At 40.5% G+C, this 70,951-nt stretch overlaps 4 protein-coding genes and 1 pseudogene across 6 annotated transcripts; all 5 read right to left on the reverse strand.

Moving 5' to 3' along the window:
* Nucleotides 1-15,738: 15,738 nt before the first annotated feature.
* Nucleotides 15,739-18,376, reverse strand: LOC115049402 (ependymin-2-like; annotated as a pseudogene).
* On the reverse strand, nucleotides 18,347-28,032 carry LOC115049392 (ependymin-2-like). 2 transcript variants are annotated; one of them, XM_029511566.1, is made up of 7 exons: nucleotides 26,443-28,032; nucleotides 25,546-25,958; nucleotides 24,335-24,420; nucleotides 23,871-23,905; nucleotides 23,625-23,759; nucleotides 22,646-22,917; nucleotides 18,347-18,415 (listed from the first exon to the last, which is right to left on the reverse strand). In XM_029511566.1, exons 2-7 carry the CDS (start codon nucleotides 25,632-25,634, stop codon nucleotides 18,409-18,411), a joined length of 624 nt encoding a protein of 207 aa, XP_029367426.1. In that variant the 5' UTR covers nucleotides 25,635-25,958; nucleotides 26,443-28,032; the 3' UTR covers nucleotides 18,347-18,408. The 2 variants fall into 2 exon arrangements, with proteins under 2 accessions (XP_029367426.1, XP_029367417.1); XM_029511557.1 differs by lacking the exon at nucleotides 18,347-18,415 and adding an exon at nucleotides 21,550-22,018.
* A 182-nt stretch (nucleotides 28,033-28,214) lies between these two features.
* Nucleotides 28,215-56,710, reverse strand: pnpla6 (patatin-like phospholipase domain containing 6). Of its 2 annotated transcripts, XM_029511534.1 has the most exons (36): nucleotides 56,641-56,710; nucleotides 51,324-51,391; nucleotides 49,122-49,175; nucleotides 48,795-48,882; nucleotides 48,630-48,712; nucleotides 48,363-48,454; nucleotides 48,118-48,258; nucleotides 47,668-47,827; nucleotides 46,767-46,847; nucleotides 46,383-46,511; nucleotides 46,149-46,229; nucleotides 45,773-45,908; nucleotides 45,567-45,638; nucleotides 44,867-44,967; nucleotides 44,315-44,494; nucleotides 43,454-43,531; nucleotides 42,510-42,715; nucleotides 42,106-42,237; nucleotides 41,900-42,023; nucleotides 41,460-41,573; nucleotides 41,299-41,374; nucleotides 41,032-41,181; nucleotides 40,858-40,921; nucleotides 40,478-40,646; nucleotides 40,222-40,404; nucleotides 39,973-40,091; nucleotides 38,880-39,036; nucleotides 38,614-38,730; nucleotides 38,423-38,492; nucleotides 33,836-33,952; nucleotides 31,851-31,999; nucleotides 31,497-31,649; nucleotides 31,040-31,156; nucleotides 30,863-30,950; nucleotides 30,187-30,332; nucleotides 28,215-29,831 (listed from the first exon to the last, which is right to left on the reverse strand). In XM_029511534.1, the coding sequence occupies exons 2-36, from the start codon at nucleotides 51,348-51,350 to the stop codon at nucleotides 29,757-29,759; spliced, it is 4,029 nt and encodes a 1,342-aa protein (XP_029367394.1). In that variant the 5' UTR covers nucleotides 51,351-51,391; nucleotides 56,641-56,710; the 3' UTR covers nucleotides 28,215-29,756. The 2 variants fall into 2 exon arrangements, with proteins under 2 accessions (XP_029367394.1, XP_029367404.1); XM_029511544.1 differs by lacking the exons at nucleotides 28,215-29,831; nucleotides 30,187-30,332; nucleotides 30,863-30,950; nucleotides 31,040-31,156; nucleotides 31,497-31,649 and having other exon boundaries at nucleotides 31,857-35,826.
* A 1,589-nt stretch (nucleotides 56,711-58,299) lies between these two features.
* On the reverse strand, nucleotides 58,300-61,473 carry atp5pd (ATP synthase peripheral stalk subunit d). The gene is made up of 6 exons (XM_029506404.1): nucleotides 61,434-61,473; nucleotides 59,966-60,096; nucleotides 59,352-59,448; nucleotides 58,928-58,999; nucleotides 58,582-58,644; nucleotides 58,300-58,495 (listed from the first exon to the last, which is right to left on the reverse strand). The coding sequence occupies exons 2-6, from the start codon at nucleotides 60,085-60,087 to the stop codon at nucleotides 58,364-58,366; spliced, it is 486 nt and encodes a 161-aa protein (XP_029362264.1). The 5' UTR covers nucleotides 60,088-60,096; nucleotides 61,434-61,473; the 3' UTR covers nucleotides 58,300-58,363.
* Nucleotides 61,474-63,602: 2,129 nt separating this feature from the next.
* Nucleotides 63,603-64,974, reverse strand: LOC115039196 (homeobox protein MSH-C-like). The gene is made up of 2 exons (XM_029497287.1): nucleotides 64,554-64,974; nucleotides 63,603-64,015 (listed from the first exon to the last, which is right to left on the reverse strand). The coding sequence occupies exons 1-2, from the start codon at nucleotides 64,972-64,974 to the stop codon at nucleotides 63,603-63,605; spliced, it is 834 nt and encodes a 277-aa protein (XP_029353147.1).
* Nucleotides 64,975-70,951: the final 5,977 nt, after the last annotated feature.

Genomic DNA, 70,951 nt, shown 5'->3' on the forward strand with positions numbered 1-70,951 from the left:
TCTCTCAGACACATTCAAAAAAGAAAAAAAAAAAACAACAAATTGCATTGGATATATAAAATTGCAGAAAGTTGTATTTACTATTGTTCTCCTACAATACCAGCCCCTGTATTTCAACCTCAGAATTTATTGAAAACTGACCATGGCGGGGCAGCAAGCAAAATAGTTTTTCTGTAAACGTAAGCGGTCCACCACATGAATGGTAATCACGTTGTTGCCGGTTGCCTAGCTACCATGACTTGAAAACAGAGTTTGCGGAGGGCCAGGGGAGGGATTTTTGATCCTGTGTCGGTTTGTGGGCTCCACTGCCTTATTAAGTGCTGTGGCTCATGATTGCCATGCTGAGGGTGAGAGTTTTATTTTATTTATTTTTTCATTCAGGGCAATAACCCTCCCTCTTATTTACATGCCTGTGCATTGCTAAAAAAAAAAAAAAAATCAATAAAAAAAACTAGGGTCTGATTTCCAGGTAGGGATAGCTGCAAGGAACCCACACATCACTGACAGATTTTGCGCTCCTTTGAAGAATCCAACATGACCTGGTGAAGTTTGGACTAAGCGGAGGGGGGCGGGATTAAAATGGTTTTTATATGCTTCAGCAAGCTCCTGCTGAATGTCATGTCGTCATTTAGCCTTTCAGTATATGCCTACATCCCTCACCCCAAAAAACAATAGGTTAGCATTTCAAGATGACTACAGGTACACCTCAGTAACAAACAAGTTTGGAGAAAAGCCGAAACCCCTTCACACCCCGGATACATGCGCCTCTATATCTACTATCAGTTTATCAGTTTAAGGGATTTGACACCAAAAGGAAAAGGTAACAATTGTGCCTTTTTTTTTAAGGTTTAAATTGGGGTAGCACAATACCTGAGTGAGTGGTGTGATTAAATTAATGATGCTCAAGCACCATTGAACTGAATGAAATGTTCCAAAAAGCTTACTGCATCAACACCAACCACACTTTGGTAAGACTGCAGACAGTGTTGTCTGCATTCTGACATTGAAAACACTGCCAACAATGAAACGGAACAAGCCTCCTGATGAAAATGTGATGTTTTCGGTGATTTGACTCACACACTTTGGCAATGCAGATTTAGGTGGGAAACGTTGTCCACACATTTCAGTTTGAGATTTCAACAAGATGTAAGTTCATCAGATGCTGCTACATCTCAGAAAGATTTGTGATCTAAAGTTACAGCTACGTTGCAGCATAGGCTATCTTTCAAAGACGACTATATAATTGACTTTTTTCTTCTATTCTGCACCTTTTGTGCATCTACTAACATCAGGTGGGGGGATGAAATGCCATAGTTAGCTCCAACATAAAAAAACTGAGGTAAAAGCAGTTTCATAGAATGAAAATCTGACTGGTTGGTTTTACAATTTACCCATTTATTGGTGTGTCTTATCCTGTTTTAATCCATAGGTTTCAATTTCTCTATCTGCTTGCAAATCATATCATCAAAGCAATGAGTTTCAGTCCCCTTCTCTGCACAGTGGTAAGACAGGTGTGTGTTAACTAAATCCAGTTTTATATACTATAGTGGCAGCATATCTCACTGAAAAGCTCATCATATTTGATTTCTCTTGCTCTCTCTGCCTCTGCCTCTTTCTCTTTCTCTCATCCTGTCTGTTTCCCTGTCACTAAACTGATTTTCGTCTGTTAAACAACATCATTGTTACAGGCGCAGCAGCAAATTCCACACGGCTCCATGTATTACTAGACGATATGGCTTTAGTTTTCAATAACAGAATGCCTATTGTATAAAACCTCAAGGTTGTGAAGTCTGTGAGTTACTGACCAGTCAGCAAAGCCCCAAATCTAACAAAATACCAGGTAAGAAAGAAAAGAAAATGAAGTGCTTATGGGAATGTGAACATAATTCAGTAGTTTAGATAGTAATTAAGTAGGAATTTCCTTTTTATCCATTTTTCAACAAATACGTGGGGGGTTGAAATGGGCTGCAATGGTGTAGAACGGTGTTCCAACATGTTCGATGAATGCATAAATATATCCAAGCTCCTAAACTGATTGTGAGACGGAGGAGCAGAGACGCCCCTCCCACAGATCATCACACAAGGTGACAGCCCTTGGAACTTTGTTGTTGCCTTTGTCATCATCCACTACACATATCATCTTGGATACTTTGGTTTTGTCACACTAATGTGGATGTTTGAAAGCATCATGTTTCCCTTTAGGTCTCCAGCCTTACAAAGCTTGTTTTGACTTCTTAACTTGAGAAGAGGAATATCACCGCCTCCATCAAACCTGAAGGCCGGAGGCACTTTGTCCGTCATCAGCACTCTGTTGCCTGCCACTTGTGCCAGATTGATCACTTTTGCAGGCCAATTTATATACAGAGCAAGAAAAACAAATATGTGAGCGAGAATCATCCGTCCTGCCAGTCGCACAGATAAAATGAGCACGCACACGGGGGAGAGTGCCAACATAGCCTAAATTGACAATATCCTTTATTTGTCTCATTTGCATTTCAGGGCACTCTGGGGGACTCTGACCAGTGGAGGGCCGCTTGCCTAATAGGAAAGTTCACCTTTGGTTAGAAAGGCAGGGAATCCTGTTGCCTCCACGAAAGAAGGTAAAACAAACAGGTTTGCTGTTTTCTCATCTCTGCGGATCACTGTGTTTTGGACCTGGAGAAATAAGAAACCCGGTAAATATATACAAGTCAACCCTTTCAAATAAGCTCAGCTTGGGCTGTTGAATGCTTAGCTAGGGTGAGAGTGAGATCGCAGTTATGGCAAAATAAAAATAAAAAAATCAAGTCTCTCTAAGTCTGTGATTCTGATCTAATGCACCAAAACAGATGCTCAACGTATCCGACCATCACCTCACTACGTAAGTGTACGTTACATTGTCATTTGGATTATATCACACGGTACAAGTTTATTTTTATTTATTTTTTTATGAAATGAGGGAAAAAAATGCCTCTGACTTTGACTCTGTCTGTCTTTTGGCTATCTGATCACAGTCTTCTTCATCTCTAATTTAGGGATTTTATCAAATGTAACCTGCAGGGTAACTACCTAACTTTGTTGCCTGGTTTTATTGTGTTGTTGTCACCATCATATGCTCGAAACACCTGCGTTTTCAAAAGGCTTTGGCAGCCCTCAGAAGAAAGCTGTCCCTCCACTACAATCATTGTTATCATCCATCAACTTGGACAGCGTCTTCTTTATGTCTGTCAATAAATGCATTGCTGCTGACAGACTCGCTGATCGCATTCATTTTGCTTTCTCTAAGCAGAAACTCAGCAGCCATCTGTGGCTGGATTGTGAATGCAGGTGCGTGATTTCCTTGTAAATGTTAGTTAGTTGGCTGAAGAGTGTCAGAGCTCTGCCAGGTTTCAGTGTAGAGGATTTGGCTGCGTTATAACCTGCATATGTATGTTGCTCTGCTGTAAGACTAAGTGCCATCTGTGTCAGCTGTCCTTTGAGTCAGGTAGTGTGTCTGTGTGTGTGTGTGTGTGTGCACAGTGATGAGATTTTCAGAATTATTATTTATGGAGGAACCATAATTTGCTTGGGCTTGAGAATGGCATTATAATACCTAATGGACTCAAGAACAACATTTGTATTCTTGGAATGGAGTCTGTACGGAGGCCCTGAGAGCAAAACGCACTGCAACTCAATAAAACCCACACAAGTAAGTGAAACAAAACGCATGAATGCATTGCTAATACACAAAATACACAAAAATTATGTGCCTGTGTGGGTTTCCTCTGGGTACTCTGGTTTCCTCCCACCATCCATCATGTTTGGGTTAACTGGTGACTCTAAAGTGTCCGTAGGTCTGAGTGTGAGTGTGAGTGGTTGTTGGTCTCTGTGTGTCTCTGTGTGTTGGCCCTGATGGACTGGTGACCTGGACCCCACCCTCGGCCAGTGTGAGCTGGGATTGCCCCCCCACCCTCCCCCGGGAGAAGATGAATGAATTAATGAATGTTTGTTTTAAGTGGAAAAGTGTTCTGATTGAAAAAAACCTGTGCACAAGTAGAAAATAATAAAGCAGACACTTTGAATTGTGAAAAGTAGCAAAATTGGCTGTGTCCAGCGGGTGTCTGCCTCTGCATGTGACCATATGGCTAAACCCCCACGCGACCTGGAAACGGAAAAGCGGTGGGAGATGAATGAATGTTGTGGAGATCCTGGCCACGGGTTTTCCCTCTCTCCAACTGCGGTGCAGGTCAGACGCATGGCTGGACAAGTGTGGTCAGCAGCAGGCAGCGCAGCTGAGTTCCATTCAGCATTCACCCTCACTCTGCTTCAACTCCTGGCTGTCAGATTGTTTTATCATCCTATGTGGTATCTGGCTGATTCACCTGAACCCTGAACCTTGGGACTCTGTTTACTGGATGTGAGTGAGGTGTTGCTGCTGTGCTCCTGCAGCTAGAGATCAGTAAACCTAGAAACCCTGCCTCCCCCGCTTCCTTTGGTTATGAACTCATAAATTGTGGGACACCTTCTGTTTGCTATAGTTTTTTTGCGTTATTGGGTTTTCCTCCGGCGTGAGTGATTTTCTCTTGGTTATACATACCTTGTAAATATAGTATTTTTACGGCCTCCTTGAGTTTGGCCTCTTTGTCTGTATGTTACATGCTATACTGATTTGTACACAAAATACAATACCATGAAAGGGCATATTTAATGCTTTTACCTTTGATAGTTAACTAGTTATCTTGTTGACAGAATTTTTGTTCACTTAATTTTAAGTTAAAATGTGGGTATGATTGTATATTTGTATAGTGTTTTTACATTTTATTTGCATAAAAGATCATAAACTTTGGTTCTATCATATGTTTTGCAAAACGGATCGCTCTTTTAATGATTTTTATGGGAATGTGATATAAAATGCTGTGATTCCATCCAGACAACATGGTGCCCTCCATCAAGTGATTGCCCTGATCATTCAAAGCATGAATCATTCAAAGCAATGCACATATACAATGAACAAGCTCATCAGCATTTACGGGGCATGTGAGGGTGACCCTGGCAACATCATTACAAGAAGGTTAAGGAAAGCAATGAACAAGGGTTATCTGCAAACCAGCTAGCCTCTGGTTCCAACCTCACTGCCTCTCCACATGGTGTAATGGCTGTACATTAAAAAAAAAAAAAAACACATGTCAGATTAGTATTGAACATCAGAGCAACTTCTGCTTCTGCGCAGAAACAATCCAGTAATGGAGGTCATCCGTTCTTAACCTTGGCTTCCCATTACTCATCCACTCAGTGGGCTATTTTGGCAGCTGCAGGCACGAGGACAAACACATATACACAAAACCAGAACTTAAAATGGATGTAGGGACAGTAAACAGGGGATAATGGTGTGTTGTAGATGCACTGCGTCCATTATATCTTCCATCATGGGCTATTGGGTGTTCATGTAACTGTCAGAAATACAGAGTGCTTGTATTTGGGAAATTGAAGTGATTATTTTGATTGTGTTTTGGAATATCTGCGTTTACATGCAGTAGCCCCATTGTTGCATATATGGGGTTAGCAGTGACGCCTTGAGGTTCTGGATTCAAACCCAGGAACTGGGGCCTTTCTGTGTGGAGTTTGCGTGTTCTTTCTGTTTGCGTTTAGCAGTGCCAGTTACCCGCAGGCATGTGATTTAATGGCTGTACAGTATGCCATTGTATGACAGCTCTGTGCTGGGATTGGCTCGAGCCAGCCGCGACCCTGAGCAGGGTAGATGATGGAAGGATGGATGGACATTTATGTGTGAAGGGCCATACCTGTGCATGTACTTGAATGTCCACGTTCAAAGCATCCCGTGGTTTTATATCTATTAAGGAGTTTTTACGCCTCCCGGCCATAATTGGCTCCGAAGCTGCCCCAGGCAGGCCCCATGGAGCCTCACTCCTCCTGTGAGTTCCTACCATTCACTGCCTCATCTGGACCTAACCCTTACTGGAACAAGCTGGAGAGATTATATATCAGATTTTATCTTGCCTGGTAACGGCCAAGGATCCTCTCTCAAAGCGCTATAAAATGTACGACCTTGCTTTACTTGCTGCCACAGTCTTTGCATAAGGCGAAGGAAATGGATGGATGGATGGATGAATGGATGGATTATTAATTTTATCTGTCAGTTGCTTTTCTAACCTATTAATCTTTTGTCTGGAATTGTCCCTCAGCCTTAAAAAAGGCTTAAAATATAAGTCAATGTTTAAAAAAAAGTTGCCAAATATATATACATATATATAATATAAAATATATATTTAAAGAAGCTTTTCAGCTACAGCCAGGCCATCCATGATGACAATCAATGAATTTGAGAGAGGTGATATAGACACAATTACTGTATCGCACGTGTGTCACCGTGGGCGCATTATGCAGAATCATCTGACATGAACAAACAAGAAAAATGATGCTTGAATGCCCGCTGTCTTGCAAAGTAAATACAAAGAGAAACATGCAAAGACGCAAAGACACATGCAAACTGGAGCCCTATGCGTAATGAGTGATGGGATCTAGATGGCGGATGTTGAACAGGATCTTTCGCCACCAATGTGTACTACCACCGTCCACTGAGCAAAGGATCATAAATCAACAGAAACTGCACACCGTGTGAGCAAAATGACCAAACTGCTTAATGGCGAGTTGCGGAGCTCAACATCGGGGATCACAAACATCTGAACAGTGTGTTCATTTATCTAACAGGCAGTCAGTCTCTGTTTAATGTGGCACACATTAAACAGAGCGGAGTCTCTCCTTGTCCTTGTTATTGAAAGACACTTGAATGGAAGTAATGAAACAGGAACAGAAAAAATAGAAGTGGATTGTTAAAAAAAAAAAGAGAGAGAAAAGAAAACCTTCACATTTTATTAGCATTTTAAATATCATTTGCTTAAAATATTGCTAGAATCATTGTTTCAGTGGCTTGTCAAGAGTGACTTTATTTAAACGCCTAAGTAGTTATGTTTTGGTGACCTTTTAAAATTGGAACTGGAAGAAGAAAAAAGCGACTTCAATGATGTATAGAAGTCCCAGCTTTCAGCAAGTGAGAAATCTGTTAAATGCCTAATGTTCAGGTTGTTGGAGATGAAAGCCTCTCAAGCATTCCACGGCGTGTGGGGCTATGTATTAGTGTCAGCAGTGGATGTTTTTCATTTCCATGACTAATAAGCCTTTACACTTGGGCGTGCACATACACTAGGCCTAGACTGCTGGGGGAAGGACTGAGCACCTCTCTCTCTCTCTCTCTCTCTCCCTCATACCAACAACCATGCTTCTCCCAAATCCCTGTTTCTCCCAGTTCTAAGCATGTGTACTATGTTTACTAACCATGTCTCTCCCAGCTCCTCTCCTCTCTCTCCCTGCCTTCATCCTGCAGGTGGCGAATCATCACCACCCCGTGTTCCTGCAACGCCTGCTGCTCCCGCATCTTCATGGATTCCATGCAGCATCATGTTCCTGCCTGCACCTGCTTTGAATATCCCCTCCTCCTGCTCTCATTCTCTCCCTAATCTACTCAACTTTGCCTCCCCTCGTGCCTCTCTTTCTCTCTCTCTCTCTCTCTCTCTCTCTCTCTACCCAACCGTGGCTGCCGCCCCTCAGCCTGGTTCTGCCCGAGGTTTCTGCCTCTTAAAGGAAGTTTTTCCTTGCCACTGTCGCCCAGTGCTTGCTCATCGGGGGGATCTGTTGGGTCTCTTTAAATAATTCTATAAAGAGTTTGGTCTAGAGCTGCTCTATATGTAAACTGCCTTGATGGAACTTTGTTATGATTTGGTGCTATACAAATAAATCTGTTTTGATTTAATTTGATTTGAAATAACTATAGAAGTAGACGGGGCCGCTTCTGACCTGTGGTGTGCTTCAGTAACTACACATTGCTTCTCTTAGTACTTATTGCTGATGATGGCACACTCTGCTCAGATGGTACTGCATAAATCAATCAGCCTATCAATTCTGGGGCCTTGTTTGCTGATGCTGCTGGCATGCCTGTCTGTTCCAGACGACAGATCAGAGCCAAAGGTCCCTGAACTAGACTGAAAACTACCCCTACAGTTAACATAATCTGCCCCCTCGAACTGAATCCAAAATATCTGTGTGGAATCTGTTATGCTCTGTGGGAAAAGCTTGAATGAAGAAAGATTTTATTATTGACTCAATAATGACAATAATAATAAATTAGCCCCAAGTTAGGAATCCAAGGGTAAAGGTTCTTCTAATAATTGAGGAAATGAGAAGACAAAATACTAGAACAAATATTTCTAGCATGGCTTTAAAAATGCCAGTCAGTCTAACAGTTTGTCCATTGTGAAATATCTCAGTAACTCCGTGATAAAGTTCAACCTTTTATGGTCTTTAGTTCAACCAAGAGTTTCATTTTAGTGTTTTTGAGTGTCACATCTATTTGATAGATGGCAATGCAAATTGGTATCCTCTCAACAATGCATTGTTGGGACTGTTTGACCACAGGGCAGGTCAAGATTTCAGTTTGTCCGAGAATTTGGTTGGCCTCAGATACCACATAAAAGTGGTCATAAACCATTTGGCTGAAAACTGAAGTCACTGTGGAAGAGCCCTAAACCCCCATTTTATCAAATGACCTCCAAGGGGCCTCTGCACCAGTTGCAATAGAGTTGGCACCCTCCCCGTTCTTACCATAATTGTTCTCTTTTTTTTTCCTCAGCTGTCATGAAGGAAAAAAATCTCTCCCAGGACACAATTTGTTCCGTTTTTTTGGGTAAAATGCAAAAACCTAATTTGATTTACTTCGTTCTGTAGTCTAGAAAGGTTCCTGTGTTATGTGGCTATTTAAAATTGTCTCATTTTTCTTCCTATGTGTACGTCACACACACATATACCTCCAGTCCAGCACTCAAAGTGGCTCAACAGGAAGGGAAAGTTGACCGAGAGACAGCAGGCTGCATAGATATAAGCTTACGTTCTGCACTTAGCTCCTTTTTTTTCCACCAAGTTTTGGCATCTTCATTTGAAATGGGAGGAGAGACGACTGACAAAAAAGAAGGAGATGGAGCAAATGCATGCAAGCCACCAGTTTGAATGGGTACAGCTGACCCGAGTGTCCCTCTTTTTTTCCCAAATCCAAGGCGGCCACCCTAAGTTGCAAAAAGAAGGAAAGGAAAGTTAAAGATGGATCAAGGCATACATTAGAACACCATGTGATTGACAGCCTAACAGAGAAAGCAAAGAGCAGGTCGGATCAACCCTTGTTCCACCGGCCCACCTTCTTCTGCAAATATGATTTGAATGGCCATGGCTAAATCACTCAGGGCTCCAAAATGGCAGCTCAAGAACTGATAGGAGAGTTGCCATTTGGTTCAATTCAGTTTAACGTTATTTATCCCCCAGGGGAAATTAAAAATGCACAGGGTGTTCTCATTAGGTCTACTTACTATGTGGCACTAATTAGCATATTGCTGACCCATGATGAGTTCCTGGTTATATTACACCTGTATAAATTGTTTTTGTTAGCATTTTGATTGTGAGCATGTTAGCATGTGACAAAATACTCAACAAATTCAACAAATGTGACTTAATCTCCTTGCTGTATTCTTCACGACAATACAGAAGTCTAAAATGGGGTTTAAGGATAAAAACAAACTCCATTTAGAGAGAGAAGACGACAGAATATTACAGCGTTCAGAGCACGCAAGGATAAATAAGGTATCACTATTAATATACCGTCGCATCAGTGAGCAGACCTGGCATTACGTCTAGGACTAAATTCCTCACTCTCAGTTTTCTTGTCCACATTTGGACCTCAAAAAAAAAAAAAAAAAAAGCATATTCCAACGTTTTTTGCCGGTGGCTGGATTTAATCCTATGATTTGGGAAAGGCTGTTTTTAATCCTGATTAACTTTTTGCTAAAAGTCACCCTCTGTAAGGAAATAGGCTCAGATGGGGAACCCATGTGGGGAGATTTTCTTGGATGATTGCAGAAAGCAGCAATATGTTTTCTCCAGGGGACTGTGTGGACAATTTGTACCCCTGTCAATATGTAAGAGCTATGACACTAATTCACTGAGACATATATCAAAATTCAATGCTGGTATGGCTTCCTCTATTTGTGCCCTCCTATCTTCACCCATGCCGTTATCGCATACGTACATAACTAATTCATCATGCACTCATCTCAGCAGCTCCTTATGTAAGAGTTGATGGGATACAAATAACAAATAGTAATGGTCCACTTTTTATGGAGGGATGATTTGATTTTATATGTCGAGTTGGTATGTACACCTGTGATTCAGCATGTGTGTGCATGTGTGCATGAACGTATTCATGGTCATGTGCTGTTCATGTTTGAACAATCATGTGTCATGCCACTTCGAAACGTCATGAAGTTTATTTATCGCCCAACAACTTCTGCTTTTTTGTCCATGAACAGCATTGTAAGTTGGACAGCATTTGAAAGAGGAGGTTACAGTTTCCTAATGTCTTATCTCATTAACTATACTGCCAATCATGTGTGTTTGTGTCTGTGTGTGTGTGTGTGGGGGGGGGGGGGTTGCTGGCATTTTAGGTGAGGCCCAGTCTATCACAGGACTGACATATAGACATGAACTTCACATATACACACCTACGGGCACCAATAAACCTTAAACACTTCTTTGGACCGTTGGGGGGGGCCGAGTACAAAGTATGCAAGCAGCAGGCACAGGGAGTACCTGCAAACTCCTCTGGGAATCAAACCCAGAACCTCACTGTGAGGCGTCACGTCGCCAAATATCCTGACAGTTTAAAATTACATCACACAGAAACCACGTTCTCTTCTCTTTACTACAATGCACCTTGAATTTGGAAATTAGAAATGCTGCGTATTTTCCATGTTTGGGATTTTCATAAGGCAATTTCACAACAAAACTAAAGTCTTTTTGATTAATCACAGTGAACAGTTAATATGTCTGGGTTATAAAGTCTTGATCATAAAGTCAAGAACTTACTTAGTTTGAACGTAAAAAGGAAACATACCTAAGATATCAAGAAACATAAAACATCTTTTACTGCAGTAGTTTTAAAACCTATGAACAAGTGCTGGATAACATTATTTTGGCACACAAAATAATTCTGATCAGTCAGTTATTGATATCCTCATTTTATTCTCCACCAGGAAAAATAATTAACATATTAAATACAAAAACTGATCAACCACTTCAAGATAATATGCATCGAAATAGTGTAAGCTCAAAAAGACAAAAAAAATAAATAAATAAATAATATATATATATATATATATATATATATTAATGACACTGGCTTGTCATAATATTAACCAAAATATGCTGTATTCATAGTTAGTATTAAATAAGACATTTTTCCCTAAGTGACCTATGGCCTTGTAAAACAGTCAAGTAAAGTAAAATATATTTGTGTGGCTGTATAAAATGTGCTCCACAGATTTTGTTGCATCAAACAAATACTCCCTGGGATATAGAGAGAAAAAGAACGACAAAGACAGAAGAAGAAAGACAGGAGGAGATTGAGGACCACACGAGGGAGAATGAGCATCTCTCATCAGTGTAAAGAGGATAATTGGGGGCTGACCCTCCGACGTCCATCATCCTCTGCTGAATGGTGGAGTGACAGTGATGAACACTCCTCCTGTGCGCTGGGAGCAGCTGCATTGCGTGCACACACAAGCTCCAATGTACACTGCAGTTCACACTTCAACCTCAAACAGCCACCCAAATTTCCATTTGTACACTTTGGTTGTTGTCATCAAACAAAAAGCTTCTCTGTGCTTCCTAACATCTCACACCGGTGTTTGAGATCCATCCATCACGCAACGAAACCAAAACAGGAAGTGACGCTCTTAAAAAAAGTTGCTAAAATTGAACAACTTGTACTATGATACACATTGTGCTTCGTGCATGAACTCAAAAAACATGACCTTTCCCCTTTCACACATAGAGTGTGGCCAGTCATATTTGAGGATTTCCAATCACACCACTGTTGAACACAAAATGCTTTAGGAGCGAACTCATTAAAGCTAACATTTAAAGAAAAAAAAAAAAGGAGTATTTGGTTGTGTTACCGAATTTTAACTCATTTGAAACTGGCAAAAAGTTCTCCAGTAGACCAGATGTTACCTCAAGCAATGATTAAATCTCTTAAGTGGTCATAAGATAGTGATGGCCCTCTACATAGAGGCCCCGTGTAAAAAAAGGCAGTAAAAAAGAGTCACACTAGCCGGCTGACATTAGTGGTCAAAGTTTCTGCCCTACTGTAGCAGCAAGCTGATGCTATCCTTCAGAAAAATCCTGTAAAAAAAGGATTTCTGTTTTAAAAGGATGGTAGTCATGGAAGCAAACAAAATGGTTATAACTATATGTTCGGAAATAGTGTTCAGATCATAAATATGAAGAAACAGAATCTCAATTTAAAAGCCAATCTGGAAATACACTTGATTTGAATAATACAGTTATCAGCTAAAATGTCTGAATACCAGCATCAATGATGAAAACAAATATCATAACAAGTGGCCTGTGTTCATTATATTCCTCTGGCATCTGAGGACTTTGTGCTCACTGGAACATACTGTATGTTGTGACAGTTTTTATGAATTGTTTAACCTTAGCATTAACCCTTGATGCTATATGCTTAGCTAGACGCTTAGGGCCAGAGGGACGAACAAAAGATGTGATTACCAAAACCATGAGGATTAATAAACTATCACAACAAATTTCAATATAATTGTGGTCAGAATTTACGGCTGAAGTGTTGGACACAGATTCCACCACATCTCAAAGGGTTAAATATTTTCTCTGCGTGGTTGCAAAACACAGCTTACGCATTAACTAGCGCCTGCTGTTTCAGCTCTTGCGTGCAGTTGATGAGTTTTTATTTTAGGCCTGTTCATGTGACACTACTGAAAATTTTAAGGCGACAGGGTTTGAAATTGGCCCGACTTTCTACTGACTTTGTCATTCACCGGCAGTCAGGCACAAAATTATCATTATCTCTGTACAGTAACTCTGTAACATTTGGGCTGGGGAACATGTGGTGAAACTGGAAGGTAAAACTGACTTTAACAATGTAATTTTCATATCACACCAGGAACTTTACACTTGGGCCCATCTCTTCTTGCTCAGGCCTACGTCAAACTCCCAGTGTGCTCATATAATCATTAGATTGAACGCTGAGCGGACTAGCGGTGCTATTATTGCTGATGATGTTTCCAAAGCAGGTTCTCATCTCTTCAATCTCATAAGGGGAGATGAGTAATTTTTGACAGTGCGGCACCGCAGCCACCTCTGAACACCATAACTTTCATTATTAGAAGATGACTTAGAAATCCCTGAAGCAGAACCTAGAGTGAAGAACCTATAATGATAAAAGGAGACGCTCATTTTATTGATGTTCAGTGAGTTAGTGAGCCATTCCTGTACGAAGACACACAAGAGTGATTTGGTCATTTAACAAGTTTTCAATTCGATATTTTTGTATTTTTGTATTTTTTTTTTTTTTTTGGAAAAAAAAAATGATGAAAACTTTTCAATGTTTATTCATTTTTAAGTGTGGAAAATGTCTCATCTGACAGCAGGGGAACTGTAGCTAGCAAACTGATGCTTCATCTGGCAGAAGGAAGCCTCGGCAGCATCTACAATGGCACTTTCCTCTGAGCACGGAACACTTTAAGGGTAAGACTGTTCGCATCTCCTAAAGCTTTTCGAGACATTTGTCACTTAGTGTGCACATATCTGGATGAACATAACATAGCTGTAATTACATACAATGATAAATAATGAAACACCCAAACAAATCATTTGAATGTGTCACGTTGTTTACCACTCATGAATTGGAACTTGGAAGATCGACTTAAGTCCCTGAAGGAGAAGCTTTACAAAAATCAAACTCACTCTGCCTGAGCTTGTAGCTGCCTTTTATGACGACAATAAGGGCTTTAATAAATATATCAAGCCTTTAATATTAATAATATAATATCTTATTAGTGTCACCATCTATAGATATATGACATGGGTGGTTTATATTCAAATAAATATATATTAAACACATCCCTATCTCTGCATAACACTACATTGTAGGGAGTTATGATGGATTATAAGACAATATATAATATTAATATGGTTACAGGAATGCAGAAAATATGGATGGGAGCTGATCAAGCACAGAATCCAAGAGCGCCGTCAAAAAAGCATTGATTTTGGGAAACCCTTAGAAGTATGGAAGCGTCAGGCAAATGCATAAATGAAAGAAGGAACTGCTGAGAAAAGAGCACTGCTGCCTCCATCTGCTGTAGGACAACGACTACTGCAGTTTCACTTTCAAAGCTTTTATTCTAAACTCAGATATTAAGTTCGTCAACAGCCACGTCAGACACAGCACACACGGGAGTTGGTCACTTTAATCATCAGTGAAAAAAACGACATTAGCTCACAGTGTGCGTCATTTCATAACAGGAGGGACTTATTTGGTAAAGATTACTTACACCATTGCTTTTGAGGTTTTCGAAGAACACTCAACAATGGTCCTGATTTGTCTCTTTTTAAATGATTTTAACATCCAACGTTTAACATTGGATATTTACTTTCCTGGGGAGAGCTGAGATCATTGGATCTGTCTTGACTGTATAATGAATGTGAAGCTCAATCAAAATATACTTTTTTTTCTGTACCCGCATTACACTAAAGAAATGTGGCCTGATAATTAGGAAGCTTTACCATTATTGCATACTATTCACTTTAGCCTACCTGCTCTCTGAAGACCCGTAATGTATGAATGCATTCCAACAGAAAGATAAATTAAACATCCATCTCATAGCTACATAGCTAACTTTAACTTTCATGCTAACGTTGGTTGAGGATAGCGCTCTTCACAAGCAATAACAGCACTGGTCGCGTTACTGCTGTAACCATGTGAATGATGAACGACAGACGCCAAGACCCGTAGTTATGAGTTGTGAATGAAAAAATGAGAGACTTCCTTTGTTATGCATTCTTGGCCTTGGTGTGATGCTTCAGCTTTCCTCTTAAAAGTGTTAAATAGATAAGACTACTGTAGGCAAATGGTTTGTTTGGATATTCCGATTTAAAATAGTTATTTTCACAAAAAGCAACCAAATAACTCAAGAATGCCGATGTCAGCCTGCGGTCAAACAACAAAAGACCTGGACGCCACACTTGCATCCATTAGTGGGCATCTTATGTCTTATGTCCTTTTTTGCCCCACGGAGCACCACCCAGGCAATTGTGCAAAGGGCTCCAGCACTCAGGACCCAAAGACCCGTACTTTTGAGTCGTGAATGAATCAGTTGCACCTACACTGAGAATGCGTAGCAGTCATGTGACGGGTGAATGAGAAACTCCGAGCTGAAGACCCTGGCTGTGTCCAAAGCCACCCCCTAATCACTATATAGTGCACTATATATGGTTTTCAACATTGTCAGTGGCAGCATGGTGGCACAGTGGTTAGTGTTGTTGCCCCACAACAAGAAGGTTATGGGTTTGGTTCCCGGGCCTGGGGCCTTCATGTGCAGCTTTCTGCACATGCTTGCATAGGTTTCCTCCCACTGTCCAAAGACATCATGATCAGACATCAAGTTAACTGGTGACTCTAAAGTGTCTGTGTGAAAGTGTGAGTAGTTGTTGGTCTCTGTCTGTCTCTGTGTGTTGGCCCTGTGATGGACTGGTGACCCCGCCCTCACCCAATCTGAGCTGGGATTGGCTCCAGACCTGGAAACTGATAAGCGGTAGCAGAAGAATATTATACGAATATAATAAGTAAAAAATATGATATACACTTTTCAAATTATGAGCCTGAATGTGAAAAAGATAGTTTGACGTTTTGATGAATATTTATATTGAGTCCTAATGGACATATTCAGATTGGTCTAACACTTTGTACTTTTTAGTGTCATCCATCCATCCATATATACCAAACTCTAAGTTACCACAATATTAATTGATGCTTTCAAGTGTTTTTATAGAAAAGAGTAACAGATAAAATGCAAAATGGGGATCAGATGACGTATGGTAAAAGGTCTTCCTCACTTTATTCTCATTGCATATTTTTTTTTGATAGATTTGATCTTTTTATTTCCTTTAACTATATTCCTTTAACTACCGAACATCATGATGTGCAAACTTTATGCCAGTACAACAGGTGGCTATATATCGTGGCTTCGCAGGTTAAGATAACCTTGGGACTCAAGTCAATCGAAATGGCTTTATATTGTATGATAATAACAGGATCATTTAAGTAAAATATAGCTGCCCGAACAGGAGCAGTACTAGACAGTATCTAAGAGAGGCTCTCAAAGCTTACTCCTCTTTCTTGGTCTTCATGGCCAGAGACGTCAAGGCAGTGAAGACGGTATCTGGTGTCTCTGTCTCCTGCAGTGCAGACTTGCCACAAAAAAATGGTGGGATGAAATCCTCGGGGTTTGATTTACGTATGACCCAATTAAAGGTGCTGAAATATAAACAAGAATTTGCAGAACATTGTCAGAGGTCGGATATGACATCTCCCCAACGTGTACTCTGCGGTCACATTGATCTTTTCAATGGTAGTGTTGGACTTTGTACCTATTTAAATAGTTTGGCATTGATTAATCAGTTGACAAACTACTATTTAACTTCTATCTGACTATTTTCTCCTGATTGTTAAGTATACAGGAGGCACTTTTGGTAAGTTTTTCATGTCACATAAACACTAACATTGTTTCAGCGGTTTTTATCATATGTCCTTCATATGACCTGGTTCTTACCTGATGGTGATCCATCCAGACTCTGGAGTGTAGCCAGTGTGAGTCATCGGGATGCAGCCGATCTCAGTGAAGACACTTGTGAATGTGCCTGAAGACGAGTAACTGTGGCTGGACTGACTGAGAAGTACAGAAGAGTCAGCATCTGACCTATTCACGAACTCTTTTCTATCAAAGTTATGATTAATTCACAGTGATTTCTATGAAAGGCTTGATTTGATCATCAGAGTCCTCTGCTCTCAGGCTGAGATAAATGCAGATTTCTCTGTCTCAGACAGATTGATTGACAGTTCCCTCTTACCGTTGTGTGGCAGCTCTCCATACCAGGTGTTGACGAGCACACCCATTCCCCAAGAAGAAGAGGAGCCCGGGTATGCCTGGCCCATCAGTTTAGCATACAGGGTCACTTGTATGGGAATGAAGGAAGTGTCAAGCACCTTTTTCTTACAAGAGAATTTTTCACCAGTCAATCTCATAATAGACTTTCTGAAAGAAGAACAAAGGCAGACAATCATCCGCTTTCAATTTTCATATCTTTCCCAGCGTCCTTTCTTTGTAGCCTGTTGTGTCACAGAATCACCTAAAATTTTGTGGAGCATGTTAAGTTTTTTGTGCACCTATGACACTGACTGTAGTGGAGAAGGAGAGATTACAAAATAAAAGAGAAAAAGAAAAAGGAAATGCTGAGGACTTGGGGGACTTGGGGGGAGAGCTTTATGGTGGACAAATTAACGGGCTACAGTGTCATGGTGACAGACAAACTGCCGTAAATACATCATTCTCACACAACGCTGGAGAAACATCAGCCCAGTCAGTAGGTATATACATAGATTAAAGCATATCAAGCAAAAATATGTTCAGAAAGTTTATTCAGGGTTTAATACCTGGCTGAAAAGCATCAACTGGTCCACAGCAAAGGTCTGATTGCCAGTAAGTCCAAAGTTTCTATCCCGCATCCTCTGTCTGACAGCATCATACTTAAGGGTGCCTGTTGACGAGAAGAGTCTGTTCCCAGCCATCTGGAAAAGAGAGAGAAGGAAGTGAAGAGAAAGACGCTGACCAGTCAATTAGCATCAGATCGCTTGATACGGTTCCATCCAGGAGAGATGATAAGTGAGGAGAGTTTATCTTTCAAACAGATCAGTGACTCACCATAGTCAGGCCTCCACTCATCTGCTGTGGAGACACTGTGGAAGATGAAATCCAAATGATTAAGTCATCATTGTTGCTCGGGAGTAATCATTTTGCTGTTTATTTATTCATATTTATCTGCTTATATTTACTGGCAATTACAGGTGCTTTTTTCATAATGAAAGTAGAGAATAAGGTATAGATTTTCTTCCTTTTAACTCAAAAACTTCACAAAAGTTCAGAAAGCGGAAAGACATTCATTTATACGGATAAAAGAAAAACTAAACAACACAGCAACGGTTTAATGAGAACAATACGAGTCAACACTTTCCTCATTTTAAATTCACACAAACTGACATGCTGCTAGGTCACAAGCAGATCTTCCCAAACTCACCGCAGGGTTTTGGTGCCTGGGCCACAGCAGCCTGCAGCAACAGGCTGAGGCAGGAGAGCACATCGATGAAGTTCATATTGAAAATCCTGAGTAGCAGACACAGATCTCCATATATAAGGCATATAGTTCAGCCCCCTCTGTACTTTCTCCGTCCCATCTTCATCAGGAACTGTTCTTAATAGGACAAAAAAGAGCTAAGATAAATAAACTTGAATTATAAGGTTCATTATGTTTGTTTTGATTTTTCAGCTTCTCACACAACACGTTTCATGGCTTTAAAAACTCCATTCCCTGAAAGCTGCAGGTTTGACTGCAGGTGTAAATAATCCCAGAGAAAAGGTCCAGCTGCTTTTTTCTCAGACTGCTGGGCTGCATTTATCTGGTGTACCTGGGAATATTACAGCGCCTGCTGCCTCACTTTAGTGTTGCTTCACCTCGTTCTGAAAGGCCCTTTTTGTTGTTTTGTTGTTTCCATGACGTTCTATGTTAGTTTACAGTTTAGATCACCAAACAAAGTACATGTATTTGGCAGGTGAGGTAGATTTGTCCCACTGATGCCATTTGAGGTCTTAATAAACAATGTGCGTAACATAAATGGTATAAAATGACAAAATCATTGCAATGACAAAAAGAGTAATGTAAACAGCTATGAAGACTAAATGAAAAAATCACCCATAATCACAAACATACAGTACACCTACAAACCCATAAAAAGAAATCACATGACAAAACAACAGAATTTTTGTGAGGTTCAAAAGAAAATGATTTCCTTTGTACATAAGTCTGATGTGATTACTTGGGAGGTCGGACAACTGGTGGATATTGGTACTTATCATGTGGTCACACCTCTGGACCTGCAGCAACACTAAATACGATTTAAATGGAAGATTAAAACTTTATGTCCTTTTCACAGACAGAGGAATTTGACTTTAAAACCCAGAGAGAAACAAATTCTTTCTAAAGCGTTTTCAAAGATATCTACTCATCGCAGTTTCCCACATCTTGGCAGGATTGCTGGAACCTGTTTACAGAAGCCAGACAGACAGACAGACAGACAGACAGACAGACAGACAGATAGACAGATAGATAGATAGATAGATAGATAGATTGATAGATCATACATACACCCACAGACGCTCATAAAAAAAAGCAAATAACCTAATAAAATAAATATTGCACCATCAAATAAATACAGTTAAAATGAGTATTATATAGTTAAATGAATGTCGCACATATTGCACGTAGAAGAGTAATTGCACAGTTAAATAATACTGCAGTGAAAAAGAGTATCGCACAGTTGAGATGACTTGTCAGTGCACATTATAATTTAAAGTCCTAATGGCTGTGGGAAAGAAACTGTTTCTCAGCCTGGTGGTCCTGGTCTTGGCAGCTCTGTACCGCCTACCAGAGGGCAACAGTTCAAAAAGATGATGACCGGCGTGTGTGGAGACTTTGATGGTGTTGTTAGCTCTGTGAAGGTAACGGGAGCAGGCAATGTCTTTCAGACTGGGCCTACCTGTCTGCAGCGGTGCACCGCGATGCAATATTTAAGGATGCTTTCAATGGCTGCACTGCACAGAAGGCCACCAGCAGCCTCCTCTCTAAATTGTTTTTCCTGAGGAATGTCAGGAAGTGCAGTCTTTGTCGAGCCTTCTTGATGGCCGCAGTTGTGTTAGCCGACCGGGAGAGGTCATTAGATTTGAGGGTGCCCAGGAATTTACAAGTGTGCACCCTCCCCACACAGTCTCCCTTAATTCAGAGTGGGGCTGGTTTGGCGCACCACTTTTTCCTGAAGTCCAGTATCAGTTCCTTGGTTTAGTGGGTGTTCAGTATCAGGTTGTTGGCTGAGCACCATTCTTAAAGTCTCTGTATGTCGCCTCGTCCTCCCTCGAGATGAGCCCAACCACCGCTGTGTCATCTGCGAATTTGATGACGGAGTTGAGGAGGACTGAGTTGGTGTGCAGTCAAAGCAGTATTGGGCTCAGCACACATGCGCCAGTGCCGAGTGTGATCACGGAGTTTAGCTGGCTGGGGACGCTGTTAAAAAGTCTTTAGTCCAGTGGCAGATGGGTGAGGGGGAGGCCAAGATCGAGCAGTTTGCTGATCAGTTTATGTGGGATGATGGTGTTGAACGCAGCGCTGTAATCAGTGCACAGCATCCTCACATAACTCTCCCGTTGTTCAAGGCGGCGTAGTGCGGTGAGCATGGCGATGGCGATGGCATCCTCAGTGGACCTGTTGGAATGGTATGCAAATTGATGTGGGTCGAAGGTGGTGGGCAGGCTGGCTTTGATGTGCTGTAACACCAACTTCTCAAAACACTTCATAACCACAGGCGTGAGTCCAACTGATCCTGGCTGTTTTGGATTGGGGATGATAATGGCCGACTTTAAGCAAGAAGGAATAATGGCATGTGACTGGGAGCTGTAAAAATCCCAGCAAGCTGGTCAGCACTTTGCTGAATCAGGGCCTGCAGATTTCCTGGGATTCACAGACCTCTCCTTTGGCTGCTGCTTTGAAAATGGAAATATCCAGTTACTTGCACCTGACTTAGTCAAACATAACAAGTTTAAATAAACATTAAACTTTCTCAGCACGTGGTGTGACGAGCTGCCTGAAATCTCCTTGTTTGGCCTGCTTTAGAAAGTTACTTCCGTCCATCTGTTTTCATGAGAATGGCAGGCTCTATCCCAGACAAGTACTCCATTTTAACGTCCCCCGCACAAGCTAGACAGTGTATGTCATGACCATTTCCCAGTGCGTCAGTATCTTCCGAGCCAATTGTTAGTATCAATCTCACTGGAAATATTACTATACAGATTGTTGCATTCACTTTATTGCAGTCCTTATGTTGTCGATTTTTGTTTTAAAAAGTTCTTAGAACGGAGTGGTCAAAAGTGAAAGCTAATGGAAAGTGAGTGAAACTGCAAAGCTAACTGTGTTGCTGTCATCTCATATCAGAATTAGATTTTATAGCTGATGTTGCTTTTGTTTACTTTTATGGCTGTGTCGTTTTTCTTTTTCTGTTGTTGCAAACACCGAGACGGCCTCTGTGGCTGTCCTGGCCACACGCGGCGCATCGAGATGAAAATTCTGGCCTCATGACACAAACAAATTAAATTTATCAGAGCACACATCTGACAAGAAAAGAAACTAATGAAACAGCAATGACAGAACTATCGCCATGGAGTTAAGAGACTATAACTCATTCAGCTCCAAATAAGTGCAAAATTATACATTGCTTTCATCAGATTTTATTGGAAATTATGAAAGAGATACAATACATAGCAGGGACCAGGGTAAAGTATGAGTTACTGAGAGATCTTCTAACTTAGTTTGAGCAGTAATTCACCTTTAATGTCCCTCCTGGGTTTGATCTCGCTGTCGTACCATCTTCCTTCTCCCTTTAACCTGTAATGCTAAACTCTGGGATGTACACGTATTAGCCCATTAGAGCAATACAAATACTGTTGTTGGTCATATGATTGCTATTCAATGGGCAGGAAAGAAACCAAACAACTTTTAAATGGATTTATATGGTGATTCCTCAGTCACATGCTAAATTTTGCTGCCCAAGCAGGAGTGCCATTTGTGATTATTTTAGGAAGATCCTCCTGATTTTCACTCCTCTTTCTTGGTCTTCATGGCCAGAGACTTCAAAGCAGTGAAGACGGTATCGGGGGTCTTGCTGTTCTCCAGTTGAGAATTGGCACAAAACTGAGGCGGGAAATAATCCATTGGATTGACGTTGCCCAAGACCCAGTTAAAAGTGCTGCAGTGCAAACGAAGGGCATTTATTTTCATGTCAGGCTTTAAACTGGGGAATGCACATCACATGCCAAATACAGCATTTTAAGATGACTGTTTGTTACTTCGTATTTAAATCAATGAACAGCAAAGCTGTCTATTTCGTTTGTTTATAGCTACGTAATAAATCTGAAAAAAAGTAAAACTCTGAGATGAATTTGACCTCCTTGCATGTCCTATTAATAATTTTCATTGTATTTAGATAATTTCTTTTGAATGATACAGCAAAAAAAAAAAAAAAAATGCGAGAGAGAGAGAAAGAGAGAGAGAGAGAGAGAGACATCTGAGTTTGAACTGAAGTAAAAATCATGTATCATAAGCAAAGCACTAGAGCGTGCATGCTTTCTGTTTGAATAATTAGCAGTAGGATTGCCAGTATCTCTAACACTATTCTTAGTGCCCATCTTTTTTCTTCACCTCTTTGTTGTCATAATTGCGAAATGACTGGTCACACCGATGACATTATTCACTCAGTTCATTTTAATCAGTGATTCTCATCTCATTGTCTCTGTCTTATTTAATGTTGTTTGTTGCCTGTCTTCTGCGTCCTGTTTAGGTTCGTTATTTGTCACCTCTCATTCCTGGTTCTTACCTGAGGGTGATCCATCCAGACTCTGGAGTGTAGCTGGTGTAGGTCAACGGGATGCAGCCGATCTCAGTGAAGACAAATGAGTATGTGCCATTTTGTGGCAGATCTCCATACCAGGTGTTGGTCAGCACACCCATTCCCCAGGAGGAGGAGGAGCCCATGATTACCTGACCCATCAGCTTGGCATCTTTTGGCACGTGCATGGGGATGAAGGAGGTGTCAAGTGCTTTCTTCTTGCAAGACATTTTGCTCCAGTTGATCTCATAATAGGTTTTCTGAGAGAAAAAGGAAAAAAGGGCAGTACGGCGGCGTAGTGATTAGCACACAGCTAAGAAGGTTGTTGGTTCAATTCCTGGCGCTGGAGCCTTTCTGTGTGGAGTTGGCATGCTCTCCCCGTGCTTGGTTAATTGGCGACTCTAAAGTGTCTGTAGGTCTGAGTGTGAGTGTGAGTGGTTGTCTGTCTCTGTGTGTTGGCCCTGTGATGGACTGGTGACCCTGCCCTCAGCCAATGTGAGCTCAGATTGGCTCCAGCACCCTCAACAACCCCGAACTGGACGATAAATGACTGAATTAATGAAAATGAAAGAAAATGAGCACTCATTTCACTACGCTATGCCATTATGAATGCGTTTCTCACACCCAAAGTTTATTTACCAAACACTAAAATCTTGCAAGATATCCGAGGACAGTTAAGGGAGGTTTTAACTGTTTTAACTGAATTTTTTTTGTTTTGTAATTAGGTTGACATTTGAAAACGTCTATGAGCCGGACATCACGGAAAATGAAACGACTAAAAGTAAGAGAGATAGCCATGATAAACGTGGGCCCCGGAGAGTGACTGTGACTGTGTCCTTTAGAGAACTTAAGGACCTGTTCCTTACGTTTCCCGTTTTCCATGACATAACCTAGATAGATAGAAAAACATCTGTGACAAATCCTACTTATAGATTTAGCATAACGTGAAGTATTCATGGTTACATACCTGATTGAAAAGCATCAACTGGTCCACAGCAACAGTCTTATTGCTTGCCAGTCCATAGTTTTTAACACGCATCCTCTTTCCCAAAGCATCGTAGCTTATTGTTCCTGTGGATATGAATTTGCCATCGCCAGCCATCTGAAAGAAAGAGAGACAGAGCAGGAAGTGAAGAGAAGGATGCTGATCACTATGGACGGGCCCATCTCGCAGAATATACATCTGTATCAGTAAAACAGGTCAGTGACTCACCACAGTCAGGCCCCCGCTCATCAGTGGTGGACAAACTGTAGGAGAGAAAATAAAAATGAATAAGTCACTGTTTATGTTAGAGACAAATAAATGCACCAAAAATCTGCCGCATGTTTCAAATGAGGCTACATCAACATTTCAGCTTTGGGCGAAGTTATTCACTTTACACACTTTTACACATATCAACATTGGGTCATTTATAGAAAAAAGGAATAAACAACCAAAAAATAGTATAATAACAGCACAAAACACTTGACACCTGCTGAGCTGCTTTTTTAGTTTTACATGATTGAAGGAGAATTCGACAACATGGAAGTGAAACTGTGCGTTAGTTATATGCATTTCTATGCTTACGTTTTGTTTCTCCTATATGTACAAATTACAAATCAATCTTCATCCCCGCAGACACACTCGAAATGCCATGAGATTCTTTGTCTAAAGTCACTCTAAATTCAGTTTCTCACCGCAGGGTTTTGGTTCCTGGGCGACAGCAGCTGCCAGCAGCAGGCTGAGGCAGGACAGCACACCGATGAAGTTCATGTCAAGAAGCCTGAGGAGCAGAATGAGGAGAACCTGTGAGTGTTCTGCTTTGGGGGAAGAACAAACACCTGGATATATATCTGCTCACAGTTGGCCCTACTCACCGCACACGGTTCAGCCCCTTCTGCATGTTTTTTATCTCCATTTGGCCCCATGAGGGCAAACATGACTAAATAATTAGCAGCCCTCCTTTGTGACAGTCGGCGTAACATATGACCATTATTATTATGCAACGTATCACGTTTCTTTTTATGTTTAAGATCATCGAACATGACGGAGATATGAGGATAATTAATCTGAGGTATTTTAGATAAGGTGCTGTGTAATCATTTTTTTCTACTTTAAATTTGAAGCAAATACTTTTAGTAAAATGGTGAGCAATGTTTTAAACATTTATTCATTCTGTTTCATCTTCTGAAAACAGGAAAGGACATTGGAGGTGGTTAAAAATTTATAGCCAGCTACAGTTTTGGGTGCAGGTGTAAATAATCCCACATTGTTCAGAATAGATCCACCTCTATTAATTTGAAGTAACCACAAATTCTGCCCTACACTGACAAAGTTTTCAGCTACTTAAGCGGATTGTTTACTGTCTTTTTCAAGTGATGATGTGTAAATGTGAATTGCCCCAGTCATGTGAAAGTTTAGTCATAGTCTGCTGCACCATTCCTTATCTGCAGGTTCAGAAAGTCACTGAGATACCGCGGACCTCTATCAAAAATCTTTATCACGATAAGATGACATTGAACAGAGAGAATTATATGAATGACGAATTGCCACTGACTTCATACGGCTACATTCATTTTTATATACATTCAAACTATTTCTTCACATCTTGCTCCCAACTGAAAATAATGGAACACTGTGCAAGGAAGTTCATAACCTAAATGATTTACTATCTTCTTGATGGAATTTCAGCATAGTTTGTTAAGCATTCTGCCCTAAGCAACCATGTATTTGTGGATAGCAGAGCTGAGGGAGCTAGTTTTAAAACTAAAAAGTTAATTCCCATAAATATTTTCTCTTCTTATAGTGAGACAATATATGGTACAAATGAATTTAAATACATCAATGACTGCGCAGTGAGGATAATGACCAGCAGCACTGTTACAGCATGAAAATAGAGTCAGCTTACATGAATGAGGGAGAGGTTGGTGGAGTTTCAGCTATGATGCCTGTCACGTATGTAAAAAGTACATTAGTGTTAGATTCATTAACCATCATTTTGCATTTTGATAAAAATGTAATTTTAAACACCCATACTGGTACATTTTAATTTAGGTGATTTTGTCAATGTTTACATGTGTTCAGTTTATTGTAACTGAAAACCTGTAAATATATTGTAAGTGTATTGTACATATGACAGATGGATAATTGTGCATCACATGAATGTTCACAGGTTGAAGCTTTCATCATGGAAATATCCACCGAACACTGATAAAGATTATAAAAGCAGTGAACTCAGAGTCAGGTGCTTGGTCTTCATCTGATGAAGGGCGAGCCAACATGCTAAACTTGATTGGAAAAAGTCTTCCATCAGAGGCAGTTCTGAAAAAAAAAAAACAACAACAAAAAAAAAAACTGTTTATAAAAGTAAATAAACGTTTTCTTTTATTCTTTAGGTCTGGGGGTCTCACCTGGCTGCACTCCCTCCCCACATGAACTCAATGAACTGGTTTAGTTTCATTTAGGTTTAATTGCGCCATCAGAAAATCCTGTGCAAGCTCATTAGGTAAGGTCCATATTCTAACTACAGTGCAACCCGTAACCTTCGACAGGAGCCAATGGTACCGCAGAAATCTGAACATGAAAGGTACGCGCTAAACCTATGTATGACATCATCGTTCAAGAAACGGCTCTGTGGTGCTGACATCTGATTCTACAGTGGGAGGGACCATATTCACATTTCAATGCATGGCCAGCTTTCATTCTTATGTGCATATGCACACATCCACGTGCAGTACACATCTGTGAAGTTTCATGTGTGATAATCAGTTGTGACACTGCATAAACACAGGTTACTGATAAGCACCTGCCAATGCATTTGAAGCACGCCGCAGACTGTGATGCGGACCTTCCCATGTCTGTGTTGGAAAGAAAACATCAGCTCAGTAAATATTGATAAAGACCAACTACCTCTACAGTTAGGTTCAGAAATATTTGGACAGGGACAGAATTGTCATCGTTTCGGCTCTGTACGCTGCCACTATGGATTTGAAAATAAATAATGAAGATGTAATGGAAGTGTTTCACCTTTGAGTGTGTTTATCTCAAAACTGGAGAAAGGGTTTAGGAATTGGAACAACTTTCAAACCATTTGCCCTCATTTCAAAGGAGCTGAAGTAATCGGACAAATGAATATAACCATTAACAAAATGTTGATCTTGTTCATTGCTACACTTCAGCCAGTCACCACCCGCCTGAGGTCTAGAACCAGTGGACATCACCAAAAGCTGGGTTTCCTCCTTTGTGATGCTTTGCGAGGCCTAAACTCCCACTATCTTCAATTGTTGTTTGTGCCTTAAGATCTGTCTTAAGAAAGTGGAGCACATGCTTGATCAGATTGTGCTCGGGTGACTGGCTCGGCCATTGTAGAACAATCCCCTTCTTTTCCCTCGAAAATCTCTTGGGCTGCTTTTGCGGTATGTTTTGGTCAGTGTCCGTCTGTATTGTGAAGTGCTGTTCAATCCACTTTGAATGTGAGCAGATGGCTGCTTCTGTCTTCTGTCACTGGTGACCCAGCGCCTGTGTCATCGCACTGCATCCACCACGCCTTGAAGAATATATGGTTTGCTTCAGATTAGGAGTCTTTCTAAACCTTCACCATACCTTTCTGATACAAGCTGAACTCTGTACAAGGAATGCCGTTACAGAACTGGACCGGCTTCTCTGGATGAATTTTTAGTTAACTCCAATCTGGCCTCTATATTCTTGAGGCTTTTAAATGGTTTGCACCATTTGCTCTCCTGAAGTCTTCTCTTAATGGTTCACTTGCATAATGATACGCCTCCTTCCGGGCGAGTCTTCTTCGCTTCACTAAATGTTGTTAAGTGTTAACATGGAAAGCAATCATGCAACCATCAACTTCTGCTGTCCTCCACTGACATGCCGAACTTTTTGTGCTGCTGAGCTCACAAGTGCGTTTCTTTTTTTTTTACAGAAAGTACCAAACTGTTGATTTGGCCACGCTCAACGTTTCTGCTACCTCAGATGGATTTTTTTTCCCCCCTTCCTTTTGTCACTTAGAGCTCCTTTGACTGCATGTTGTGGATTCGCAGCCACAGCATATAAAAACACCAGACCTCAAATCAACATTTTATCTGCTTAATCGACTGAGAAATTACAAGCTAATGGCCCACACCTGCTAATGAAAAAGCTTTTCAGTCAACCGTCCAATTACTTCAGGTCCATTAAAATCCCACTTCAACAGCATATCTATGTTTTCATTTCAGTGTGGTCGTGTACAAGGCCAAAATGATTGAAACTGTGTCCCTGTCCACATATTTTCAGGCCTAACTGAGCATCACAACAAACATGTAAGATTGTCCGCAGACTGTGAAGCCTAGATCATATGTTAAACAGTTAAAGAGAGAAGAAAATGCAAATGCTACATAATGTGATGCATATTATATTTATTTGCCAATATGCATATTAAATTAGCATCTCTTTTTAGTAAGATTCCCTTGATGTATCAAGGTGGGTGGCAATTATTAAACCAAACATCATCTGAGCAAGAAATACTTCAAATATTTCAGTGCAAAACAGCTAAAGCCAAGTTAATTAAATAGGACAGCTCCCCACCCTCAAATTAAAAAAAAAAAAAAAAAAAAAGCCAGTAGTTAACATGTATAAATAAGAACAAAAGCTAATCTGGGAACCATCCATAAAAACTGAATGGATTTTAAGACAGGAAACCGTTTTTGTTTACATGCTAGTTCCCTTGTTTTGTAGCTAAGCATTAACTTACAAACTTCCACCTCATATACATATTTTAATATTAACATTTTACTCATTATAATTTATATAATATAATCTTGTTACAATTTCTACATTAGGTCCATTTTAATTCAGTGTTAATAGTTACATGAGGTGAATTTCTGTTCATTTGAAGTTCAAGTTTACTCAGGGATTCTGCATATTATCCATTTCTTATTGACAGTAATTTGCTTACATTGGGATTTATTGTCATTTACACCATATCGCCCATTTGTCAATTTATATATGCAGGAACCCTGAGTACTGTATCTGTGACCTTGTGCAAACAGACACTGGTTTGTAGAATAGTGTCAGTAGAGTGATTGCTCTCTTCCCCGTAGTCGCTGCTTGCTGAGTGTGGAGTGACCGCTGGTTGAAAAGGCAGAGTCTTAATCTGGCAAACACAAAAGTTCAAGTACACAGACACCATATCATCCACTCACAAATCATCTCATTCATCAGTCATTTCCTCCATCGTCTGTTCACTTCAGTCAACCTACAGCGCGTCGAGCACACTCCACTATGTGTGGATTTTAAATTAATAAATAAAAAAACACGGGTCACGGCTCCCCCACTTTTCTTGTCTACAGACCTTTATCACTTGGTTTTATCAAACCCACATTTCAAACCCTGCTAGAGCATTTATTCAAGTTTTTCCTCTTTAGATAGTAATCCACTTTTCTCCTGGTTCCTTACATTGGTCCAGCCTCTGTACTTTCAAAGAACAACATAAACCTCCAACATCTGATCCTCTTGTAGCTTTCCCTAATTCACTTCCTACTTTATCTACTCTAGACTCACCTAATTTACTAGGTAACTACAATGCTACTGTCTGTATTTCTTACTTTTCTTGCTACTCTTTCAACAAATCACAGCTTTGCACAGTCAACGCTCATCCAAAGAAGCGTGCACATGAAATGAGTTAAGCAGAGCGAGGGCAACAAATCCCAGAGATGTACATGTAGGTGGGGCATGCAGGCAATTTGAACTGACGAATTGGAAGTGGCACAGTGTCGTGTTGTGTTGTGTGGGACCAGTCCTTCATCCAGCAGGCAAGCATTCTGGCAAGTAGTCATTGAATGGCATAAACCTTCCAAGCCATTCTCATTTGGGGCTGCACACAATCGTTTTTGACAGTCATGTCAGGATGCAAAAAGGGGAAGCCTTTGTGAGAGCGACAAGGAAGCCACTTGATGTAAAGAAAGTTCACAAGTTTATAGAATAGGCAGGAAAATAAAAACAGCAAACCAGCCAGAAGTTGCAGGAGCAGAGCATGACGTCCACGTTTCTTGCCTTGACTGCTCTATAGAACTGCAATTTGGACCGCTGTTTTTGCTTAAACTCCGTATCCTTTCCCAGTGTGGCCCTCTGTCAGCAGTCAGAGACTTCAGAGGTGTTGGAGTCACTTGTGAGTTTCCTCCGTTGCCTCACAGATTTCTCCTCATCCTGCAGAGCAAAACAAAAATATTATATTTCTTTTTTTTTTGAGAAGGTGATGAATTTCCAGCCTCCACTGCAGTTACACAACTCAGACTGGAGTAAAGGGTGTAATTTTTGGCAGATTAATATAGACATTCAGCACTTCTGTGAATGTTTACAAGAAAAGCAGGATGTATATGTGACATGGAGCCAAAATCAACTCCACACTGATAAATAAATCCAAATAAAAATTATTATCTATTTATTTTAATTGGATTTGCGCCAAAAAGAAAACTATAAGATCACTTAACTTACTAACTGAATTTAAACTGAACATTTTGCTAGGACTGGATTATATCTATGTTTTTATGTGAGTGCTTACAGTCTGGAAGACTCCATTCTGCCCCCACTCTCCAGGGGAGTGGTCCTCAGGGTCCTCTGCCTCTTCCTCCTCTTCCTCCCCCTCTTCCTCTCTCACTGTGTCCATTCCATCTTCCTCATACTCTGTCAGACAGTCTGACTCCTCTGCTGAACGGAAAATTTAGAGGAAATATTGCATAGAGAATTTATTTTGTGACACACCCAAAAGGCTTTAATATCAACCACAAGACATCAAGGGCATCTCCTACCATATTTCAACCTCACACTTGGCCCCCGCCAACCAGCCAAGTTTTAGGAGATATGGGCACAATCTTCCCTTCTTGATTTACAGCATTGAGTAATGGACAGAGGTGTTTTGGCAGACCATAAGTTAATCTTTCATTATTATAAAATAAGGCATCATCCCTTCCATCATTTCATTGTATCAGATAATTGTTTAGGCCAAAAAATCACATCTTGCGAGGTCTGTGTGACGGCTACAAGGACAGCCGTATGTAATGATATGACAGTCACCAGGCCGGACGCATTATAAAGCACGGTAGGTGGAAACCGTCTTCTCCTTTACAACTCTTAGGTTGATCTTAAAGGAGACAGATGCAACAGGAACTTTTTGTTCACTGTTAAAAGTAATCTAGTACGGGCTGGCATCATAAGAAGATAAAGGAACGATCTCTTACCATCTGCAGCTACATAACTCTGAACTGGCTCTATCCTGGATACAATCTCTGCAAGGTCAGTGAAATCCGCTCCTGGACATGTGCAAGACTGTGAGGAAAGATATTTGTGTTACATACTGCATGGACAGAATATGTTTGATGGTTTGTGGTGTAAATGCATGTATGTGCTCTTCTCACATCAGTTCTCTTGCTGTCATTGTAGTCGGCTGAGCGGTGGTCCTTTAGCATGTTCTCAATGATGTCGCCTCGGGCCCAGCCGGTGAACAATAACTTGCCATGCTGGTAACCCACATCCTGAGATACAAGGTAGTTTAAATAGCAAAATACGATAAGAATAAGTCTGTTAGAGCTTCTAAATATCTCAATACCCTTTTAGGTAATTTCCCACTACATTTCCACCCACTTTTAGAACAAACTGTCCAAAACGTATCAAAGCAATTTTATGAGGTGCTGCAGTGCCCTCTATGTACTGAATGATTAAAGGATGCCCTGAGTCTCAATTAACTGCAGATTAAACTACTGAATATCAGTTGTATATCATAGATATTAGTGAACATGTAAATGAGGGATTTGTTTTAGAAAAAGCAAAGGCCCCTAAATAATAATACTGGTATAGTATTAAGTGGTAGCTCACATAGATCTCGTCAAATTTCCCAAAGTCCATCGTCTTGAAGCGATCGATGGGTGGTCTGATATACTCGCAGTAGGCACTCTTCTTCACAACCTCTAATTGTCGTACACAGGACACGTAGGCCAATCGTGACTGGATCTCTGCCATGTCTGGAACCTACAGAAGAAGGTGGAGAGGGAATCACATTTAGGCCACATAGTGGAGGTGAGCACGGACACCATGAAATATTGTGCGTTTTGAATGTACAGGAGAGATATTCAAAGTTAAATGTTTGTGGCGCGCAAATGTGGCACTTTATTTCAAGTTACACAGTCATTAGGGGGTGATACTACATTGTGCTGCCAAGCCATTTTATACCTTTACTTTCTCTGCCCAGGGATTGATGCGTTTCCACAGCAACCACCAGCCAGACAGGCAGTCGCCATAGTTACAGAGGTCCGTCTCATCTTGGCTTCCCACGTCAATGGCAATGACTGTTCTGGCGCCCATGTTTTTTGCAATGTCCGCTGTGGGACGTGTAACGTATCCACCAACATTCATATATATGCACAGACGTACAAACAGCACACGCACACACAAACAAACAAACAAAAAAAAAAAAAATCCGGCAGCAGAGGTGGTAAGACAACAAGCACTTATTTCAGGATAAATTGTTTCCTTAAATCTTCCTTTAAAATTGGTTACTATATTCAAAAAGACTTGCACCACAAAAATATCAGCATTAGACACACTTCAGAGCATTTCTGGCAAATTAGTGACAGGGAGCACTGCAATTTAAGAAAAGAAAAACATTTTCCATGGCCAACAAGCGTAGAACCTAAACTAATATTTCTCACCAACTCGTTAAGTGTTAAAATGAGCCTCAGGGCATCGAGCATTTTTGTGGTGCTGAGTCTATTCAAAGACAGAATCAGGACAACATTACATAGGCCCAAAGTGCTGATCCAGTACAGACTCTCTGAGGGGAAGGCAGATGAACTTCAGGAATGAAGGAGGCTGATTTTAGAAGGCTCCCTGAAATTGGATCAATCTTTGGGCCAACAAAGAACCACATTTCACAAACCTGTGTCATGATTCCCAGAGCAAATAGAGAATTACAATAGTTCAGTCCAGGGCTTTGTGAAATATGGCTCTGTTTCATCAGAACAGTTCTCTCTTTGTCCTGACTGCAGAGACAGACTGAGGGGAGTTTTTGGCTGCACATCTTAAACAAAACAAAACATTTTGTAAACTCTTGAAGACTTGAAGTCTTTGTAAGAGTATTGAAGGAATTTGTAAAGTGGATCCAAGGTAACTTCAATTGCTTTTAGTTAATGTAGATGTTTTAACAGTCCACAGACAAATGCTCCCCTCTCCTGAACAACCCGAAGCTGAGTTCAACAGCAACTTTTAGCATAATAAAGAAAATGTAGGGCTGAGCGACTGATATCATCATATGAGATCATATAATATTCATTTTGCTAAATTGACAAATCTCTTAAAATATAGGAATGATTTAACAAATGCAACCTTGTTTTAATTCTTAGGTTGCAGAAGACCAAACCTTAAATAACCAATTTTGCTGTGATGAAAATTTCAACTTGTTGCTGACACTTACTTTGGACAGTAGAAGTCTGAAGTAATCATACTATCAAATATCAAAATTGAAGTTTGATATCAAATGATAACCCAGCCATACAGAAAAGTTGTCATTTCACCATGAGGGGAACCAAACTTTTATCTCAAAGCAGCCTGGTGTCCTGTGCCTCATAAATGATTCAGCTTAAAAATACATAATTTTTTTAATTGAAAGTAACGTACAAGTTCAAATGTCATGCAAGAAAAAAAACCCTCCCCCAAATTTTTAACCTTTACATATCTGACACCAGTCTGCTTGACAAACAAATACCACATTCATCTTACAACGCTGTGTTTCTTCTTTTCATTTCATTTTTTATGTACCTGCAATAGCGAATCTTAATTCAAAACGCAGAATTTGCTCCATCGAGCTGGATATTTAAGGGTTTCGCTGAGATCAATCTGTTTTTAAATCAATTTTTTCCAAATTTATTGATTTACACTGTCTCACCAAATGGATTAATTATTGGTCTTGATTTGGCTCCATATTCAGATGGAGAAAACTCCACAATGCCACACTTCCCTCCACCAGCACTAGGATAAGCAAACAACTATACATTCACATGACCTAGTTGCTATCTTGATAAAAACCCCTCCTAAAACCATCCACATCCCTCACTTCTCCTGCCCCCTCCTCTGGGGAAAAGGAAGCGGGTGGACATGAAGGACTACAAAAAATTGATGGTGGCAGGGGGGAATGGGGAGGGGGGACCACCTCTACTTGCCTGGCAGGTTGTTGATGTAGCCACCGTCCATTAGCAAGTTGCCATCTTTGGGGTCACAGAGTGGCGGCAGGTACCCTGAGAGGGTCATGCTCGCCCGCACATAGCGCCACAGAGAGCCTGGCACACCAGGGAGGGAAGGAGGGAGGAGGAAGGGGGGAGGGGGATAACAGCTCAATATTTTTTGCTAAACGTTTCAAGTTAGTGTTGAGAGACCACAATCCCAACACTAGTGGGTTGGATCCCTGCGAAGGCTGGGACTGTGGCTCTGCTCACCTTTGAACTCTGTTGTACACCAGTGCAAACCTCATTACCTCGCACATAGACCCTGTGTGACTTGTGCAAAAGGTAAAAAAGTAAATGGCAACAATCACAGAGCACCAAGGCTGTTTGAATCTCCAAACTATGTCCCAACAATAGCACTTTAAACCACATCATTACAGGAATTGTCCAAGGTTTCTGCAAAATCCACATATTGTATAATCATAGTACTGATCATGAATCAAATGTGATGTGAAAATTATGAAAGAGAGGCCGACAGCACTTGTTGTGATAATGTTCGGAGATTCATCACAGTGAACATGGCAGGGAAGCGCCAAGCCTGCTCAGTTCTGTACTACAACTCAATGCCAGCAAGGGGGAAGGAGCAGGCCAGGCACTGCATGGGTTGGAAGGATAAGGAGCACCACAGAGAAGCAAGGGGTGCAAGTGGGTGCACAAAAATAAATACTGAGGGAAAACTATCTTACTAACCTCAAAGGAATTTAATACCACCTAAACTCTTTCACTCCTGTGTTCTACATGAATGTAAATTAAGAGCTTTCAGTTTGTAGAAGGGGCAAAAAAAAGGCAGGATCCAGAACACATCCCCACGTAACTTAAAAATAAATAAAAAAATAACTAAATAAAATCTTAAAGGGGCGGGGAGGTAATACATGCATTCGATTTATATTTTCAGAAATATAGATAAGCTCACTTTGTCTGACACTGGCATGCACATAAAAGAAAGCAAAGCCAGGACAAGGGCTGTATAGGAGACTGAACATATGTTCCTGGTGATGCAGAGGACTGAAATGAAACAGAAGGGAACATGGGAAAGGAGCTTCATTTCAGACACCTAGACCCACCGAAACACGCAAATAATGTACAACAACCACAACAGCAACAGACAGATGTGATGTGATGTTGATATGGTGCAGCCCTTCACGCTCTCCAGTTAGGCAAAAGTGTCATCCAAAGTATATATACCTGATAAAATCTATACCTGATCCCACACTGAAAATCCAGCTATATGCAAACCCGTCCAGTCTAGCTGCCGAGCAACAGCAAATAAGTGCCTTTTCTTTAAGATGCATCACAATGAGCACGTACGCTGGTGCACAAAAACATCCACATTTACAAGCCACATTCAGAAACTGATGAAGGGAGACAAGAAGTTTTTGGAGAACACAGACGGCTTTATAAAGCCTATAAAGTTATCATGGCCCTCCCTATGACCCATAAATGTCTACACATGCATGAGCAAAGCCCATTCAGGAATCAGCAGTCATATTCTAAAGTGGAAATGAGCCAATCAGACAAAGTTTGTTGTGTATGTGAATAGCAAAGCCAGTACGAGGGAGAAAATGTTGCTTTTACTTATTGTTCAACATACGTTCAATTTGAGGGGGTGATTGCATCAGCCCAAGATATTTCTTGGAACTAGTCTTTCCTTCCAAACCATGGGCTCCCAATGTCCACCTGGTCAAGATGGGGTTAGTCACGAGTGAGAACTTGAGAGGGAGAAGACAAGAAAGAGGAGGGGGATAGCCGAGAGGTTCACTGTCGACTTTGGGATGGGGGAAGGGGTTCTCATGAGCCGGTGTTTAAAATCTGACCTGGGACATTGTTAACATAGCAACCATCCACAAGCAAGTGGCCATCCTTGGGGTCGCACAGGGGAGGTAAATAGGGGGTGTATGAGGCGCTGGCTCTAACATAGCGCCAGACACAACCTGTCAGGAAATGGAAATGGAGAAGGAGGAACACATCAAATATGGGCTGAGCTCAATGACACAGATGGAAGAAGAGAGAATGACAGAAAGAAAGTGAAGAAGAACAGGTAAAGGGAAGGCGAGAGAAGAAATGCCCACAACGGGAATAAGAAAAGTGCAAAATGCTGCCAAGAGCAAAAGACAGGAAGTGGAATACAATGTCAACAATATTGCTTACTTTTGCCTAAGGTTTCCAGCGAAATACAGTACAACAGGTCAAATCCATATAAAAAGGACTGTAGCCACATGGTCAATTAAATTTCAGGAAATATAATCAACTTTGTTCATTAATGGCATGATACCAAAATATAATTATTGGACTATTAAAACAATTAAAGCTGAGTGAAACAATCCATAGTATAAATTCCTTGAATAAAAGATAACAGATATGTGAAAAATAACTTTATAAGCTTAAACAGATATATAATGCTGGTTTGGTGTGTTGATTAAGATTATTAAAATTGTATTAGCTCTGTTAGATGACTGGCTCAACAAGCAAGGTTGTGGACAAGCAGAAAAAGAGAGAAAGGAGAGAGACAGATAGAGAGCTCTTTAAGAAGAGCAGTGGGCTCTTAAACTACATTCTCCAAACTTGCAAAAAGAAGAGACAACTGCAAGGGAAATCAGACAAGGCTATAAAGAAACAATTTTCAATTTCTCTAGATTTCTCAGATCTTACTCAGAGTAGTGCTTCCCAGTGGGTAAAACCAAAGGAGGTGATCCAAACCTGTGACACTGTACCTGTGCACTCACCAAAAAAAGCATACCGCAATGCTTTTCTCTCAGTGGCTGTAGCCAAAATGATATAGTCAGAGCAGCACTACACTAAAGATACTTGACAAAAAAGCACACCGAAAAAACTACATAAAGCTCCGGGTGAAGGTGAGGGAGTGAAGGAAGCAACGTGTGATGTCATTAAAAAGCAAGGAGGGGGGAAGCCAAGGTGGAGTGTTCTGGATCCTACATGTTGACATGGACACAGGAAGGGGGGGTCAGCATTTTGGGGTCAGTGACTACACGTTATTTTGTCTATTCTAAGTTTCGCTGTGAAGAAAGACCTAATGTGCCAAAGGAGGACATAATGTGAGGAGTTTCAAACAGAAATGTGATGAGGGAAAGCTTAAACTTTATTTAGCATGTGAAGGAGTGAAAAAGAAAGTTGGAAAAATAGAAATGAACAACAGAGAAAGACAGAAGGAAACAAGTATAGCAGAAAGTGATAGAAGTAAATGATGGGAACAATGAAACTGAGAATTAAAAAGGCTTTGCTCCAGCAGTTAATTCATACACATGCCAAGATGCAAACACAAGCATTCAGTATTTCATTTCATCCCCAGGCAAACAAATCGACACACCCTTCAAATCCAGTAATAAGCATGAATGATAATTTTTCAAAACTTTACAATGAACCTAGCAATCTCTTAATTTGATGCATCACTTGATAAATGACATAATAGAATAACAGAGTATGGTGTAAAGTTAACTTGCTTTAAAATGGCATACTGAATTTGTGGGGTTCATTTGGGGGGGGGGGGGGTTTACACAGACCTACTGTTGCTAATGTTAGTGATGATGCATTTTTATGCAAGTCAGACAAAACACATTTAAGGCATTATAGCAGCAAAAATAGACATGAAAAGCTCAACTCCAACTTTTCTTAGCCCGCACAGTCTCCTTCTAAGTCCTAAGCTGCAATATACTAATTTTGTTTGTGAAGGTTAAATCAGTGGTTTGTGAGTAAAGTCAGGTTAATACAAATTATTTTAAAAGATACAGTATATGTACGCAGTACATTCAAACACATTTTAGTTCTCCTTCACAATTCCCTGAGATGCTCTCATTTCTAACTTACTGGTAATGTCCTGTGAGTGGCTTTTCATTTTCATGCATCGTATATTAATTTCTTTCTTTATGGAATTTCAAGCTGTTTACTTCTAGCATGACTAAATGGTTGTCACCATTAAACAAGCACAACGAGGGCCATAATGACTATCTTCACTTTTGCTTTATTTTAGCCTTAAACCACAAATGCAGTTGTGTCACACTGCATGATGCACAAGCCAGTTGAATTTTCCTTTATTTCTCTAAGTGCCTACAAATATAAAAGTTATAGACCTATAGTAGAAAGAATAAGAGGCATTGCAGTGTTAAGAAACTTCTGGGCTCTAATTTGAGTGCAACCAATGCCAATACATTCACATATGTAGCAGTTTTAGGAACTGTATCATTTTATTTGACTGACTTCTTCCAGCATTGCTCAATTACTTTGGAAAAAGGAATTTTACAACGATGCAAAGTAGTGCCCTGATGTACAAAACAGTATTATTCGACTGAGTTATGTTAAGTGATGGGAAAAACTTAAGTGATTACTCATGCCTTTGATTGTGTATGTATGTGTGCTAATGCTATCAAATAATCTTGGTAAATTTAATAATATAAAAACACTGACTCATGCTTATCGAAAGCTTTTACTCTATAACAAGGGGTGTTCATAGGAAGGATCATAGGATCATAGGAAGCGGTGTTGGCCCCTGCAGCCAGTACAGCAATTACTCACCATCTTGATGAACACGCATGGCCGAGGCTGTGATATCAGTGGTGACATTAAAGTATGGCAGCCACAGGTCCTGAGAACAGGAATTGTTTCAGTGTCATGAACGTCATCATAATTTTCCAATTTCTGACAGACCTTAATGGTCTGGTAAATAAACTCTCTGTGAACTCAGAATTTTTTTGTATGTTTCTTACCTCAGCTTGTTTATCTTGGAACACTTTAGAGATGCTGGTGTTAAAGGCAGAGCCAGAGAACATGGAGGTGATGGGATAAGTCAGGTCCAGGACTGTTTTAAAAACTGAGTTCATTGCCTAGAAAAGAAAAAAAAAATCTTGCTTATTATGCTTTTTCTGTTCTGTTTTGAATTACACCACAAGGCTTATGGTTCCATTTTCATTCTAGGAGTAAACCTTCAACATGTAGAAGACTGAAAAAAACTTGCTGGACTTGTGTACTGTACCTTGGACCACTCTCTAGCTCTCTGTTTGGTTCTGACAGCACTCCTCTCTTCAGCGTACAGCGCGCCAATGAATGAGCCAATAGAAGTCCCACCCACTATGTCAATAGGAATCCCTGATTCCTCCATGGCTTTGATCACACCCACATGAGAGCAGCCTCTGCAGGTGGAAGTCAAGTCAAGGCAGGTCAAGTCAAACTCCCATACAAGCACTCTGGATAATGTCATATGTTGTACAGTAATCTGCATATCATACACTTTGGTAAAGAAAAAGAAAAAGAAATAGTTAAAAGCATTTACAGGGCTTTTCCAGCATATCCAGCAATTTTCATGCCACCCCCAGCTTTAAAACTCTTCTTGAAAATAAAACTTTCTGGTAAGTGTTGCAGTAGGTGGGAGCCATTACAGCATTACGCCGATGTGGCAGCGATGTATCAATAACAGTGCACAGGAAGTCGCAGCTAAAATTGCCAACAACGAAGAAAAGAGCTGTTTCAAAAAGATCCCTCAAAATTTTTCTTACCTATTCAGCAGCAATTATTTTCCATGATACAATTATTTTTTTTAAGATATCCCAGCTTTGGATCGATCAATGACTGCATCGACATTGATTTTGATGCATAATTAGCTTTTAGATTTAACATTTACTACCCTATATGTCCCAGTGGACATATGGCCATAAATATTTTCGTCAATTGACTTAAAGGATAGTAAATCAGATTGATGCCTGAGGATTATAGCTCCTAAAATACAAAATGTATTGCTTATAAAAAAGAAAAAAAGAAAAAACATGCATGTGTGTGCATTATCAGAATGGTACCACCTCTGCCTCAAGTCTATCCAGGAAAAACCCTGATTTAGTTGTAGTATGTCATTGAAATTGGCATATTCTTTGAAATCTATGTAGTTTTATTGTTTCACTTTGTTTATTTGGGTAATAACACAGGTATATTCTGATTTTAAAGGTCTGGCACCATATTATGCTTTATTAAGACTAATGAGACCTCAAACGATAAACATGTTCAATGTAACACCATTGATTTTACTAAAACTTAAACACAAACGTAAACAGGTAGTTGTGGGAAACTGCTCTCACCTAGCTCCACCTCCTCCCAGCACCAGGGCGATGCTGTTTCCAGTCAGGACTCGGGCCAGCCGAGAGAAATCACTGTGCCTGTCTGCTGTTTTCTCGAACACTTTTTCATATACCTCCCTCTGTCCGAACATTAAAAAAGGCCATTAAAGCAACATCTTTACATGAAGACTTTCTGGCTTATTAATGTAGCACACTGAAGAATATGCGTATTAAAAAAATCTGAAGATGACAGTACAGTTTACTTCATACCAGTTTGCTGGGGCTGCGTCTGGAGAAGACCCTGCGAGGACACTTGAGATGTAGATGTCCAGAGCACCAACTACGCATGTTGAGCCACTCCACCGTCCTGGAAGGGCCTGGCCCATCCTCTTTGTGCAGAAGGACCAGCTGCTTCAGAGCTCTAACTGCTGTGTTCTCCAGCATCTGTTCCAACTACAGGACAAGAGAGGACTAATAAGAGAGAGCAAGACTAACACACACGTGCACTCTCTCTCAAAACACATACCTCTCCCAGGGTAGGTTCTTGGTCCCCAAGGCCAACAATTAGGATGCAGTCAGCCTGGCGGATGCAGCGCTGAGTCCACGGGGTCATGCTGTTGTCAGTCTGATACAGGACAATCCGATTGATGTCCTCCTGCTGTGCCAGCCAGCCGGACAGCCGGTATTCATGGATACTAATGGAGAGAGGAGAGACAGGAGACAATGGTTATTCACCAAAACATACACATCCAATGACTGAGAGGTTGACTAGGTAGAAATATAATAAATGGAAACCCTAACCATCAATACAAATGCAATCACATGGAAAATTGTGGTCCCACCTGGGAAATTAAGGATACTCGATAAGACTGGGAACTGAGAGGATTCCCTTTTTGTCCGACTCACCTGTCTAAAGCAGAAGCGCCCAGACGCTCTCTGATTATGTCACTGGTTAACAGCAGAGTGGGCCCTGCAAGTGTCCAACAGGGGAGGTGTAAAATGTATAAATAAATACAAAAAACTGTTAAGAATGAACACAGCGGTGTTTAATTTGACCTTCATGGGTGGGGGTGGTCTTACCGATAGCACTGAGGGCATGGCTAAGCTCCAGGTTGAATGCATTGATCGGCACCTCTTCACATACAGGCAGCACAGCCACAGTGGAGAGATTGCTGGCGGGGTTGGTTACATCTGCACTAGTTGTCATGCTGGACAGACTCAGGGGTGAGCCTGGAAGACAGAAACACAGTGTGCGAATGGAGTAAATAACAAATGCATTCGGCTGACCTAACAAAAAAACACGGGAATGTTTGTGTGCACATCAGGAGAACCTCCTCATGACCTAACCTGAGAATGGTCCATGACCTTGTTGCAGGTTCCCCAAAATCTTCTGGCCTAACAAATGGATCAACCTTGTCACCACCTACACAAAGAAAACAAGCTTCAGCATTTAGTCTGAAAACAACATCTCAATCAGACTAAAAGTTGTAACTTATAAATTCATTGACCTGTGGGTATCGTCTTTTAATGTTGTTGAGTGTTCCCTCAGGCAGTTTGACCAGCTCTGTGTCTCTCACAGCATGGACTGTCGTGGCTCTTGGCTGCTTGGTTAAGGCTTCCACCTGAAGTATGAAACAAAGAATCATGAGATACAGTTTCAGTGCATAAAGGAAAACAAGTTGGGTTTATCATTTCAGTCATTTAAAGTAATATAAATGCTATAATAACAAACATAAAAGGCATTCTTATTTCAGCTAGTAACAAAAATAACATTTAATAATATATAACACATATATAATATAACACTCAAACAGTCCAAATGTGGAAAACCCACACACTTTGTATTATGACTAACTAGGAAAAAAACCCTAATTGCGCCAGCTACTCATCAAACTGCTTTACAGTCAGTCAAAATGAGAATGGGGAAGGGAAACGGTCTTGTCCTCACCACACCAATAAGGTCTCCTCTGCCGTATTCCCCAACCAGTTCTTTCTTGCCATTTGCCTTGCGGATAACTGAGCGCAGACGCCCATTCAAAACAATGTAGGTGCAGTCTGACTGGTCATCTTGTCTGTAGATAGAGAAATATCAGTTTGGCTGTTACATATCATATACACATGTACAAACTAAAAGGTGTAGTAAAAGTAAAGTACCTGTAGAGGGCTCTGCCTGCCTCCACAGCCATCCAGTCAATAGCAAAATCCATCTGCCTGACAAAAGCAGACATGCGGACAGCCACTGTGTGGGCTGCACTCAGTACCACACTGGGCTGTTCCCTCATGATCCTGCAGGCGGTAGGACAAAGCACAGTTATAATACTGGTTGTACAGCACATAGAAGAGGATGTTTCACCACAAAACTGAACGGTTCCGACATTGATCCATCCTCTCTACAGAAAGAGTCATTTTAACATTGAAATGCCATTTGCACTTGTGGAAATGTAATGCAATATTTTGATTTATTAATGATAACTCATATGTAACATTAGACTGAATGCATGCTTAAGTATAAAAACTTTTCCGTTGTGCTTTTCCACATTAAAAACAACTTGACTTACTCATAGAAATCAGACTTGGAGATTTTGAGGTAAGTACAGTCTCGGACAGCCTTGATGGTGAAGATGAGGGGTTCACCAGTAAGAACAGCAAGTTGGCCGACCATCTCCCCTGGGTGGGTCACAAACAAGCAGACAGCTTCCTGCTTGTTGATCATCCGCTGGTATACATGCAGACAGCCAGACAGGACAAAGTGCAGACTCACATCCTTCAGAAAAGAAAAGGGGAAGAGATAGGGGAAAATAAACATAAGAGAGGACTGATGTATTATTTAGTGACGAATGAATAAACTGCTTACTGCTTTGGTTATCTGATTACAAAATGTATTATATAGATACAATATACCATTATATACTTGATGCCATGACGATACTATACTGGGGAAAAAATAATTTCTAATTAATTTGTAGATAGTTGCCATCTTTGACAGTTCGGCATTATTGACGTTAAGCTACCATTAAATTATTAAAAAGATGTTAATTTGTAAATGGGGTTATTACATTGATTTTGACATACAGTTTCCATTTATAAAATATAGACAGGCATACAGCTACCAATACAAAGATACGGAAAATATCTCTTAGCTAGAGGAAAAAAAAAGTAAATTAAAAATGGTAATATTTTCCGAAACAAGTTAAAATAGCTGGAAGAACTTTTTTTGTACATAATGCACGTAGTGTGTAAGAACAATATAATCTGAAGGTAGTTAGCAGGATCTGCACTGGACTCTTAAATTAGAAAAAAACAAAAAAACAAACAAAAAACATAAAACCTTAATCAAACCTTTTAAATGTCCATGTGTTAGTAGTAAAACTCACTCCAAGTACGAAAACTTATGATCCTTTTTTCTTAACTAATACCCCACGCTGCCATTGTAGCACGGTATGTAGCTGAGGGGGGCAGTTTTTGAGGACTCTATGGGTCCTGTGTGTCTTGGTGTCAATACCTGGTCTCCTTGTCGAGCTAAGACAGCTCCAGCTTTGGCGTGGTGCAGGGTCACTCTACCATTTAACAAAGATGGGTCCTGGGTTAAGGACAAAGATAAGAAAAATAGACAGAAGAGAGTTTCTCATTTAATGTGAAACACATAGGTGTATTTTATATCCACTCTTTACAAGACCCTGCTGTGACACAACTGCCCTCTCGCTCTCTTCATTTACTGACTGAGCCCAGCTCATCCAGAGTGAACCCGCTGACTGACCTCCTTTTAACACCATAATCAGTGGACAGATGCTCCAGGGAGCTCTGCAACAATGTGTTCATTCATGCAAACCGATAATAATGTAAAAAGCCTGTTATTATTGTTATTATTTCTTAATCTATGACACTATGGTCCTACAGTATATGTAGTGCACTAACTGTATGTTTCAGCCTCGTTTTACTTTGATAATATGAAAACTGATTTGATAAAAACACTTATCATAGTATAATGTTGTTTATTGAGATTAATTTTTTTTTCCTGGGGTATTCAAGTTAATTCTACAAATGTATGTCTTTCATTTAAGAACAAGGAAAAATAGGCTTGATAAGGATCAGCTCATAGTTCACAGTCCTGTCTGGATCAAATCCTTGTGGAGCCATAAATAAAAAAAAAAAAGTGCAAATATTTGCCTCTATTTTGATAACACAAATAAAGGTATAAAATAAAACTAATGATAATTATAAATAATTATCCTGTGTTTTTCTATAGGTTTTAATATGACTAACAATAAAAAGAGAAAAACAGAAGATATAACATTGCATTAGGTGACCCCTTGACAAGGTAACAGAAACAACATTCATAAACAAACAAAGTAATTTCACATACCTCAATCTTCATGAGTTTGAGGACCTCTTTCTGAGCTTCTTCAAAGAGCGCAGCACAGGATCGACTGGATACAGGTGTAAAAATATTGTCCACCCCCGGCTCTTCTTCTGGGTAAAGGTAGATCCCTGAGGGAACCTCATCTACTGTCACCCTCCTCTCCCGCTGGTCCTGGGACACAGACTGTAAAAACATACACATAAGAAAATATTTCATGAGGCTCATTCTCAAACAGGACATAAGCTCCTGCACCTATGAAATGTTATGATAGCATAATTAGTTGGAGAGTAATTTCAACATGTAGCCATGTTTCTAACATTATGATAAATGTAGCATTTACATTTTCAAAATTAATATGATGTTTAGGAACAATACAACTACTTTAATGCCACAAATAAATACATGGAGCTCATGGAGCTGGAAGAGTATTATTATAATTTTTACAGATAATAAAATATTCAGAATAATTTTTTAAGGTTTGAAAATGCACATCATTGCAGATATTCTTGTGCATGCTGCTTCTAGTGAATCTCATCTGAGTTGTAGTGTACTGACCCGAGTAAAGGTAGGAAGAGTGTTGCCATCCTCTGCAGAGACAGAGATCCGCCCCCTTTCATAAGCCATGTCAAAATCTGATCTCAGACCTTTCTGTATACCTGCAAAGACCACAAGCATTCTACTGCCTTGAGTCAACATTTGTCTGTGTTTAGATGAACAATCACAATATAGATGATGAGATGACATCAAGAAGTCAAAAATGTTCCAAAATGAAAGCCAAAAGCCAATCATGTTTAAACCTTCCAGAGAGTACCACTGAAATCACGGGTTGATTTCATTGTTCCAACGATCATACCTGAAATTCGTTCCCTTAAGCCTAGCATACAAGGCTTTCCAAGCATGACCTCACCACTGATAATGGCATGCAAACATCTGTTTTCACATTCATGAATTTCTCGAGTTTGATGTGTCCTTACCTGCAAAGCTTTATCTGCTTATCTAACTTCACTGTGCTTCACTTGGAAGAAAGAGACCAGCCTTTTCAAGCAGCTATCATAAAGTTAATAACTGTTGCAGAACCAAGTTACAGTTCTTCATAACTTGAATAAAATGCTTTCATTTGGTGGTTTCGGTCAAATAGTTAAGCTAATCATTTTTCCACTTTCTCAAAATAGAAACACATAGTGGCATTGAAAGGTATCCTGTTTATTGGCAAAAAAAAAAAAAAAAAACATTTTCCAGTGGAGAAGTCCCTCACCAGCAATGTCCACAGGCATGGAGATAGTCCTGCTCAAAGTTGGCACTGTTGATCCCTCCTTCCCTTGTTCTCCTGTAAATCAATCAAACGTGTAATGTTCAATAAGCGATGAAAAGCAAAAAGATTTAAACATATACAAAGTATTTATCAGCTTTAATTTACATAATCATTGTTCTGCTATTATTTTTAGTTATTTTTCCCCCAACCTGTAGCTTCACCCTTGACGGCAGCTTCCCGATGTTCCTCAGGTACGGTCAGGCTGCCGAAGCGCTTGCCATGGCGGATGGGACTGGTGCGAGTTGGATGTGGTGACGGAGGCGGCAAACGCGAGGGCTGCATTTCCTATGGACCACAAATGTGGTGTGATTTGAGGGATGTATGAAATGTCCATGTGGTGGGAAAGTGGAAAGACAGACACAGCATTAAAATCTAGTGACTCAAATCATAATAAAAACAGCATGTGTACTGGCCTAATGATGCAGCATTCCTAATGAAGGCCAAACCACATTATCCACAGATGTTCGCCTGGGAGTCTGAATGTATGTGCTAGTGCGTGGGTATGAGTCTATGTGATAAACTTACATGGCTGAAGAGCTCATTGGTGAGTCCCAGATAGTTGTGCAGGGCTAGGACTGTTACTCTTTGGAGGCGAACCATGATAATCTGAGCAGATACAACAGGAAGCAAATAAGAAAATCAGGTGAAAGCAGGCAGATGATTTAAACAAAACCACTTTAGGTTTTGAGGTCCACACAACTTTTCTCCTGTAGTAGAGGAAGACTTAATCTAATATATATATTTTAAAAAAAATCTCACCTGTACTACTCGCACCAGGCTCTCTGGGTATTTCTCAAATATCGAGAGGAAGGCCTCTACAGGTAAACGGAGAACAGTGGAAACCTCTGCAGCCCGTGCCGACACTGTTCTGTAAGGCTTCTGGTGGCCCTGTACACAAGAACACCACAGATCTGAGACTTCTACTTGTCTATTTATGGTGTGGGAATGATTTTTATAGGCACATTTATAATTACAATAATAATCTGTTTGTGTGTTTGCTCATGAACAGAATCTAAAATATTCATTGTAATTTTAATCTTGTTCATATGAGTCTTTGATGTTTTATTGATTGCATCCAATTATGCAGGGCCCAATATCCACACTCTGCCTGTCTGTCTGTTGGGGAAGAAGAGAAAGACCTACTGTGATGACATCCAGGATGCTGAGGAGGCTGTGGACACTGTCTCCCGGGTAAACCTCCTTCACCACACTTTCTTTGCCATCCTAAAAGCAGCAGTGTAAATATCAAGCATTTTTCTTAGGTAAAGGAGTAGCTACATTTAGCTCTATGGATCTAGATAAAGCCTGAGCTGAAATCTCTGGTCCTGTTCAGACATGCTACAACCATCTGTCCCGTGTGATCTGATCAGTAGTGGAAAGCTCTGAGTACAGATCAGAGTACACAACTGAGACAACTAAAACCCTATCACTCTGACTCAGTTTAGTGGTAGTATGGCCCACATCTGGACTCAATTTTTTACCATGTGTGCCCTGGGCCACACTGAAGAACCACAAGCTGACGTCCTCTGCCAACACAGTTTCATTATGAATAAAATTCTATTAAGTCATAGAGCTGTATGCAGCACAATCATACCCTCTGCCTCCATTTCAACACCTCTCTCACCTCCGCGTCTCTATCACATACAGACAGATGGACAGATGTGCCTGTCATAGTCGCATTGGCTATAAACACAAATTCTTATAAGTTTATTTATGAGCAGGGAGTAAAAAGCCACAAGCAAACACAGAGGCACAGTTTAATACCAGGTATGAACTGATGTGCTTTGAGTTGCCCACATGAGATCAGATTACAGACACATGTTCTGAACAGGGCCTCTGATATCCTTACTTAGATCTGTTGGAAACAGGCTAATGGATACTTATTTGTCATTACAAGAGAAACCTTTTCAAACGGCCGTGAGCCCCGTAATGAGATTATCTGAGTCAAATGTTAAAAGATGCTAATGAGCTGCTGAAGCCAGGATTCCAACCAATAAGCCATGAGCAAGTGAAAGGGTTTTCATGCACACACAAGTTTGCATACCATTCCAGTAAGGCACAATTCTAATTTTCCATCCTGAACCACGTAAATGCTGCTGTCAGGCTGGCCTGGCCTGAAGACATACTCTCCTTGTTGGAACTGCAGAAACACCATGTGTTTACACAGCTCTAGAAAGAGCGGCTTCTCAAAGTGACCCAGAACACTGCAGTGAAGGACAAAAGCAAGCTTAGTTGGTCAGGAGGTCAACACACACATCTGTCAACAGGTGCGCAAATGAGCACTGCACCGTCACACTGGGTTTACATTACTCAAAAATGTGACTGCAAGCAGAGCTAGGGAACAATACACAATCATCTAAGAGGTGCATCCATTTTTTTCCTCATGCAAATTAATTCTGTAACGTACAGGCATAATTGCGACATAACTGAGCCTACCACTGCTCTCCTTATTACATGATGACACATTTACACGTCACACAGAGGATAAACTTACCGGACATTTTTGAGCATGTAGAGCACCTCAGAGGGTAAGTGGGAGTTGGCCACATCAAATTCCGTGAGGTCTGCCTCCAGCACTGAGGGAGGGGGCTCTTTAGCCTGAAGGGTGGGCACCTCCTTTTTAAAACGAAGGATCCTACAAAAGTTAGAGCGATGCAAGACAGTGGGGTGAGGAGATTGGATGGTTTGCTACCAAGTAAGGCAGTAATGGAAGTTGCAGAGAGTGAGCTTATGATGTACTTTTTGGCAATGTTGAGCATTTTCTGTTTTTTCTTGAGGCGTGGCCGAGAGGAAGATGATGTACCCACCAGGGAAGAGGTAGACTGGGAGACCTGTTGTGAAACATATTGGTTTAAATGTGATCTCCTTCCAATTATCATTGTTGCAATACTTATTATCCTGCAAAGGTGGACATCACACATGATTCAGCGTGAATCAAAGCCGGCCCATGAGATCAAAATTGGAGGCTTTTCAAATGTTACCATGTCTGTGTCAGCAAACACTCACCTTACGCATGATCTTTCGCCCATAGAACATAACTTTATCTCTCTTGCGGAAGCGGTATTTGGGTGCTTCCTGAGCTTCGAGGTCTGTGAAATATAAAAAATTATTATGTTCTCATTTTTAACAACTATCAATATATGTTACCAACACATCTCAGCATCTACTGACTTCGAAGCTTGATCCTTCGCAAGATGAAGAAAATGAGAATGGCAATGAGAACTATGGCGATGCCAGCACCAATCACCATCCCCACCATCTGAAGAGAAGCAGACAAAGGGGGAAGAGGGAGTGTATACAGGGTTTGTATGATAATAAACTGTTATTATTGGATAGTTACTGAGACAATTATTTAGTGTAGCACTAAAATGTTATTTACTTGGGTGTTTAAAAAAATAAATATTACTTCATTATTTCATCTGCTTGTGTGTGTTCTCCAGGCTATAATGAACACAATTACAGGCCAATTATTTCAACGTAGCCTCAATGCACACTCACCATGCTTGTGTGTAGTTCCTCCTCCACAAATGTCTTAATGTTATCATACCCGTCCTAATATAGCAAAAAAAAAAAAAAAAACACGGAGGCACGTTAATCATCTTAGAAAAAAGACATAGCATATCCCCACATCTATAGCAAGGATGCTAAAGGTTTAGAAGCTTGCCACATGGCTCCTCCTGTATATTCAGACCTTCTAGCTGAGGTTAAACCAAAGGCTTTCCGTTTTACTAAAGGGATGTGGACAAGCTATTTTGTCACTGGGCCAGGAAAAACTGACTATCATTGCCTGGGAAAGAAAAGATGGAAATGTGGGTGTAGCAACATAACTGACCTTCTCCAAACTTATTCCCATACATTTCTTTTTCAACTAAATTTCTCATTTTCTTTTTTTAAAAGAAAGACTAGTTGTAATAACTTTGCATGAACTGATTCTTTAAAGACATTAGGATTGTAGGTATTGTAAAGATAAAAAGGCACCACAGTATCATGTGAAAGAAAGAGATGACCTGAAAACATAATGCCTCTGGCTTTGCCGTTTGATGGCATATATAGTCTTAAAAGTCCCATCAGCTGGTCTGCTCTGTAGTCCACCAGAAAGGCTACAGTTTTCTGTTCGTGCTGAATATCAGATCAAAAACTTTCCCTAACTACTGACATGATATGATGAAGACAGTCCAGTCAGCCTCTGAAAGGACATAAACACATTGTGCTCAAATTAAAAATGTGCAATGTGACTTTATTCTTTGAGCCACAGATTTAGAAACAGTATGACTTGTTATTGTGACAGGATGAGCCTTCTTCACAAAAAGACAAGACCCATGGGCTCAGAAGAAGATAAAACAAAATCGTGTGGAGTTGGACTTATGAAGTATAAGACTAAGCATGGCAGTAATCAACAAATAAGGAAAAAAAAAAGGACAAAGGCTAAAGATATTCAAGATCAGGAAAGAAACTGCTTGGTCAGTGGTGTAAACTTAATATATGACTGGGTCATGTATGGGTGTTCGCAGGGTGTGGGCTGTGAAAAAATAAAAGCGTTAAACGCTAATTCAACATGCAATAATAAAATTCCCCCTCAGGCTTGCTTTGCTAAACTTGTGGTTAAGTTCAGAGTTTGATTGCTTAAGTAATCCTGACACTGTAAAATACTGAAAATTCATCACCTTGAAACCGTTTATAACAACTATATAGACATATTCAACACATTTTATTTGCTCTGGCAGAAATCTATATGCTCCAGAATGTAATGAATTCCATAAATTCCAGCATTATTTTTATTTGCAAGAAAGCTATTCTGCTTTACTTATAATTACAATGATGAGTGAACTAGCAAATACATTGGAGACGCAGTTCACATGTGATATTTATAAAGAAGTGGTTTAAGCCAAATCATTGCGAAAGCAACTGCCAGCAGGAAAAGATCTAACGTTTAACTTCTGGACTGATTAAAGAGCTATTTATCACATAACTTCAGTAACATTGTCTTCTTCACTCATCAAAACCAGAATGCCATTGCAGTCTAGGAGTGGTTAGATCCTGTAGCCAAGATAAGATTGTTTGTTTAATGGTGTATATGTCTGTGTGTGCGCGTGTTACCAGTAAGTCAACAGTTATACAGCTATAAGAGCACTATAAGAGTAATAGGTTTTTAGTGTTTTGGCTGGCAGCCTAGTACTACATGTCTGCTATCAGTGGTTACTGATTAGTGTGTGAGGAGTGAAAAGTTATTTGGCCGTAGAAGTCTTGGGATATTGACTGTGTGGTTGTACAGTGAGTGAACAGAAAGCACGTGGACACAGAAATATACTTTGGCGGAGGGTTTGAGGTGCTAAGTGACAAATGAAATGCTTAAATGTTAAAAGTGTAAATGTATTCAATTGTGCACGTTATAAGGTGATGGATACAGTACACTGACAAGCTGCAACTAAGAAAAGCTGGAAGCTTAACATACATACATGACCACTGTTGAGAAAGTAGAGAAGCAGATGGCTTGTTAATATGCTGCTAATGTTCTGTGTGCTGCTCTTTTGTTGTAGAGTTTTTAATCACTAAATACATCAGCTTAAATTAAAATTATTATAAACTAATGACCGGTCACTTTCGCTGTTTCCCAGCACATTTTTATGAGAAATGTTCAGATTAATAAAGTTAGTAATTCTGGCATTAAAAATGAAAAAGTAACTTCGTGTCTCCTCGGACCTCTTGTTCCGAGGTACTCTGTCCCATTGTAACCCTGTTTCTTCATAGGGATGGTCCATCAACAGCCACTGGGAAAAAAAACAAAACAAAACAAAACAAAACAGACATGGATACTCAACAGAGGGATTTAACAGTTCAGAGCAGGAAAAGCACTGGTATAAGCGATAAAACTATCGGACAGAATTACAAATATTCAACTCGCAATTTCTCAACGTCACACCGATATGGCTTATTGGAACACTTAAATTGAGCTGGACAATTGTTCATGTTATTACCAACAGCTGTTTTTGTTTTAGTGACATGGCAACAACCCGAAGTATTGGCTTTGAAAAAAAAAAGACATGTTCAGACATGCACAAACGGGAGCATCTGTGGAAAGACTCCCACCTTACTTGTAAGAACTTGACATCATTAAACATCTCGAGACCCAGGTGGAAGTGTGTGGCTTTTACCTCGGATCTGGCTATCAAGGCCTTTCTCATTCCATATGAATAACACACTTATATTAGTGAACATTTACTTCTACTGGTGCAGTTTTATTGCTACTGTGGATAGATACAAAACTAAACTGAAGATGTTGCCACACAGTCTTGCCTTCAGACGAGAGAGGCCCCTGAGTAAACAGTTTGTGTTCTCATGCGCTCTAAGAGCCGCTTTAAGAGCTAACTAACTAGAGCAGACTCTCCAGATAACAGAGAAAACCCCATCCAGACGGTAAGCCCCTACCCTCTTTGATCCAGCCAACTTTCTCTACTCACCTCCCGGTGGGATGATCTATTTAATAGGGGTGGGAATCTTTTACTATCTTACACAATCTTTGATTCGATTCTGAATTTCTGGGCTACGAATTGATTCAAAATCGATTTTTGTGTCTGAACTGCTAGTCCATTTAACCAGCTGCTATATGGAAAAAAATCAAATGTGTTTGTTTTTGTCTATCACACAAATGTTTTCGTCCTTCCCTCAGACTATGTCTCTAAACACTGCCACTGAAACAAAACATATGCCTCAGCACAGTATAATAAGTTACCTACCAAGACTGTTTATACACATGCATATGATCATGGGGCTGTTTCACAAAACTGGATTTCAGCTTAGAGGGGTAACTTCCAGGGTAACCTTGACTTTTCAGCATCACAAAGCTGGTTTACTTTCTATCTGGGTTTCGTTGCCACGGTAACTTATGATGAACACCTAACCTGAACCCGGAGCATGTTCAGTTCTGAAAAGACCTCAGTAGCTATACAAGACCACACACTGACCAATCAGGTCTGTTGGAAAATGACCTGCCCATTTTCCCACAAGTCCGAGCCCATTGATTAGGTCGCGAAAACTGGAAGAAATTCCATGACAGAGCTAACACATTTCTAGTTTGGTTGTAGTTTTTCCACTTCAAGTTAAATTCTTTAGACTCTATCAGTCTCCAATTGTTTTTGTAAAGTGCTCACACAGTGTAAGCACCCACCAGAAACAAACTAAGTACACAATAAAGAGGCTTTAGCATAATACTTATTAGCTCTTTGTCTGATGAAATAAAGCTATGTACATCTTGTGACTGCCACCTTTTTTCCCCCCAATGTATGATAAGCAGCAATGGATTGTATGCAAATATATATGATGAGTGGAATTTACAGTTACCTCTCTGGGGGACAGCATTTTTGTGAGTGGGGGTAGCAGGGCCACTGTTAAGTTCTCACCATCCACTGTGCAAAAAAAACATCTTACTTTCACAGTAAATAGATAATTGTGTTTCTGCAGCCCAGAGTCTTAACATCGGCTCACTGAAACATATCGTGTACAAATGTGGTGCTTTGTGAGCTGCCACCTCCACCAGGGTCTGATGCAACCCCCTCTACAGCCTCCATCGAGAGGGACCCTCATTATTGTAAAGGACAAACTCCTTTGCAGGGGCGTAGTCCAGAGTAGGACCCCCGACTTGCCCCCGTCTTTTTCATGTCACTTTTTTTTTTTTTTTTTTACCGTGGGCTGCAAACAACATCAAATTATTACCATTGTGATCATCCTAAAACAAAGAGAGAGTATAAAAAAAGCACAGCTTACACATGTTGGTTATAGCCCAGAACGGGGACACATATAGAGCCTATAAGATACTACAGTAGCACTGCTGACTACTTTGAACTGTTTTCTTATATTTGTTTTTGCAATTGCTCCCAACTGTCCAAGTCCTTTTTGCTCCACCAGGGTTGTAACTGAAATTATGAGTTCCAAACAAGCAAAAAAAAAATATAATAATAATCAGAAACAATTTATGGGGCACATACAGTAAATCTCATCAATGTAGTGGAGATTTAATATTATAATCCTGGTAATTTACGCATTTACAAAGTCTACTATTTTTTGCCAGCATTCTTTGCGGCTTCTGGCAGCATCAACTGTGTTACTCCGTGCTTGAAAAAAGGATTTATGCGCCTAATATTTTCGTAATATCAAACTTTGCTCCTCGGTCATGAAATACAATGCTCCTGCTGTGTCTTCTCCATGGTCCAATTGGTCAGATGCAGGCAAACCCCGCCTTTTTATGTGAACGCACACTGATCTAAATGAAAAAACCCTGGGTTATGTAAAGCAGTTAATAATCAGCTTTGTGACACCAATTATCCGGATTGCGGATGTGTGGGTAAGTGAAGTCAGATAATGAAAAGAGATCCTGAGCATGTTAATCCAGCGTCGTGATACAGGCCCCAGGTCGATTTAATGGGAAACACCCAGAATAATCAGTATCCCTTGATGCTAGACAATAAGAAATTGCCATGAAGTAATAATTCCTAGAGTTCACCAGTCCATAAACATACCAGCTCTCTGTCCACATCTGCTTGTGGAGAATATTTCAGCTGACACAGGGATCTGTGCAGTAGCTGGGATAACAACAATCATTCACTGTCCATGTCTACTGTCAAATAAACAGCTATGCTAGCTGATCTCACTGACGTCCAATGAATTCCCCTTCCCACTGTAACAGAAAGCCAAGCTGGAGGCTGGAGGGAGGGGAAAATAAACTGGCTAACAACACTGACTTTATGTTTGCTGAGGGCATACAAAGTAGGCTACACAATCTCGTGCTGCATGAAGAAGCACTAAATTATTCCAGCACCTCATGGCTAATAAACAAAACGTCACAACTTTTAGAGAAAATCCATGACCATAAACAGAGGTTAGGCTGTAAACGGCCTTCTTAATAACTTGTCAGATTCATTTACTTACTGTAAAAATAATTGTTGGTTGAAGGACAGAGGCATTACTTTTTAATTATTTATTTTTTTATCTTTTTTTCTTTTCATCTTTTCGTCAATGAAAGATCAATATGACAAAATGGTCAAAACATTTCTGTCTTTCAAATGTTCTTCTTTTAATATATGAATCAATTATAACCTGAATTTTGGTTAATATGACAAAAACCCTGTGCTGCTCGCTGTGTTGACTTGCCCAATTTGCACAATGCATCTACCAGTAATAGGCTGTTCGGGAGTAATTTAAAAACAACACACAGATGGGCATCAGCTGCAATGCATCTAAGAGATAATGGATTTCCTGTTTATCTATAATATGGAGAGAGTGGAAAAAGGTGGCTGAGCTGCTGTACGATGAAACTGAAACACAGGGGACAGAGGATGGAGTGTCATATTACATGAAATCACCCAAAGGGACAAACAGTTTCAAGACTATAATGTAAATTAGTATGACCATCTTCAGCAGTTGTTGTACTATTCTCTGATGAAAGCCTTTCCATAAAATGAATTAATCAGTGCATTAAACCCAAAACATTTGAAATAAAATAATTATAAGGTAGTGAAGGGAGTGAGTTAATGGCTAATTTGCGACTATTTACATAACCTGCTACAGGTCTGTCAAGTAAATGTTTGTCATGTTGTGGATTTGGGGATGTGACATTTACTGTCATCCCGGATGCTGTACGACATTTCTCAATCTCGTGCTGCAAAACTTTCATCACCCGAGATAAATAAGCTGACCACAACTTGTTGGTACACGGGGCACTTTGCTTCAGATCATCTTTCTTTTTTTCCCTATGTCACCTGCTGTGTGGTAATAACGCTGTAAGAATAGCATTGCCCTGCTGCCCCCTGCCCCCCAGAGATGAGGCAGTAGCCAACCTCCAGCCTCCGAGCGGTGCCTCCCTCAGTGCAGGCCTACTCCTATTGTTCCCTATGAACAATGCATCCAGTGTAGACTCCGCTGCCCAGGGGCAGACCTGGGCTGCCAACGAACACAACCATGTCTGTTTTCATCTGACACAATACACACACAATACACCCATGAGATCCACAATAACAGCAGCAGGTCTATAGGGTTGGAAGCCCATGTGGCATGTGGTCTAAGTACGGGGCTGTACAGTAAGATCAAATATAAATGTTAACAAAACGTGTTTGGATGAATCGCCTACCTTAGACATGAACTGCTCTGTCACCTTTGACCCGGAAGTCGAGCCAAACTGTTACATTTTACTTTGCACCATACCGTTATACCAACACTTACTGCTGTGTGAACAAACGGGCAACACACAATATTGTTAGCCGCAATAGAAATGGCAGCAAAGTGCCGACCAAGGTGAACTCTGGGCGACATCAGCTCGTATTTCCATGCAGCCGAAATAGTTTTGCATATTTCGCACTCGCCATCCGCGGTGTTGGCTTACTGGCCTCTCCTTGAGGATTGTTTGGCTGTGTTGTAAACACAGTGAACCGTGTTACCCCAGAACCGGGAAAAGGGCGATAAGCAAGCTGGAACCAAACGGAGGGACTGAACAGCGGCGGAGGCGCACCGCTAGCTAACGGACACATGAAGCCCGTAGCTGACTGTGCTTATACGTCGGCCTTGTTGTTTATGCTCAGATGCCAGTGAGCCTCCAGAGTTACGGGGATCCTTTTCTTGGTCCATGGATCGTGGTTGGAGCAGCTCCCTGCCGTCCGGGGCAGAGGGCACCTGGCTGACTCTCCACGCATAACGCAATCCCTGCTGCCGGCTAACAGTGTCCCTGACAGTGTTAGCTAGCTGCCTGCGAGGCGACCGACGGTCTGCATCACACACATGGAAGTAAAACGACGACAAAAACACAACCTGAAAGCTGAGATAAGAGTGATTACTAATGACATCTCATTTTCGTCCTTTGACCTCCCCCGGAGTCATCTGACTGAGCAGTTCCAACGATTATTGACAACTCTCCAATGCACCGGTGGGGGTGGGGGGGCTCTGGATAAACCATCCATTCATGAACTATTACACATCATACTAAAAACTGGACATTAAATTGAGGTTTGGGGTTGGAAAAAGAGAAAATTACCTGAGTGGATGGCCTCCCGTTAATCGTCACCGACTATCAAACAACGTGACGGAACTCATCTCTCATCAAGCCCCTCCTGTTTTACTTCCGGGCCCGATGCCCCGCCCACCTTTATGTAAATAATACGTAACAAACCAATGAGGATTGAAGGATACAGGAAAGCGATCCGTCATTGGTTAACAGACGATCTTTGCATTTTGCGTAAAACTGTAAATGCATAAGAGCAGATGGACACACACTGCGGGTCTGCTGGGGTAAGTCAGTAATTTAAGTTTGACCATTAACTGCGACGGCCAACGTGGCTGTGCCAATTACTTTACTTTGACAGCTCAGTGCCACTAATTCAATCACTTCCACTTAGACGGCTGGATGAGCTAAGGAAGCACATCGGCCTGACACTTATCTGAAACTCCAACACGGTTACAAAAAACACGTGAGAGAACACACAGGAAAAAAATGGTGTCAAAAAATGTTAGAAAAAAATAATCGAGCTACCCAGTTCATCCAAGGTAAAACTACTGCGATACCGCCATCTGGTGGGCACTGCCTGCAATATCATAAACCCAATGCTTATCTACAGAAAATGAGGGGTGGGAAACTTTATCTCTCGATTCGATTCATCATGATTTCTGCTTAAATCTATAGGTGTGCAGAGGATCCTCATAATCTATTCCAGTCTGCTTTGCTAGACAGACAGAACCTCCCCAGAGACTAGACCAGACCAGACCAGACCATAGACAGGACCCCTGCAGAGAGTAGAAACTAGACTGGCGACAAGACCCAACGCCTACAGAGACTAGACCAGCGACGGGACCTCCCCAGAGACCAGACTAGACCAGCGACGGGACCTCCCCAGAGACCAACCAGACCAGACCACACGAGAGACTGGACCCCTCCAGAGATCAGACCAGACTAGACGGGATGAGAGTGTCTACACAGAGACACGACCTCGGTCTTTTTTCACAATTAAAAAGGAATGTATCTGTCAGGAAAATTCTCAGAGGGGGTCACTAATAATACATGGCCCCACCAGTGAAGCGGCCGTTTGAGTGCTAAATGTTTAGTCTAAGGAGTCACTCATTGAGCTCATCATGTGCTTCAATCGAGATGTTAGTAATCGGTGGAAAACCAAAGAGCATGGGGACAGAAGAAATTAAAATGTTTGCAACGGATTTGACATTTCCACCAAAGTTGTGGGAGATATGTTTCGTTGTTTTAGTGTTATGTTCTTGCTTAAATGTGTGGAAGCATTAAAGTTTTAAGTTATAACTGAAGAAATTATCTACATTTCACTACTTAAAACACTGTCTCAGGGTTAAATTTGCACAAAATGCTAAAAATGGAATCCTCAAAAATTAAAAACCTAAAAAAAATAAAAAAATAAAAAAATAAAAAAAGGAAAAATTAAAACAGAATTTGGGAAAAATTTGGGAACATACACATGCTTACCACACATGCATGTTCCAGAACCGGCTCTCTGGTGACATCTGGACGTCCTGCAGACAGCCTGCAGATAGCCTGCAGATGTTTTATTTTAAATTGATTTAGCAACATTTTAAAATTGATTCTTAATCATGGTAAATGAGAATTGCGATTCTTATATGAATCGATTTTTTGGCACACCCCTACAGAATATGTCAAAATATTGTTTATAAGAATGAAGTCATATATTTCTCCTTAAAATACATATTTTTTATTGTGAGTTGAGAGTCAAGTAGTAGGATTACAAGTCGGCAATGGGCTTGTGGGGCCAGTAAGGATGCTTAGCCTTGTCCAATTTGGTCTCAGGGAAGGCGTTGTTGAGATCCTCAATGGTCATTTGATCGAAGGGGATCATGTTATTAAATTTATCCAACTAAAAACAAAAAAGAAAGAACAGTTAGATTTTTCAATGCAGTTTTTGTTCATGATGTATTTTATTTACGAATGTTAAAGTCTCACCTCTTGCTCATACTGAGTGATGCGGGCCTTTGATCCTTCAATGTAGGTTGCTGCACTTTTGTTCTATCAAGGCAAAGTAAAATAATTTTGTCTCAAAAAACATGAAAAGAAAAATGCCCGCAGTGGGATCTCTCTATCTTACTGTATATTTACATGGTCCGCTTTAACATTTAACAATTCGTGCACATTTACATCGCCAACAGCAGTTCCAAAAAATATATCCAAAAAAATACAACAACTTGTTTGTCTTGGACATTCACAAAATTCAAGCCAACAATTTTCATTTTATCTTAAAGTCAAAGCTCAAATTCATGCATGAATGGATTTATCTGTTTCAGTCACTTACAGCCTCAGCTTCCTGTGCATTGATGGCATTTGTCTGAGTGTCAGTAGGCTGAGGGATCTGCAGGGCCTTGAACTGAGTGTAGGAGAACACCACCAAAACAGAAACGTAATCATTGAAAATATTTAATTATATCTAAATATCAAACAAATAAGTTAATTGTTGCAGAGGGAATCCTATGTCATGAAGATGGAAATAAAGATGTCTAACAGTTATTTACAGCCATTTACAAAAATGACCAGTTACAATTTGTTAAAATGTGATTCTTCCATCCAAAATTGACTCCTGGATATTAGTCCTGTTGAACTTGTCATCAACTCAGAATCAGGAATGTTTTTAAAATATCTAGAAAAGTTCAGAGCAACTAGATGTTGCTGTAAGATTATCCCACCAACAAAATACAATAATGTGCAATGTTTGAACATACCTTCTTCTCAAACTCATCCACCATCCCAGCCTTTGCAACTGCACTCCTATAGAAATTCCAGTCAATGGCTGCAGGAGTTTCGGGCAGGGAGGCTAGTCTGGTATTGAGAGAGTGCGAGTATTAAAAGTTAACATAACTAAGCCAATATGTACTTGAGTTTGATTAAAATGTACTAAAAGAATATGGGCTAATGGAAGGAACCAAAAGGCCTAATACTCTAGTAAGATGGTCAGCCACTAAGGAAATCATATAATAACCCAAGATTTAAAAAATGATTTAAAAAAAAAAAAAAAAAAAGAAAGAAAGGCAAGAAGCAGCAAAGAGGAGAGAGCAATTAATGTGTTTGGATGAACTATTAAAAATGTTAATGCAAACTATAAATAATTAAATACTGATTATTGCCTTGATGTGAACATGCAGAAGCATCCACACAGTCTAAATAAAGAACTCAAGGCAGCTTTGAAAATTTCCTTTCAAATCCTTGCAAAGCCTCTCAGCTAGGTGATGGGTGATCACCATATCAGTAAATATCCGGTATTAATGAATGAGGGTAGAACTCCAATTAATAGACATGTGCTGTAAAAATCTTTCTAAATCATGTTGATCCAACTAACTTTGCAGAGATGGCATCACTGCGAGTCTTCAGTGCATTGAACATGCCCCTCTGGTTGGGGGGAATGCGCTCAGCAAAAGCCAGCCAGTCAATGGCTTTCAAAGCAACACGACGACCTGCCATCTTCACTGTCTGAGGAGCAGAGGAAAACTCAGTTTAGTCCAAATAAAAACCCAAAATGAAAAACATCACAATCATCCATGAGCTCTTGAGATGAAAATTGCTTGTCTATCATTCTTGTAAACTATGTCGCCAGTTCAAGGTGTACTGATGGTAGGATCATAGTTAGAGAAATACGTTTTCTGAGTTCATTTGTCACAAATTGTTATAATGGTTATAGAATTATTAAAGGACCGAAACAAAATAAAGTTGTTGGTTCACTGGCTAAATTGCCAATGGAGCTAACACTGCTACAAGAACAAAGGCAGACAGAGTAAGCGATCTTCATGCATGCCAAAAAAAAGTTAGTGTGGAAGTTGTTTAGATATACAAAGGATGACCAGGGGGATGTTGAAGGATGACAGTGACCCAATGCAGACAAAGAGGCTGAGACATCTAATTTGGTACAGCATCCACATGATCACCATTCAAAGATACACTCACAATTAGGCATCCAACAGCTAAACTACAATACAACACTGTGTGGTTTTCAGCTTGTGTGTGCATGTTGAATAGATTGTTAAAAATTTGTAATTTGCTTCCTCTAAACCAGGGGTCTCCAACTGCAGTCCTGGAGAACTACTGCCCCTCATGTTTCAGATGTTTCCCTGCGCCAACGCACCTGATTCAAATGAGTGGCTCCTTATCGGACCTCAGCAGCGCTTGATGACTGACTGATCATTTGAATGAAAGGAGAACATATTGCAGGCTCGCTTCATTTTTTAAGTAGACATTATAAATCAGGAACAGTCTATGTGGCCGCTGTCAAGGATTCACTTAATAATTTTAGGATTGTGATTTCTGCCGTTAAACTATGTAAGCATGTTCATCTCATTTATTTCACTTGATTGTGTGATTGAGTGATTTACTTTTGAAAGGTAATGACTTCATTCATTTGAAATGACGGATTGGAGGATCTCTGTGTCACGATAACACAAAGTGATATGCCAACAGACTCCACTTGACAGCAAAAGCTGCATGGTAACGATTCGGCAGCAGACAGAGTAAAAGAGAGACATTAAAAAAATACTTATTTGCCACGAAACGACCAATGACTTTAACCCCTTCACATCTGAATCAATTCAGGACCGCTGCAAAACGAGCTAACCGCTGCTAGAAGAGTTAGCTTGCTAGCCAAGGTCAGGGAAATCTCTCAGTAACCTCGGGGTTTTACGACACCGAGAAAACGTCAAGGTCATATTTTCATCTATTGCTTGGTTTTAAATACGCAGGATAAACAAAAATTAATTATAACAACTTGTTAAAAGCATATCCTTCCTCTAAATGGCCAGCTCCAATAACGTACTCACCTCGCTGCACCAAAGAGCCTTCTGTGACAGGACGGAACACCGGAAGTGACTTTTCTTCTTCGTGGCCTGGAGTGCCCGAGCGCTCGTGAGCGCCTCCTGCAGGACAGACAGCGCAGCTACACTGAGCTGAGCCGTCGGGAAGGTCTGACATTACACAGCAGACTACATCTGCAACTTTCTTTAACTAACTTTATATCAATTTTACCGTCCACTTCTATCTGCGAATACATGCTAAAAAATACTCTAAAAAACAAAATACAAGTCACATTTTAGTAGTTTTATTTAGAAAACAGGAGCACGTTTGTTACAATTGCGTTCACCCTCATGATGAAGACATGAACGTGGGCACATTAGATATAAAAAGAAAATGATGCTGTCTAATAGGTAATAAAACTAACAGCCTAACATGTGTACGAGTGAAAATGTCGTCGACGCCAGTGTGCGGCAAGTATCGGCAATAATCAGAAACATTCAAATAGATGTCATTGTCATAAACATCTCGTTTAAAATCATCGGGCCCTTGAGAAATGACTTACTCTGGTTATAATGAAGTCTGTACTCAATTCGCAATATTCCTTAAAGTTTATTCATGTGATTTGACAAGACACAGATTATTATAGGGTGCACAGTCTACACTGATATAGGCTAATTTTTTTAAAATGCTTGTATTAATTTATATTGTATTTATCTATTAAAATTAATATTATGGTAGGTAAGTGCGTGGACACGTATTTGTGTTGGTTTGCAGCACATTATGAGGAGGTAACCTAAATATACGTTAGGTTTTATTCACTCACTCGAAATTTAAAATAAGGTATCAAAGATTTGCAAAGTGGGTTACAACCTAAAGAGAGTTGTGGTTTTCTTAATTTATCTCTTCAGTTTCCAACTTAAATCTCAACCATTCTCCGTCAATGTTATTATTAGTCTACTCCACATGCGAATAAAAATTGTTTGGATAAAAAATGCCAGACCAACGGAAAAAATGACTATTTATTTGGCCATATTTAAATTTCACCATAATAATTAGCTGAAGGCAAGTCTTTTTTTTTTCTTATGAAAGTGATTTTGGGTTTCTTCCATTAGAAAAATATACACAACAAAACAAACAAAAGGCCAGTTATCTTCCGTTTACTATAATTTATCCCAACATAACCTTAATTTAGTATATTTTTTAAATATAATTATCACTAAATTACTTTAGGAGCACATCATATAAATCTTCCAGACTCAAGGGGCCTAGAGGCTAGACCACAAGGTCTATTATCCATTATGTGAAAAACAAGGAAGCATTCAGACCTTATATAATGTTTATTTACTAAAATCAGTCTTTACAAGTAACTGAACATTTAGATAGGGTGATGTATGTACACAGTACAGATACAAAGATATTCAATAAATATCACTTTTTCTGCTGCTCTTCAAGAGAGGCCGCAGGGCTTTATGAACACTACACATTGTATTTACATTTACAGCAAAATTCCTCAAAGAAAATCTATCATCACTCCCACTAAGGCCACGTTGAGAGTAAAACAATATCTAATACATGTGTCTTCTAAAATATAATTATTCTCCATGTTTACAAAATATAGAAATCGTGTCATGAACGGGAAAATACAATCACACAGCAAGTCTGGAAAGTTGAAGTTTCACCCGGTGATGAGAGAAAACAGTCGATGCTGTATGAGCATGAAAACTTCAAGTGATAGATTGATCTTAAGGCACTGACACCGTTTAAGTACTTATCTGTTGCTTTTAAGCATTTTTTGCTCCGCTCCTGCAGATTATTGCCTTTTGGTCTGGACACACTTTAAATGTTCAGTTTCACAAACTACTGCGGAGCACGGTGAACGGACTGGAAGAGAAAGTTTTAAGGCATGTCGTTTAAAAACCTGACATTTACATTTGGAGAGTTGCCTAAGCAGGCTGTGAGTCCAGAAGCCAAAGCACTGGACACGATCTTTAAATGAGGACAGTACGTGAACTCACTCACACACAGGCCCCACATTTTAATTGTCTTATATTCTGGAGGATAGAAAAATAAAAAATAAATTCTTAACTCCAGATTGGAAATCTAAAAATTCCCAAGATGTTAAAGGTGCAGCATCCTCATTCGTCTATGGTACACACACACGGGGACACACACACAAACACTTAAACTCGGGATTACTAAGACAAATAGTACATCCCATAAGTAACGGGTCCGCTGAAGAGTCCTGGGACCGGCAGACTGGGCCTCGGGAAGGCATTAGACGGCCCCCAAGAGGGAGAGCCCATGTGCGCTCCGATGGGGAACGGCAGAGCGAAGGCGGGCAGGACTGGCTTGGATGCCAGTTTAAACTTTTCCAGCTCGGCCTCCTGCAGTCTCTTGGCTTTAGCCCTCCTGTTTTGGAACCAGATTTTCACCTGAGTCTCCGTCAGGTTGAGCGAGTTGGAGAATTCGGCTCTCTCGGCAATGGAGAGGTACTGCTTCTGGCGAAACTTGCGCTCCAGTGCCAGCAGCTGAGAGGTAGTGAAGGGCGTGCGAGGTTTCCTGTTGTTTTTGTGTTTCCTTAAAGTACACTGAGTTGGACTGGAGCTGCCTGTGAGAGGGAAACAACAGAGACAGAGAGAAAGAGAGATGAGGTCAGATTCTGTTTAAGCTTGGGCATCGAGGCAAATGAATTTCTGCGCAACTTTCGAGTTTAATGAGAAACATGATGCAGCAGTTCCAAGTATGACGGCCTGTGCCACAAAGTGATGAGTATCACGGCGTAAGACACTCACATCGGTATATAATTTGCTTGCACAAGCTGCAGGCTGAAAAGACAAGGAAAAATTTCTGGCAAAAAACCAATTCAGCAGCCAAATATGCGCTTCACATGCACAGTGGCACAGCAGGCTGCCGCAATGTTTCTGCAGCTTGTTAGACAGAAAAGACTGATCATTACGCACAGCGTGCCGAGCTGAAGGAGAGGGTTCACAATACTGTCACACAGCAGCAGCATTACGGCTACAAATAAACTTCAGCCTCAAATCACAGAGAGATTCTAATCCTGCAGCCCCTGTTACTGACATGATGGCTAAACACAGTGCGTCTTCGTTTGGGAGCTCCAGCTATCAGCGGAAGGACTGACTTACGGGGAGGAGTGGAAAAGGAGGACGTCTGGAACCAAGTGCTCTGATCTTTCTCGCAAAACTGCGGACTGTCCTCGCTGGAGCTGCTGGAAAGACCCTGCGAGCTCTCCGCGGAAGATTTGCCCTCCGCGTAAAAAGTCCTTGGAGAGAACTGCGCTCCCTGCGTGGCTGCGGGTTTGGGCAGGACCAGAGCCAGGTCTGAGGGGGAATACGAAGTCCGACAGGTGGTCTTCTTGGAAATCAAAGACTCGACGCTAAAGGGGAGGCTGCTCCTCTGCAGTTTGTATCCTTTCTCGGTGGTCATGTCTTTGGGCTGGAGATCCTCTCCCTCCGTGTCCGTCTCCTCCTTTGGATGGAGCTGCTTGTCGTCTCGGGACGGCGACCCCTGCGCAGGATTCATCGCGATACAAGGGGATGGGGCCATGCACGTCCGTGTGGCCCGTTCAGAGGAATGATGGAGGATCTACCAGGAGTGTTCGGCGACCGACGGTGCGTCTCTGCGCTCCGTTCGCGGTGTCCAGTAGCTGGTGCGCGCCGGATGGGGTCGTCTATAAAAGGACAGGGGTTGTCCGTCCTTCCTGCTCCCACCAATCAGCTCCTCACGTCGGCTTCATGACGTCGGTGAGTGCGGTTTTGATTGGCCCTGCGCCTTTGAAGGGAACATCAAGAGGCCTTTGAAAGGAAGGAGAAGTTAATCATACAGACCCCATGCAGCGCGGGGCCATTGATGGCTCTCACAAAGTGGCTTAGACCAATTTTAGCGCAATTAACCAGTGGGGAGGACTCTCTTTACCATTTACATCCATTAGCAGGGAACTCTTTTGGCACTGTTGGTTGAATGATCCTGCTACTGTAAAGAGCCGTGGCAATATCCAAGTGACACCTTTATCAAGGAAGACAAAACAGACAGAGCGAGGAAAGCCTCAAATATCACAAGTATGACAAGTCGTATCGAAATTTTACGAGTGGAAAATAAACAGGCTGCTTCTAATAAAGCCCAAAGCTTAAAGATAAAAAGAACAAAAATAAAAATGTGGCTCGTTTGAGTGGAAATGAGAGGAAATGAGGAAAGGCGTACATCCAGCATAGAAATTGGTTAGGTAGCCTGTGAGTGTTGGTCACACAGCATTACTGCAATTTAAGACCTGTCATGAGCTCTTCTCGCCTCACAATGGGCTCAGTTGAGAGGCAACAGGCGTTTTCTTTCTTCAGGTCATAAGGGAGACGGGGTATGGTTGTAACACTTCTTGCTTCAGCACCTGTAACCTACTGAATGTTTGAGCTACAACTCACAAAATTGTCGACAAAGTACTCACATTTGTTTACTGCAAGTGCCACCTATTCCAAACCCTGCAAGAATATCACAGACCTCATGGGTTAATGTCAAATAGCTTACATGGTGCTCCTTTGTTACAACCTATCCCATTACCGGGGTGGATTGTAACACATGCTGGGGAGAGTTGTAACAATTAGACAAAATAAGCACTAAATAATATGATTCAAAACAGCTGTATTGAAAAAAAAAAGAACAATCCAGAACAATGTTTGTCTCGCTGTATGACTGGCCATAATTCAAACAAACTCTGTTTAACTTGTGTGTGTGTGTGTGTGTGTGTAAATGAGTCTATTAGAACAAACTTTCATAACAGTATGAATACTTAATGAATGCTACAATGAACTTGGATGAAAAACACACTTCTGTAACACGGAGCGGTATCTGCTCAGTGTTACATGGCAGATCCCATGTTATTTCACCACTGATCTGACTGACTTGTCCTTATTTGTGACCTCATAAGATGCTTAAAAAAAACAAACAAACAAAAAAAAACATCAGCAGGCACTCCTCTCTCAGTCTTTCTTTTCCATAACCTAGGCATGCTGTAAAACAATTAAAATCAAGAAAGTGTTCTCCATTTTATGTAAGGGGGTGGTTTTTAAAATATATCTTACAACCCACCCCATCCCAGTCAGCCATTGTTTCACTAATTGTATATGCACAGTGGCTTGAAATTAGCAGGGGGAAAACACATCACATTTTGCCCGAGAAGCTACAATTTAATCTGCTGTAAGTCACATGATTTTATCTGCAATTGTGTAAGTACTAAACAAAATTTAGTTTTGGTTAAAAAAAAAATTACTTTCTTACTTCAGTTTTTTCTCTATAAAATCTGCATACACCTGTTTCAAGTCTTGACAATCATCATGTCAAGATGACGGGACGAAGTGGGTAAACACTGAAGTGACCAAATGACTCCTATCTCTTCCCTAGTTCGTGGAATTGGTGGTGATACAACTCTCCCCATGTTACGATCAAACCCGGGCTCCTCTACTATTTAATAAGCCAGACAAGTTGTGTTTTTCAAGGCGCCAGGCTTGGCAGGCTCAAAAAGGAAGATACCTCAGGGAGAAAAGGCTACGGTTAACTCCACTTAACCAATTGTCCTCCAAAATATATCATAGTCCACTGCATGGAGCTGGGGGAGGCAGGCGCTGACAGTTAACCGTTTCATGTCTACTCTCCAATGACTGACAGTCTGTTTCATTTTGGTTTCATGAAAAATGGTCCGTAATTTATTATTATTGTTATTTTCATGACTTTAAAAATATCTTCAGTCGAGGTTAATGTGAATTTATTGAAATCCCAGAATGTTTTATTTATTGTGCCTGATAATTCATATCAAGAATAGCCAATAATGTCTGCTGTAATTTGTCTTTTTTTTTTTTTTTTACCTGCAAAATAGTCAGCAATGGTATTAATATCACACTGTAGATTTAGTCTATTACGGATAAGTAAGAAGCACTGGTTGTGCTTTTAAGCAAAAATGTATTTAAGTGATCAAAAATAAAAGTGGTTTTTGTGCAAAGTAGTCATTAGTGATCAGCCACCATCAATAAAAAACGGATTATTTACTGCGTAATTATTACATTCCCACAAACATAACATAATTTTTCCTACCTGGCATACTATTAAAGAATACGTCTGTAATAAGAAATTAGGTTTTTACAGATGATCATAGGTTTTGTAAAGTCAAAATCTGCAAAAGCACCCAGTATTAAGACACGTGAGATGGAGTCATGAGTAAATTAACCTTTAAAGTGCAGTGAAGATGAAGCATAAGGTCAAATAAAAAGTACATTTAAAAAAGTAGGTAAATAGATTTAGTTTTGTCCTCTGTCCCACTATTTGTAGCGTATTTTCTATTTCTTTGTCTAATACTAATTCATTCCCTTCAAGAGCCTCATCATGTTGCAATGGGAGATCTGAAATCACTCAAACTTCATAATCTAAATTCTTCCCTTTCAACTTGTCCAAGCAGCAGGGTGCGGCTCTTCTGGACTTCATCCAGGCCGACCCAATACAAGACCCACTGAGACTTTCCCAGTCATCGTCACGTTCCAGTCTTGGTGGTCACTTTTCCGAATTATCATATTAGCCTTCTTTATGCTTAATTGTGTATTTCGGTGAAACAATGGCCAATTAACCTTAAATCAGGTATGCTTGGTTCAGTAACCCTAACCCTAACCCTATGAGTAATAGGTTATCTTTTATTGCGCTATCTTGCACCATATGACAGTCACACAAAGGAAATGTATAAACAGAAAAAAAGAATAAAATAAAATAAACAGACAATTGTTTGATAGATAAAATTCTTCATTGAGATCACTGATTTTTGGCCTCTTGGCAGCCCTCAGGGGCAAAGGAAAACGTGCCGCTCATCAAGTGAGAGGCAAAACTTTGTTGATGTCTTGGTTGATGATTAAGCTTGAGTAAATCCTGATGTTGGGTCTGCTCCTTCATTTCCGATCTGACAAAGCCAACCCTCTGTCTCCTCACACAGTAGGGGCCTCTCGTCACCCAGCTGGTTTGGGTTTAAATCCCAGCGATGTTGTTCCCTTCCCCTCTATCTCATCTCCATACTGTCGTGCAAAAAAAGGATGAGCGTTGGCCCTGGGGAGAGCAAAGACTTGTGCAGACATTCATCTGATACAGGTACACTCAGAGATAAATCTACACAAAAAGCACACTTACCTCTGCTTCCCTTGTGTTTGGTCCAGCGTATTTAGCCGCAGGCCCCCCTCTCCCATACCCCTAAAGACATTTCTGTAACAGCATGCAGGCTAGTGAACTGTGTCAGAAGGTGTTAGTGAGTTTGAAAGCAGATCTGTCCTTCAAGGTCGGTGCAAGCGCCATGGGAAGCACTTTCCCCTCAGCTGGCACCAGAAATGAAAACTTTTTCACGTGTATGCGCGGGGGCCAGTACTCTCATGCATCGATGAAACCACTTAGGCAGTTCATAAAGTGCATGGGCCAAGTGGCGACACTACAAGCTACGTGAGAAAGCAATTTCGGCTGCTTTTAAGACGATTCTCATGTCACATATGTGCATTTCCCCCGGTCTGACGATGATCCAGTCCATTTCTAAATGAGTCAAGACTGCGCAGCAGTTGATGAACTCAGACTGTGGGGAGTTCAGGTGAGCTGATGTCCATCTTCCATCAACAATGTATGAATTCCCTGCTGCAGTGAGGCCCTCTGACAAACAAACAGATCATTTAGGGGAGTGAGCGAGCTGTGGAACCCAATCCCTGTGAGATGTGTCGACAGTGGCACAAAGACCTGTAGCTACAGGCCTCAACGAGAAGGACACGTTGCTGACATGACATGAGTGCTGAGATGTGGGACAAGTGGCCGCACTATTCTCAGCAACGTTCTGACATCCGCTTGTTTTTGGTCTAAAATCAGCAGGAGGCTCGAACATTACGGTAAAGTCGTTCTAAACATAACATTTTTGCGAAAAAATTGAGTAACAGTTCACTTTTTCACTATCTTCATTTCCTGCCTCTGTGAACACCTTGACTTGTTTAGCCTTGCTCTCATAAGCCGACCAGCATGGCACTCTTCATTTAACAGCAGTTTAAATAGGAGTTCTTTCAGTTGCTCAGCACTGTGGAAAAATATCTTTGACCTTTCATTTGACTTAACAAGTTGAACCAATCCACATCAGACTGGCTTCAATCCTGCACTTAAACGCTGGTTTGACATTTTCTGCCAAAGCCACTTCCTCTTGTGGCATCACAGTGCTCTGTGTTTGAATGTTGGGTAATGAGGGAAATATTCTTGCCATTCTGAAGCGAATGAAGCAAATTGCCTTCATCATGGGCTCTCTTTTGGACTGTAAAAAAGCAATCAAAGGATGGAGTGTCCTGCGGCGTCATAGCTGCTGTTTTTGACTCAAACCTAAACACAACAGGGTTTATTTCATTTGCCTGTGGTGGTTGCATTTGCATTTTGAACTCAAGCTGAAATTAATGTTTACTACTGATGGCTACATTTTAAAATAACATCTCTAACGCAGTTTCGCTCTCCGGTGTCTTCAAAAACAGATGTTTTTGCTGAGAGGGTTCCTCCTGAGCTGTGCTGCCACTAGAAATTGTTCAGGACAAAAACCACAAGAGGTGACAATGCAGTTGGCAATTTCGGCTGGCTTGCCGTCGGCCATAGAAATTCACATACTTGAGGAAAGTCTAGAGACAATGCGAGTGGGCGAGTTAGGCTGACGACTGGGGACGAGGAACTCTGTGTGGCTACTCTGTGGTCTCATTCACAAACCCAAGAATGTCGCCACAATCTCATACTACACTCTTAGCAGCCAAAACTGCGATACAGTATATTTGAGAGGAAAAAAAGAAAAAAGAAAAAAGAAGAAGAAGAAAAAAAAAAAAAAAAACTAAACAAGACAGCAACATCAATTTTCTCTTTTACTGTTGGCTTCAAATCCATTTGAGACCAAAACCAGTAACTGTTGTATAAATTACAGCAATTTGATGTGCATTATATGAAATCCTGTCTTTTTCACATCATAAAAATATATTTGTTTTTGTTGAAACTGTGAGAATGGGGGATATGTATTTGCTGCAAAAAAATATGTACATATTGCTTTTCTACTTTTCATCACTTCATTTAATGAGAGAATCTTTATAAAAATCACAATGCTCACACTATCAAATTGCTTGAAGCTGTCCGGAGATTTATAGACAATGATTTGTTACATTTTGTTGCAAGAAATAAGTGGAAACAATAATCATTATCACAATGATCAAAAACCCAAGTTTCACTCGATATATTTTTTATTAGATAAAATCCTGCTGTCACGTGTTTAAGCGTGGCACAGTAAGTATTGCTTTCTTTGGAGAATTGGTTCCACATATAAAGTTCTTTATACCAGCTCTTTCATAAAATTTTAATAATGGTAATTGCTGCAGAACTTGCATTTTTTTTTTATTCACTCAGACCATGGCTTCCTCTAATTATTACTTTCAGCCCTCATTTCTTCGTTTAACTCATCTTATAAATCCTTTAAAAGTGGATGAAAGTGCCGCAGATCCAAATTGGCAATGCT

The sequence above is a fragment of the Echeneis naucrates genome, chromosome 1 (assembly GCF_900963305.1).
Source record: "Echeneis naucrates chromosome 1, fEcheNa1.1, whole genome shotgun sequence".
Taxonomy (NCBI): Eukaryota; Metazoa; Chordata; class Actinopteri; order Carangiformes; family Echeneidae; genus Echeneis; species Echeneis naucrates.

What these genes read in the sequence shown, in the direction of transcription:
- LOC115049392 (XM_029511557.1), bottom strand. Translation starts at nt 25,634, where the DNA reads ATGATGGTTAATGAATCTAACACTAATGTACTTTTTACATACGTGACA. An exon ending in TGAGCGGGGGCCTGACTGTG is followed by an intron (nt 23,760 to 23,870) that starts GTGAGTCACTGA and finishes TCTTTCTTTCAG; the next exon opens with ATGGCTGGCGATGGCAAATT. An exon ending in AGTTGATGCTTTTCAATCAG is followed by an intron (nt 22,918 to 23,624) that starts GTATGTAACCAT and finishes TTTTTCTCTCAG; the next exon opens with AAAACCTATTATGAGATCAA.
- pnpla6 (XM_029511534.1), bottom strand. Translation starts at nt 51,350, where the DNA reads ATGGGACAGAGTACCTCGGAACAAGAG. An exon ending in GGCGAAAGATCATGCGTAAG is followed by an intron (nt 48,455 to 48,629) that starts GTGAGTGTTTGC and finishes GTTTCACAACAG; the next exon opens with GTCTCCCAGTCTACCTCTTC. An exon ending in TCCAAGATAAACAAGCTGAG is followed by an intron (nt 38,493 to 38,613) that starts GTAAGAAACATA and finishes TCCTGTTCTCAG; the next exon opens with GACCTGTGGCTGCCATACTT.
- atp5pd (XM_029506404.1), bottom strand. Translation starts at nt 60,087, where the DNA reads ATGGCAGGTCGTCGTGTTGCTTTGAAAGCCATTGACTGGCTGGCTTTT. An exon ending in AGTGATGCCATCTCTGCAAA is followed by an intron (nt 59,449 to 59,965) that starts GTTAGTTGGATC and finishes TCTCAATACCAG; the next exon opens with ACTAGCCTCCCTGCCCGAAA. An exon ending in ATGCACAGGAAGCTGAGGCT is followed by an intron (nt 58,645 to 58,927) that starts GTAAGTGACTGA and finishes TTGCCTTGATAG; the next exon opens with AACAAAAGTGCAGCAACCTA.
- LOC115039196 (XM_029497287.1), bottom strand. Translation starts at nt 64,974, where the DNA reads ATGGCCCCATCCCCTTGTATCGCGATGAATCCTGCGCAGGGGTCGCCG. An exon ending in CTCCTTTTCCACTCCTCCCC is followed by an intron (nt 64,016 to 64,553) that starts GTAAGTCAGTCC and finishes TCCCTCTCACAG; the next exon opens with GCAGCTCCAGTCCAACTCAG.